Source organism: Trachurus trachurus (genome assembly GCF_905171665.1).
Source record: "Trachurus trachurus genome assembly, chromosome: 11".
Lineage (NCBI taxonomy): Eukaryota > Metazoa > Chordata > Actinopteri > Carangiformes > Carangidae > Trachurus > Trachurus trachurus.
This window is the reverse complement of record NC_139904.1, coordinates 22,343,139-22,413,919: the sequence shown is the minus strand read 5'-3', so window position 1 is coordinate 22,413,919 and position 70,781 is coordinate 22,343,139. Positions and strand designations below refer to the sequence as shown.

Genomic DNA, 70,781 nt, shown 5'->3' with positions numbered 1-70,781 from the left:
TTGCTGTTTTAACAGCCAGCCTACGGTTTGGTGGTGTTTACTGACATCAATAGTCTAACCTTAGCCTCAGTCTCACCATTACATTCAAGTCACAGAGTGAGGAATCCGTTTGACGAATTTAGGCTACTTCTGGATTCCTCAAAGAGTTCTCTAACTATCCCAATGAATAAACATCTTATGTACAAAAAAAAAAGGTTTAAAGGTGTTAGCTAAGGTTAATTCCTCCCGGCCAGTAGGCCTACGTGTTGCACTCACACTCGCCCGCTCTCACTATAACAGACGCCTATAGGGAGTGGCTAGTAGCTAAAGCTAATCTAACGCTAACCGTATTTACAGTAATGAGCAGCAGCTCCGGTGTTGACAGCAGACTGGAAACACATCTGAATCATGTCACACGAACTCACCTGCACGACGAACCCGACAAACCTGCAGCATCACGCCTGCACCAGAAACACACAGTACCGGCTGGCCATTAGTTAGCATTAGCATTAGCACGATGCCATTTTCTCCACAGCGCTATCACGATCTGGCTCCCCCTGAGCGCCGCCTCACGTGACATCAATGTACTAATGCTGTTGCCGCAGAGATCATTTCATGTCGACATTGCCAACGTAACCAGATATATTTTGGACCCGTCAAAATATAGGCCTATAAAACAATTATATAGGCTACTATTTAAAAAAAATTCTGTAAAACTAATACTTTTATTCTGCACTCCTCTAGACGTTCTGTGGATGTAGCCTATTATTTTTGAAAAATGTATCATTTTGATGAAAAAATTGTAGCTATGACCTCTAATCTGTTTTAAAGAGAATAACCTGAACATCTGCGTGTGTGCTCTTTCTTTTGCATTTATTTTCTTAGAAATTACACAAACAACCTGTGTCTGTCTGTCTGTGTGTGTGTGTGTGTGTGTGTGTGTGTGTGTGTGTGTGTGTGTGTGTGTGTGTGTGTGTGTGTGTGTATGGTGTGTGTGTGTGTGTGTGTGTGTGTGTGTGTGTGTGTGTGTGTGTGTGTGTGTGTGTGTGTGTGTGTGTGTGTGTGTGTGTGTGTGTGTGTGTGTATGGTGTGTGTGCACTCCATACAGCGCATGTGCAAACCAGGAGAACACCGTCACGCTGAGCAATTGTATCCTTGCACTGAGTGGGAGGCGGTGGCAGCAGTTGTTCTCTGTCAGCTAACTGTTAGACTCTGTCCTGCTGAGACTAACTAAAGGTGAGACCTCTTCCTGCACAGGTTTATCCAGACCCATGCAGTCTGGGTCTGACAGTCCCACTAATACTGCCACAGCACTAGGGGGGGTGGTAGCACTGGAGAGGGCAGACACACACACACACACACACACACACACACACTGACACAAACAAAAGCACTCAGGGTAAAAAGTTTTTCTCAACTTCCCTTGTTAAGGATTATGATGGTTCTGTGTCTCATCCCTTTTTCTCTCTCTTTTCCCTCTCCTTTGCTCTCAGAGGGGGAGCAGAGCAGCTCGGAGGCAGGCGTGGCAGATAGTAAATTTAGTTTAAGTCTCTAGAGTATTTTTCTAATACCTTGCTACCTCTCTCTGTGCTCGAAAACATACTAAATCAGCAATTTTATAAATGTGCTTCGGCAGGCCTTGATGCTGCTCTCCTGGAATAAGAACCCTTCAGTGTTGGAGCATAAACACAGACCTTGAGTATTTAAAGGCAACAGAAAGAAAAGAACAGGTTTCCCCTTGAAGAAAGAATAACGAAATATCCAGTGCATTATTTGCCTTTGTGTTTCCCAATTTACAACATGCTCATCCACTTTCTTTTAAATGCAAGAAGCTGTCTTTAAAATTGGCTTCAAGTACTGGAAACGTTCACACATGTATATGCAGCCAAGCTTTGTTCAAACCCACAGGAATATATTTTAAATTATAATCATTCTCACAATGATTCAAAAATGTAAATGCCAGATTCAATGAAAATGCTCGGCACAACACATAAGAAATATGCTGTCTGAAGTTAATGGGGCAGCAAGAGAAAAGTATCAATTTTGAAAGTGTGTACTTCAGTGAGGCTCAGGAACAAGCAGACACAGAGAGAGTCGAGTGCAAATTGGGAGGGGAAAAAAAGTTTGCTCTAGTTTTGCAGCTATTAAAGGGAGAACTGAAGGGGAACACTGAGAACATTTGAGTTCAATCGGTTTAAAGGGAACACAGTGAACTCTATGGTCTTTTCTGTGCATTTCAAATTGAGCGGGACAGATTGTAATATTGTCATACAGTCTTTTTTCCCACCTCAGTCATGTCTTCACATCGATGTTCCTACTTTTCTCCTTCATTAATGAAAGCTTTCCTTAATTTCTGACGCTACACTTACACTGCATTCAGAAAGTACTCATACACTTCATCAAACTTTTTTTTCTGTTATGTTGCAGCTTCATTTAAGCTCTTCCCCGGAGATTATGAGTCATATATTTGTAAGACGTCATAAATATATTCAGAAAAAAAAAAGTCTAACTCAGAAACTCGGAGGAACTTAAGTAACCCTAAGTTTGCAGCCTGAGATGGCTTCATGCCTCATGCAGAAGCTGTTGTCTTGTTTTTGTGTCATTAAATTGGTCGCGCTGAGAGTATTGTGTAACTTGTACCTGTATACATGTTATTATGTCGCTTTCACACGCAAATTATCACATAGTGTGTTGTTATCAGCCGGTATTTGCTCACCTCGGAAGTGGTGTCATTCCCAGCTCTATTCCAAATTCAGAGGGAAATTGAACACAGCAAAAGTTGGCCTGTGACAGAGTTAAGAGCCTCAGGATGGTTAGAGGAGGAAACATCAGCCACATGTTTGACCCTCAGACTCAGATGAGAAGTCTGGATCCGAACAGTTAGCAATCATCTTTTATCTTTCATCATTCAAACCCTCTCTGTTCAATAAAAAGCTGGAGGCAGCAGCAGTGAAAACACCGTAGTTTAACATAAATACTGGAAGAAGGAGAAAAACAGCTTCATAGTGTGGCTGTGGATCTGGGAGACCTTTTTCAAGTCTGAGAAAATAACCTTGACGATGGCATCATGCTCATCTGGGCATGAAAAACATGTGGAATTACCAGGCGAGAAAGGTCTAAGGAAAATAGTGTTGGTTGCATCATGGGCAACGTAGGCTCTGGTGTTTTTCTCAAGCATGGTTCGTATACTTGGGATTAAAATTCAGTTAATCACATGCCTCTGTTGCTTCAATTTAGTCCATTCTTTAAAAATATATATTGTAAGGTCTTTTAAGTCTCAGGGAAATAACTGCAGGATTACTCTTTTAAAGCTGCAGTGCCGGAATTCTTGAATGAACGCCTGTCACATTGTAGTCCTTGCCAAACGAGTTCACACACTGATTAAACCTGTCAGTGCCAGGTAAGGCTCTGAGTGTTACTCAGGAGGATACCAGAGTTTGGAAACCGCTTTGGTGAATTTCCCACGATGTTCCAATGTTAAGTGGTTTGCCAGAAGAACAGCCATGAGTGGTGGAAACAGAGCACAGCACCCATGAGTATGATGTGCTCCAGTTAAAGGGACTACGAGGACTTTCGGAAAAAGGAAGTGAAAGCAAAAGCAAAAGCATTGTTGTCATTAATCAAGAACGAAAGTCGGAGGTTGGAAGACGATCAGATACCGTCGTAGTTCCGACCATAAATGATGCCAACTAGTGATCCGGCAACGTTATTCCCATGACATCAAAATAAATATAAAGACAAAACAATACATTTATCGAAAAGGGACCAAGTGTGGGTAACGTAGATTCATCCACATTAATATGAGACTCTTTTATAACCAAAAGCAAACTTCCCGGGGCCTCTTTAAAAAAGAAACTCTTAGGAATTTAGAAAAAGCATCTCAGTCTAAAACAGAAACTGACGGCAAAACTAACAAGTTTTACCAATGTCTATTTGTGTAATTACTCTTGCTGCCAGAAGGGGGAGTGGAAAGTCTCCGCACTGCAGGTTTAAACAAATGGAGAGAAGAAAACAATCCTGGTTTAGAATGAAAGTAATTTATTGTTTTTTCTACTTTCATCTCTGCTGACAGTGAAACATGTAAACATGTCTGGTGCTTTCACTGGAAAAGATGAAATGCATCTTTATTTTAATTCCATCTCAGCAACACCTCATGAAAAATATACAGCATGAACAACATCTGCTGAGAGAGTTGTCTCCAGTGTTTTGACAATGACAGGAGACGGGGGAGTCCTTCTTTAGAATTGTGTGAAAATGTTGTTGAAGAGAAGGATGCATATTTCAAATACATCTTTGTCATTATTTACTGGCTGTTCATATGGTTCTGTTGCAAAAAATGTGTTTTTGACTGTCAACGACTACTTTCATATATCCATTATTTATAGGCTGTAGTTTACAGTTAGTTTACAAGTGATTTATTTTTCTATTGAGTCAATTTAGACTGTTAGAATAAATTGGAAACATAACCGAATATAATTGCACTTTTTTCAGATGCACTTCCAGAACTTTTTGTTTTGTTTTGTGGAGTCATTTCTCATCTCCTTTGTCTTTTTTTTAATTAATTCTTGAAGCTTCTGGCATTTCTAGAGATAAATAAAGCAAACTCTTTACTGAGCATGTTCATACACAAGTGGGCTGCCATTTCCGAGACAGATACAAAGCTCTTTCTGAGCTGACAATGTGTGTGTGCGTGTATTCTACACTGTATTTGAGGGGTCCAGGCTTGGTGGTGACCAAGATACTGCAAACTAGAAGTTTAATTGGCTGTTATAGGGTTACAGTTAGACTTGGGTTTAGGATAAGTCAATGTCAGGTCCCCATGAATGTGGCAAGGCATGAATGTGCATCCATGGCAATATTAGGTGCCACCATGGCAATATTAGGTCCTGGACACATGGTTCCAATGAGTGGGAAATATGGGCAAGGCTGTTTTTCTTACCACCAAGGAGTGTTTTGGGTGAAAAACTCTACTCAGAATCAAGGCCGTAGCTACCATTGAGGACACCGAGGTCATGACCTCGGTATTTTTTTCGGCCTAATGAATGAAAAAAAAAAAAAGTGCAAAGTATTAGGGAGGACAGATGGAAGGTGACTGAGTGACTCCTCTCTTGTCCAAACAACAATTCCGGTAGGCCTATAATGCTCTTGTTTATTGACGCCCTCACGTACGCTGGTGTTTGTTTACTGGTCGCGGGAAAAAAGGCGATTCATTCGCGGAGCCTGCGTGCATGGAGGAGAAGGCTACTGAGTGAGTTGGCTCTAGATAAACTGCTCTTTCCAACCAGTTGTTACACTGTAAAAGTTTCGTACATACGTGCACTTGAAGCGCTGTATTATTTCGGGACGGAACCTCATGTATGCGGAGAAAACAGCTGTTTAATAGGGTCAGTTCAGCGCCGTTTACTGTCTGTGTCCTGCACTATGCACTAGTTGAGCTAAGTGGGGGAGAGCAGAGACCTCTTTCCTGCAGATACTATACTGAGGGGGCATCTGCACTGTCCATTCTTCCATCAACTTTATGTGAAAAGCACAGTGACATGATAAATTTTATGTTTACAGACAGGGGCGTCACTAAGTTTTAAGGACAGGGGGGGCTTAGCCCCCAGGAGATGCACAAGATGTGAGCATATGTGGTGCACAAGCACAAATATTTCACAAACAAAGACTGTGAAATTGTTTCTAAAAAATCTTGGACAGATTTAACAAAGAGCATACGGTGTAAAGTTTAGGCAACCATTAGTTTTATTTCAGTCTTTTTTATTTATTTATTTAAAGAAAGCTAAGACCTGTGAGATTACTACAGAAATGTCTGGAGTACAGTAGAAAATGTAAATTTTTCATCTCTGCCTAGTAAGAATACTAACAAAAATCACATTAGAGTAAAATCTACCTTTGAATCATGGGATATCAGGCAAATGAATAAGTAATGTGTAGGCTAACTGTGTAAAAGTAGATGCTAAAAAAATGAACCTGAGCAATCTTGCAGCTGTTTTATTATCAGAGATACGTATGTCCAGGTGGAATTTGACCTTTGGAAAACTAATTAGGCTATATTTCACTAATAGCCTGTCATAATATTCACTCCATCCAAATACAACTGTTTTTGGCTCATTTTGATTTCACCTAGACCTCTTCATATTTTCCCATTCAAAGAAGACCATACAACCGAAATGAAGTTTGACACCAATATTTTACTAATAAAAAATATGCATAGAAATGTGAAATACTACATAGCTAAACAACGTGAATAACCAATTATAACACAAACCAAAATTTGCTGCAACAAGGAGCAGTCAGATGTATGTTTGTGGTAACTATAAGGAAAAGCAAACAAACTTCCTGGGCCTGTTTCAAAGTGAGGAACACAGCTGACGCTCCAGAAGGAAGTCACCCAAAAATAGTAGGCTATAGCTATGGTAAAAAAAGAGTGCACACTTCACCCTAGAAACCTGTTCATCTTTATGTTAACAACCAGGACCATCACATTGCATTTCAGACTTTTTTTTTTCGAGCTGGAATTAAACTTTATAATATAATATTTTTGCTACTCTGTGGCTGCTACGAATGTGAGGAGCTAGTCTACTGTTTGTAATAGGTGGTGTGTTCTCATCAGAATTCAGTGAAGTTGGGTCTTCTCTGGATGATCACTAGTGATGATAATATCATAAAAAATGGCATTAATCTAATATGATGTGTGTAGTTTTTATCTGTCAAAGTGCACCAGATTGAAGCCTTTTAATATAAAATTGCCCCAAATTTCTGACGCCACCCCCCCGCGCACCACGACTATGACCTCGGTATTTCAAAAATCCTGGCTACGGCCCTGCTCAGAATCATACAAAAGAAACTAGTTTGACCCCTCACAATTTACTTAAGGCCAAATTAAACATTTCAGAATTTTTCAACCAACAATGGGACATACTAGACATATTTTCATCAACAGCTTACAAAGTATAGAATATATAGTATATATACATAGAACTCAAACCCTCAAATCAGAATAAATCAAATAGAACACACAAGAAACAAGCTTGAAAACATAGAGAAAAAAAATTGTTAGGAAAGCGAAACACTTCATAACATATTGTGTCATTTTGTCACCACAACAATGCTGAAGACAGAGCCCCAAAAATGTACTTTACATTAGTAGTTGATCTCAAAATGAAGATGGGTGTGGTCATCTGACCCATGAGGACTGAGTGTTCATGCAATAAGTTTGTAATAACTTGAGTATTAGGCCAGAACGTCAACATGTTGACTGGTGTCACAGCTAGCTACAATCCCGTCTCTAGTTTCATCTCTCTCTAATCAGACCCAGGAGGAAGACGACAATCATGTTGTTACTTTACTTTTTTACCGAGTACCTTATACACATACAGCTGGCCTTGTGCAGACATTGCATAAAAATGTAAAAATGTTGACATTGAACAACCGTGGTTTATGAACTGCTCAATATTGAACATCTTGTTTTTGTATTTCAGGGGCTTTGGGATCCATTAAAGTTGAGTTCATATTCCCATAGATTGTATTACATGAGCTGTTGAAGTTGGATATAAACTCTCCCAGCTGATTCATCAGTACAAAAGATGAACAATAGAAACCTTCTCCTTCTTTGATGAAAAGTCAGGGATGCAAGCTTATGTAGCTACTACAACTCCCAAAGTGCATTTTAACAACAAACATTAAACCACATCAATTTACTAATGTATTCTGGGTAGATTTTCTTAATTTAAATTCAGCAACCAAGGTGCTCCTCCTCATAGCAACAGCTGCTGAGGCTCATGGGTACTACGGTATTTTGGGCCGTCCTCCATCATGTGAAAGAATCAACAAAATTTCTCAGAGCTGAAGTTACATAACATCGACCTGTAGACTACATCATCCAAGAAAGTCTTGTGTTTTCATGTTATGTAACACTGACAAGACTGATTAGAAGAGAAAAACTTAAAATAAAGACGCAGGATGGAGAAAAAAACACCAGCTGTGGTTTCATCTTTCTTCAGATGCAAAATAAGAAAATGAGAAATATTCTCAAACATTGTCTGGAAGAATACATTTCTATCCCCAGTACTCCATTTTTTTCACACTCTATCAATTATTTATTAAAACAGAGGCAGGAATTTGATGCCTGATGTTATGAAATAATCAGAAAACTCAAAATTATAAAGCCTGCGGTCTTACTTACCCAGTCTGCCATATCTAAATCCACATCCGTGTCAGGAGATAACCTAAGTGGTCCATCAGCTACCAGGCAGCGTGTGGTTAATCCCAGAGGTTTCCAGTCAGGCCTCAATAACAAACCCTCTCTGTAACAGAGTGATTGAATCTGTGTGATCAAACCCAACTTCACTAATCACCAACTTCTTCATATCAAAGTTTGCTTCAGCATCGACTTTCTTAACTTCCAGCTGAGTTCATTTTACCAATGTTTGACAAAGTCCCGTTGGAGAAACACATCGTTTTGGACTTCTTTGGCTTCAAGGGAAGTTTTCCGGTTGAGTATTGTTTGACCTTGCAGACAATGTCAGAGCACACTGAAACACACACCATTTTGGTCCATGCCTTGCTATATACCATATGGCTCCAAATGATCAAAGATCCTATATTTGACTTTGAGATTTCTCCAGAGGAAAGCGGCTCTGCGTCAAGAAGGAATTCACATTAAAAAGTCTCTAGCTGAATCTAATTGCTCCCCAGCTCCCCTCATTTCTCCATGATGGAGCTCCTGCCATGCTGTGTGTGGGAATGTGTGTGTGTGTGTGTGTGGGGGGGGGGGGGGGGGGGGTGGTTGAGGAATATTTGCCCTATGGTATGGTGGATATTACATCCCTTAATAAAAGGCTGATTCCACAGGCACACGAGAGGGGGGGTGCCGGAGAAATGGAAAGAGAGGGAACATTTTCTTCATTTTTTGGATGACTTTGTCTGCTATCATCTGCAAGATAGACCTGCCTAATAAAATAATTAAATAAGAGCTGGCGACAACATCAGACATTGAACTGGAGTCTTTGATGGTGAAATTATTAATTAATTGATTATGGAACAAACCGGTGCAAAGATAAGACAGAGTTTCTAATAAAAAGAAATGCTGTTATTTCCCACCAAGGGGCAACTACAAGATGATTTTCATCTTCAGAATCATAACAGCGACTGACAAGTTGAGATAATGAATTCAATAATCTTGCAAATGAAACAGCGCTGGCCCCTGACTTATTGTAGGCTTCGGACTGAAAGTGGTGATGTCTTTCTTTGCATTGACATAACAATTATCCCAAACCAGGGCAGAGGAACATCTGAGGAAAAGGCGTTATCATCTCGGGGGGGATGAGTCATTTGATTTTTAGAAGAACGCAAAACCACTTCGGTGTGCTGATAGCTGGCATTACGGTTTGATCAGTTTTTCAAACCAAATGGCTTGCATCTGTGTTCTTCTTTCAACAACAAGGAAAAAAAGCCATGTGGGTATTTTTGCAGAGAGCCAGCGAAGATGGAAAATTGCAGGAAGTGTTGAAAGGGAGTTATATTTTCGGTATGAACCTCGGGGAGGGCAAAAAAAAACTTCTGCAAAGAGCCAGAATGAAAATGATCAATGCATGTTTGATCATCTTACATCGGTGTGTGCGATTATCGTTGTGTCTGCAAGGAGTATAAACACAAAAACATCCGCCATCAAACAAGAAGATGGAGATAAATATTCATTTAGATCAATCAATCACACATTCATCATTTTAGTTTGATTTATTATGTTGAGTTAAAGGTTGTTGTTTTAATCTGAGAGACGCTGTCATCACATCTAAATTGAAATTTTTCCGCTTCCTGCAAAACTAATGAAACCAGCCTCAGATGTGCTTTTTCTTTAGTGCCAGAAAATATTAGCATAATAACTACAGACTGCACATAATCGCAGCCCATGTCTGGAGCCAAGACATTGGTGCAAGACAATTTGGTGCAATCAGGCATCCAATTTTTGGCCATGGCCACAGGTATGCAGAATTTTAAGCCTTGATAATATTAAAGGGATTCATTGTGTAAATTCATCACAGCTTTAGGGAGAAAGACATCTTTTGTCCAAGGCCGTGAACATGTTTATTTCTGCAGTAAAGTTGGGCTTTTTATCATGAGAGTCTATTGGGATTAAAGGGATACTTCACCCAAAATCGATAATTCACTAATTTTTTACTCACCATCATGCCAAGGAAGGGTTTGAAGAACTTTCGTGCATGTGCACAAACATCAACAGAGCCACTGGGAGCTACTAGGCTAAAAACAGAGATCAGATTAATTTTGGGTGAAGTATCCCTTTAACTTGCTATTGGAGCCAGCCTCTAGTGGCCATTTGAGGAACTGCAGATTTGGCACTTTCATGTTGGCTTGTTTGCTCTGCTAACTCTGGAAATGAAAGGCTGAGCTTGTAATACATAATAACCATACAACATAAATGAATATAAATCTTGCCCTTTGACTAATCTGCATTTCCTGATAACCTATAAATGAAAGTCAGGGCCTGAGTTTTTAAATCCGCTCACACACTTCTCTGCCTCTCCAAGATTATTATAGCTAATTAAGTTTTGATGAATGATTGTAAATATCTGAAATATGTTACAAGAATATTGTGCTTGCTGTAATCACAATCTATTGTCAAGAATGTAATGAGGCAGAACTGCAGGTAACAAATGCTCACATGATACACACACAATCAGACAGACACACACACACACACAGAAGCATGCTGCAGATAAAAGGGAAGAAAAAAAAAAAACACCATTGAGAATCCTGTGTGTCGAGCCTGCCAAGTGCTCACCCATAATTAGGTGGTGATGTAGTGGCTTTTGTTCTCTCTGATTAATTATCAGCAGCTTTCAGAGTATATGGAAACAGCCAATTAACTTTATCCAGGTTCTCATTCAGTTACTCAGATGCTACATGCGAAAGGTCAGCAGAGGTTGAAGGGAGTCAAAAGTATGGGGAAAAAAGAAAGGCACTTTTCAGGCCTGTGAAAGGGCACACAGGCAATTTGCTAATCCACTTAACACTCCGTGCTGTTTCTTTTCCTTTTTTTTTCCATTTTCCACTCAATCTGCCTGCTACATCAATAATGGAGCATTTGAAAAACAAGCAGAGGCAGCCGCGGCTTCACGCACAGTATGAGGGTACATCCACTTAGGTGACGTGCCGCCCGTCAAAGAGCATTCACTCCTGGTTTTCTGAAGTCAACTTAAAAGCCATTTTGTCCGCCTTGAACTAAATGGTTTTCAGCGGCCATCAATTCCACAAATATGGCACTCTTGAAAACAACAATTAATGCTGTAGAGAGAAAAAAAAAATCAAAAACAGCAGGTGAAAAGGCTTTTTTCATTTTAATTCGGTTAATTTTGTGTCCTGTCAGAAACGATTACGCTGCGGAACCCTCTGATTGACTGGAGGTGAGACTGCTCGGTTTCGGCTGCAGAGTTAATTAGATAGATTTACTGGAGGAAGGTGATTGTGGCAGACCAAAATGATCAGACTGCTGTCAGGGTCAGTGGTGGTGTTATTTACGGAGAAATGTGTGTGTGTGTGTGTGTGTGTGTGTGTGTGTGTGTGTGTGTGTGTGTGTGTGTGTGTGTGTGTGTGTGTGTGTGTGTGTGTGTGTGTGTGTGTGTGTGTGTGTGGCCCTGTAGCACACCAGGCCCTTCATTACCTCCTCTCTCCAATCAGAGGGTGGATTTATGGTCGCCGTGGAGAAGCTGTGAAAGCCCTGTAGTGAGGTAGTTAGGTGCTCCAGCACATCCACAGGCAAACACATCACCTTTATGGTCACTCGCTGTCTTATTCTTGCGCCGGAGCCCAGGCCATGGTGGGACTAAAAAAAAAAACAGCCTTAATTAAAGCATCCCAGGCAGGAATCTGAATAATTTAAGGCCTATCTTTATGTCTGTGTTACGTTTTTCTGCAGAGGAGCCATGATAAGAAGTTGATTTGAGAGCGAGCTAGTATTTCAAGGATTATTATACACCACAGTAGAGAGTCATGTTAATCTGAAAGAGCTGAACATGCTGTGTTGTAAATAGAAAAGGAAAAAAAAAAAGACACAGTGGAAGCGGGCTTGATAATCGTGGACTTTAGAGCACTGTTCTGCTCTGTGTGTTGCTAATAGCCGAGCCCGAGAATAAAGACACAAACACCCTCCATTACCAGTGGCGATCCAGGTAAATAAAAGCACTTTCAGTTAATAGGGCTTATTGAGCCACTTTGATTGGGCTGAAATTGGCTTGTAAGGTTAAAAGAGTCAGGAGGAAGTCGTCCCAAAGCCACGTGTTCATCAATTACAGTGAGTGTACAATAATTGTGCCATATTGATCTCTTTGCTTCATCTACTCGGCTGGCATCCCTAAGTGTTTTCTGATGCAACACCCCCCCCCCCCATCCCTCTCTCTCTCTCTCTCTCTCTCTCTCTCTCTACGTGACTACGTCTCTTGCGCGCTTTGGTGTGTGTGACAGTTGCATTACATGCTGTGACTCCAGATCATGCTGTGACATTGTTGTGCCATTTGACAGGATAATTTGTCTCAATTGATGAGTGCATCCAGCAGGCACACATGGTGCAAAGTGCTGGAAAAAGCACAGGAGGATGGTTTTTACAAAGGAATTTAGGGTCCCCAAAGAGTGCTGCTGGGTCTGTAGTGGAGGTGCACAAATCCAACACACTGGATTGATATTGGTGCTGGTAATATTTGGTGGATTATGATTTGACCTATTGATATTATAGTTTCTTTGTCAGTTTCAGTTTGAAATTGTGTGTTCTTGCTCTGTGTTACATTTATTCAGACACTGCGCAGACCCAGTTTAGACCTATACTGTAGCATCCTTGGCCTTACCTTACATAAAAATGACTGCGGCTGTACACGGTGAGCTTTAGATTTGGAGAGTATAAATAATGCATTTGGTCGGTGTAGGAACCATTCACTCAAGATTCAAACTATCAAAGAACAGGAATAACATGACTAACTGTACTTACAAGACACAGCAGAAGTTTTATAGTGAGAAAAACTACAAGTTGTGCAAAGGTATAGGTCATTGGTTCTCAAAGTGGGGTCCAGGGACCCCCAGGGGTCCTTGAGAGGGTTCAAGGGGGTCCCCAACTTTTTTCTTGAAATTTTACCACTTTTTTCTTTTACTTTTTTTTTGGGATAACTTTTTCTTTTTTTAGAAATGTTTAAATGTTTTTGGAGTATTGTACCACTTTTTACTTTTTTTTCCAGAAATTTCTCTACAATATTTCCAAAAATTCACGTCACTGGCCCTAATTTGAACGTATACATTGACTAAAAAAAATAGTCTCAGAACAAATATGTGTGTATTTCTTGCTTCAAAATCTTGTCCAATGGGGGTCCGTGGTCTTATTTGTGTCGATGTAGGCTACACTCTAGAGCCAGTCAATCAGAGGACATATAAGCAGCCATTGATGTTCACATTCATATACCTACCTATATGGTAAATTCCGAGCCTCCAATCTTCTCTCTGTAATTCATGAACCAGTTAATGAGAGGAAACCGGAGCGTCAGGAGAAAACCCACGCAGACACAAGAAGAACATACAGGCACCAACCCAGAAACCTGTGTGAGGCAACAGTGTTACGCACTGTTCCACCATGCTACCTTATTAATTCCTGGTTTTATTGTTCAATTATACTGTATATCAGTGGATGTAATGGTTTATGACAATTTCCATAACCCAGAGTTGTGGTATTGGAAAAAGCTGGACTGTTGTGTCCTCAATGTGCGCAGCTGCTTTGAGTCTGTGGGTTCATTACTGATTTTCCCAAGAGCATGGAGTCATATAGATAAAGACATATTCAGGTCAGTCAATAAGAATATCATTACCACAGTGTAGAAACACTTTTTCACTTTAAGTTTTCTTAGTATCATCATTAAAATGTGCTTAAACTAAAGCTGATGCTTCCAAGTCGCATGTTACTGTTGCAGTTGCTAACTTTTTATAACAGACAAAATCTTTTGTGTAAATTCATGTCAAGAATATGATATATTTTCAATTTATAAAATAGGAACACAAGTTAAAAATAGCTGTTCCACCTCCACTTTAAGATATTATTTATGTAACACATTTCATTCTAGGTAAATACATTTATTTGAAATGAAAAGGCATAAAGTTACATGGAGGAAAAATAAAATGAAACAAAATTCAGAGCGAGCAAGTGTTTTACTTTTTGGATGTGAAGAGAGAAAGAATGAGTAAAAGCATCCTGACCAGATCCTGTCTGAGTTCACCCCTTAACTCTGGTTCAGTGAAAGGTTCACTGTGTTTGAAATGAACCAGTTTGTACAAAGTGCTGATCAAAGGCACCAAACAAAAGCCTTAAAACGCTCACAGAATGGCCTCACTCAAAGGCAGGGGCAAAAGGTTTTAGGCTTACACTTTTTAGACAGTCTATCCTTACAAGCTTCATACTGCAGTAGGAACAAAAAGTGATGAGAGAAGTTGTGTAAAAAATAGAGAAAAAAAGAGGTGTTTTTTTTGCTTTACAAATTGCCACTTTTGGAAATTGCCGTATTTGGCTGTCTCTCCAGATCACAGTGTCAGTGAGGTGCATTTCATGCACTTAGATTCAACTTCAGTAAACTGCCTCTTGATGTCCTGAGAGGTCTGACTGAGCCGTAGTTTAACAAAGATTATCAAACCAGTTTGCCGTTAAATCGCACATAGCTCCGCTCCTCTTGTATGAAAAGTGGCTGCCATATTTGCTCAATGACAGTGTCATTTTTTTGTCTAAGTCCCCCTCCTTTCGATCCACAGCTGCAGATTTGTCTCTCCAAGTCTTTTATCCTGCGAGGTAAAATCAGACATTAGTATTCAAATGGTTCCCACAAATCTCCTTCTCTCGCACGCGAGGAATGATCAAATGATCCACAAGAATATTCCAAAAATCACCTACTCAGCGGCTTACATATCGGCTTCAGCACCTGGTAGATATCAGAAAGTGAGAGGGAGACAGGGGGACGGCGAGACAGAGAGAGAAAGAGAGAGAGAGAGAAGGGGGGCCCCTGTCGTCAGATAAAAAAGTAAGGAATGGACAGTGCTGAATGGATTTTCAACACTATATTATGAAGACATATCTACTCTTTTCCATTCACGCCCCACATGCACTGACACACTGCTCTCTCCACACACTATCCTCCCCATGGCGTTATCTCTCTCACCCTTTATTACTCTCACACAAAGCGTTGAGCGCTGAGCCTTGCAGATGTTCTCTCTCTCCCACATGCAAGGCGGCCCGACCACACTCTCACATTTCAGCAGACTATAGCCTTATTATCATATTGGGTGTAATTGAATTATGGACCGGGTATATTTGTGCAATCAAATAAGTGCAATCAAAACTAAAGCGGTTCTGACGCATCATAATTGAGTTTTTTACTCTGTAAACATGCTCCTTGATGCAATTAGCCTCTTTATGTGGTGCGTGTTATTTTTATCTAAGTGTGCAAATGGCTTTTTTTTTTTCCCCCTCTTGTTGTGGCATCTACCTGCAGAGAGCTGAATGCTGCTTGATGTTCCAGCATGAATAGACTGCCAGGGAAAAGATGCAAAACAGAGCAGACGTTTGCCTGTGAAGCCTCGTTGCTGGATATACTACAATCTCCCTGCAAATGGTCAACAGTCAAAAAAAAAAAAAAAAAAAAAGGCATTCAGCATACAGAGATGTGTGGATCTGTGGAGAGAGTTCTCCAACTGCTTCAAAGTCTGGTCACAAAAACAGCCCCTGATGGCCAAAATGCAATTAGCGCAAACGCCGTATCTTCTTTTCAGGCTCAACTAAAAACTCATCTTGATGAAATTGCACTTAATCAACATCTCGTTGTTGCTCTCGTTGTGCTGTAGCAGCTGTATTGTTAATGTGCTCGTATAAGACAGGCAGTGTGGTTTCTCGATATTGCTGATTCAGCCTGGATGGGCAATGGCCGCTAATGAGGTCGACAAGAGGGGTCTTCCTGTTTGTTAATTTGGATCCTTTCTCTCTTTTTTAATTTACTGCAGTTTGAATTGGGATAAGGGGGGAAGAAAAAAAAAAGAGGGCATTGATTGCAGGGGTTCGTTATATCTACATTCATAGCCGGTGGTGAGTGGGAGGCTACAGCCGACGTGACCCTTCCCCGGTGAACATCGGTTTAAAACCCCCTTCGGTCATACGCCTTGCTTTGCTCTTATGATTCCATTACAGAGGCAGTCTTTACTGTATGGCATTGACTAATGGATAGCCTTTGCTGCTCTGCAAAGTGTAGGCTGCTGTATGATGTGCTCCAGCAGGCTTAGAAATGAGAAAGGTAAAGAACTCACAAAGGAGGGCCCTGTGAATTCAGACACCATGAGTCCGAGCCACAGCTCTTCGGCCTGGATCTGAGCGAGCATTTGAATGCGTCCCTCTGTAGCACAGATTGGCGCTGTGTGTGTTTGTGTTATTTGATACCGGTGGAGAACTAACTATCCGGCGAGCGGTGGCTTCTGATTTATCTCTGCACCAGCACACCTGCTGAAGGCTGTGAATTCTCAGCCAAGATGTAAGGGCTGAGTGAAGCTCTGTGGCTACTCTGTGAGGGCATGAAATCCACCAAACAATATTTATTCTTGCCTGCTAAGAAATTGTAATCATGGGAAAGTATCTCAGCCATGCTACAGCTGACTTGACCTCCCATGCTCTCTCTAACAGGGGGAAAGAGCCAGCCATGACAGCAGCGAATGCCCCATTACTCTCTCATTTTATTTGTACAACATTGCCCCCTAAAGTTTTTTTCTGGTCTGTCTCTCTGGGCCCCCGCGGAGGTCTGTGTCAGAGGACAATGCTGCATCACAATATAGTGCAGTAATTTTCCACTACCTGCTCCCGGCAAATTGACCACAGATGCACCTCACCTGTATTACTCTGTCACATTCAATTTGAGAAAAACACTGGGGATCCTTGGCTGTTCCACATACACACACACACAGCATTTGAAAACCACAGGGAGCTATGCAGATCTAAGACATAGAGGTGCATGAACCATGCTGCAGGGTGAACAGAATGAGAGGAGAGGTGAGCAATTATGACTTTGGAGGAGCAGTAACGTAAATCATGTGTCCTTTTGCACTCCCCTACAGTAGCAGGTCTGGTAGCCACTTGAATGAATAAATGAGCATTGTAAATGGAACAGTGTGTGCACCCGGGAATTAAATAAATCCAGACAAAATGTAGTAGCCTACAGCAGCCTAGATAGATAGATAGATAGATAGATAGATAGATAGATAGATAGATAGATAGATAGATAGATAGATAGATAGATAGATAGATAGATAGAAGAAAAATACAAAGACACGGATAATCATGTTATAAAAACGTAATGCAATAGTTAAGCATTATAGCCTATATGTTAATTCAGTTACTAACTCAGTTAGTGTTTGGGGAAAGTAACTAACTAGCCTATAAGTAATTACTTTAAAAATAATTACTTTATTTTTAAAGTGAGATATCCCCAACACTGCAGACAATACAACAAATTACATTAAACCTGTACTAGTTGATGTTGTATGGGGAATAGCTGTATCCTTTAGTGAGGGTGGCGGTCTGATTTGTGAGGCTGCTGCGCCCTCTGGTGGCAGGAAGTCGTCTGTATATTTTGACATTTCCGTCTCCGGGAGACATATTGCTTACAGGAGCAAATTCTGGAGAGCCAAGAGGAGGAAAGGATTAAAAAAAATCATCTAAATCATCGCGACTTGTACCACTTACACCACATAGGAAACGATGGGTAAGCTCGTTGACCACTCGTGAGTACAGATATACAGTGTGGTGCTAAAATACTGAGCTGTGTCTCCGGGGACAACGGTTATGAAATCATGACCACCTCACTGTTGTTTAGCTCGTTAGCTAACTCATTAGCCAGGCGGCTCGTTGCTACGTAGTAGCGCAGCACGAGTTGCTGTTTTTTCGCAAGTTCACTCGCTCTTTATCAAACTTGACACCCAACTCTACAACCACAGGGCGACGTTTAAGATGTTGAATATGTGTTATTTGCCACACATGCTGTTCTACCTTCATTACAACCCGAATAACCAAACAATACCATATGTTAACCAAGTTAGGGAAACTTGGCTAATCGCTAACTGCATTAGCACGGCGCTATAGTTAGCATCAACTCTTGATCAGACAGGAGAGGAAGACACCTTTACAGTTTAGATATAGTGTTATTATCAGTGATGTTAGGATATAAGTCTTCTTATGGTCAACTGCGGCGTAATATTAGCCAGTCACTCTGACTGTAGTCGCTATCATAACGCAGATGTTGGTAGCGTACCGTTAGCAACATTAGCTGGGTGTTGGGGTTCAAATGCTGCTCTGGTGGATATTTCTAAATATCTGAAGCCGATTGCTGATAAGAAACAAGACAAAGTATTTATTAGACACTTTATGTGATGACCCAATTTAACACTTATACTGTCGAGCACAGATTTGTGTGCGGCCATCGGCTCGTGGTGATGTTAGCATAGCCGTGTTAGCCCTGTCATTTAGCCATACTTTTTTAACGTATAAATTAAAGCTGGAATAAAATGGTTTTATATTACTTATTATTCTTATTGTTTTTAAGCAGTTTGACAGTCAAGTGGAAACCAATGAGCTGGTAGATTTTAAACATACGGAGCCCATGACAGACTTTTGACAGCACGCTAGCAGTGTGTCTGGCAGCAGCCTTGTGAAGCAGCGTGTACATGTGACACCAGGGCTGCCCGTGTTTTCCAGACTATTCCCGTTACAGTATTACACCCGTTTCCCCTCCTCAACAATATAAAAATGACAATAACATTACTGGCAAGTTGTATGCGTGACATTTAAATGAAAACATTTTTCAGTAGACAAACTGTCTAAACACCATACTGGATATATAACACGTCAAAGTCCAGCTGGTCCAGTTTTATTATTGTAACTGGACTCCTGTCCTGCCGCTCAGGCTCCATGATGTTTTAGTACTGGGGAAGTGGCCTTGGGTAAAACCGCTCATGGTTGCTTGTCCTGTCACCAGAGCATGCTGCTGTGCTTAATCAGACTAAATGAAGGTATCAGGTCCACCAACTTGAAACACACAAGACTGTATTGCAAGTAGGCCTGACATAAAGTTTCAGATTCATTTGGACTGCTTTTGAGATTCCAGCAGAGGGTTTCTAATCAGAATAAAAACACAACTAAAACTTGGTATAAATAGGATTTTTTTTCTCCCTTTTTTGAGTCAGCAAACTCTTTAACACCTCCCTGCTATTCTGCTCTTCCCTTGCTATAGGTAGGGTCTCTACTGAAATGCCAGGGTAAACATGTGTTCTCAGCAGGGCTATTTCTGTACCATCCAGCGCAAACGGCAAATCTAATCTGGCTAATACGGTGCAGAAACAAGAGCATCCAGCTGCAACCTGTGCGCCGTCCACCGTCCACGCCCTGTGGCTTTGCCATCTGGACACATTACACACATGCATGAGCTTTTTTATGAGGCTGGTTGTGCTAATGCCCCCAAGTCATAACATGACCTCAATTTCAGCCACTTGTTCCGATATTTAACCTCGGAACCCCCCCCCCACACCTCCTCTATTACGATCCGGGGCGCTTTGGCACAGAAGGCTGGCACCGGTCTGAGCTGCTGCCAGATTTTTAAACATCGTTCCCACCTCTTTCTCTCCCCTGTCGCCCCCCCCCCGGGTGACTCAGGGATCTGCCCAGTGCCCTGTTCTGGTGGCACGACTGCACAAATGCTGAGAATGGGCAGTTTGTCCTGTGTGGGCACCAGTTTATGCTAACTCTGCGATTTAAGTCGACTGAATAAATGCGTTTGTTCTGCCCGCCAGCTGACTGGTTGATGAATAGCTTAGCTCTCTCTCTCTGTCTCTGTGTCTCTCTCTCTCTGTATGTGTGTGTCTGTGTATTTTTAGGCTGTGTTGTGTAGTTTCTATGAGCTTGTTTATAGGAGACTTTTTATATATTTAGACCCTTGCACATGCAGTTTCATCACCATGTCCTATAATTAGAGATGTCAGTGGAAACAAACTTTTTTTCTCTCTCGTAGACTCACTTATTCTTCCTGAACACATGCTGTCCTTGTTAACCTCAACTTGGATGAGGCAAAATTCTGAGCAACCGTTTCCTCCTTTTTGTCTAAAAAAAATCACAATGTTTTCCCATGTGTGTGGCCCATCAGAGCCGTCAGCCAGTCCGGCCAAGGATAACTACAGGATGAACCGCTACAAGAACAAAGCACTGAACCCAGAGGAGATGAGGCGCAGGAGAGAGGAGGAGGGCATCCAACTCAGGAAACAGAAACGAGAACAACAGGTATCACCCTCAGACCCGTCCTTTTATCTCCCTGTGTTGAGATTGCATCGCTATGCAGTCGTCGTGCTTGAGATGAGTTTGGTGCGAGTGTGACACTTTGTCACTTCTGACAATTTGTTTTTGTAATCGCAGCTTTTCAAGAGGAGGAACGTGGACATTCTGAATGAAGAGGAAGCTATGTTTGAGAGCCCACTGGTGGACTCCTACCTGAGCTCTCCAGTCACAGTGAGTGTCTATTGTCCTAATGCCATTCTCTTGACTTCCACAAGCCAGACAAAGAGAGGCCCGCACAGAATCCCACTGGAGGTTTATTTTACATCCCATTTCAGTTTTGTTATTCATTGTTGTCTGTCAGAGCGGCGGAATCTGCTGAGCAGATCAAGTGTTGAGTATGTGTGTGGTGTCGTTGTTGTAGGAAGGAGTCATTACCAGAGACATGGTTGAGATGCTTTTCTCAGAGGACCCGGAGCTTCAGCTCGCCACAACACAGAAATTCAGAAAACTACTTTCCAAAGGTACAAACAGACAAGTGCACACACACTTCCCTTATATCACAGCCATGATGACGCCACAGACCAAACCAAGATACTCACGTCCAGTTCTGTTTTTAATTCACCTCAGAGCCCAACCCACCTATTGATGAAGTTATAAACACACCTGGAGTCGTGGAGAGGTTTGTGGAGTTCCTGAAGAAGAGTGTCAACTGCACACTACAGGTCTGTTTGTTAAAACATTCACTGTCTGCTTGTAGGATGTACTCATACCAAACTGAATAGATGGTAAATTGATATTTGCATGATCATTTGTTTAGCTACCTCCCTCGGTATTCTAATCATTTTAAAGTTTGTTTTCATCATGTAAAAACTTGAAGGCTCTGTGGTTAAAAGTTTTAAACATCACTCTCCTCTCAATGATGTTTTGTGTCATTGCAGTTTGAAGCCGCTTGGGCACTGACCAACATAGCATCAGGCACATCCATACAGACAAAGACGGTGATCGAGGCTGGAGCAGTACCAATCTTCATAGAATTACTGAACTCTGACTTTGAGGATGTCCAAGAACAGGTAACATACAATGTGACCGGCATGATATTTTATGTATAAAGCAGTGTGATTTCCAGAATAAAAATCGGAATCACATTTATTTGCCAAGTGTGTGCGGTATATCGTCACTCGCTTGTACACACATACATATAAAAAGACATACAGAATGAGGACAGCAACAACTGAGCAATAAAACAATACAACAGAGAACACATACAAGTACAAATATAATTTGGCTTGCATTGTTCCACACTTGTTTAACCACTGTTTTTCCCCCCCACAGGCTGTGTGGGCTTTGGGTAATATTGCAGGGGATAGTGCAGTTTGCAGGGACTATGTGCTAAACTGCAACATTCTTCCACCACTGTTGACGTGAGTTCATACTTTTTTTTCTATTTAGAGCCGTTATTTATTTAAGCCTCCTGCTTCTTAAACTATAACGGATTTTTGCTCTTCTTTGAAATTTCAGGCTTCTGACCAAATCCACTAGATTGACCATGACTAGGAATGCAGTCTGGGCTCTGTCTAATCTCTGCAGAGGAAAAAACCCTCCACCTGCTTTTGAAAAGGTATTTCCTCATACTATAAAAAACCAAAACAATGTAACAATATATCAGGACTTGGAGCAACTACAAAGAACTTTTTTTAACTGGATAAAACGATTTACAGCACTCAGACCGGAGATAAGGGTCTTCATGTCTAAATCTGAAGTTTGATAGTTATCGTTGGTAAACGTAAGAAGAATGAAATCACTTCATATATTTTCAATTTTCTGCTTAGCTATTCTAACAGCATCAACACTGGGGAGTAAATGTACAGGCAGTGCAGGAAGAGTATTTTTATGCATATTAATTGGGGGGGATGCCTTTCTTCTTCAGTAATTCAGACATATCAAAAACATAAAATCTTCTCTGACACTTTTTGAATTGCTTATACTGATCCATCTTATATTTTTGAAAGTATCTATACTCTCATATCCAGAAGTGTGTAGATTCCAGCACTCTCTTGCCTGCATTCCAGTCGACGCTTCTTGAAACTAGTGTTGAAACACAATGAATAAGAATGGTGGCGTTTGTGAGCATGGTTGTCTACAACAGTGGATCTGTGTGATGTTGAACAAACTTCTTTCTCCGGGTTCATATTTTTTAAACCTTGCAGGAATCAGATGTTACCAGGCCACACTGCTTTTCCCTTCAACTGCCTGTCAGCTGAAAAGCCTAGCATTGATTTTTTTTCTGTGTGATTCGTAGGTGTCGTTGGGTTCATGTTGTCTCTGAAAATAAATAAGCATTATGTTTTGATGCGTCTAGGTGTCACCCTGTCTGCCAGTGCTGTCCAGACTTTTATTTAGCAGTGACCCAGACTTGCTGGCAGATGCCTGCTGGGCTCTGTCCTACCTCTCAGACGGCCCCAATGACAAGATCCAGGCTGTCATTGACTCTGGCGTCTGTAGGCGCCTCGTAGAACTACTCATGTAAGTCCAGCAAAGCTCTCTGGTATCTTTATCACTGTAAATGTGGCCTGTAAATTCTTAAGATTCTGTCTCTATTCACGGCCCTGTTCTCTAGGCACACTGACTATAAGGTGGCCTCTCCCGCCCTGAGAGCTGTAGGAAACATCGTCACTGGAGATGATATTCAGACACAGGTGGGTGAGAGTATGTAAAACGTAACTTTTCCTCCTGCTAACTGCTCATAAATTACTAAAACAAAAACTATTCTCCCTCTGTATAGGTGGTGTTGAACTGCTCAGCCCTGCCCTGTCTGCTGCACCTTCTCAGCAGCGGTAAGGAGTCCATTCGCAAGGAGGCTTGCTGGACCATTTCGAACATCACAGCAGGAAACAGAGCACAGATACAGGTGAGGCACAGTGTGGCCAGAGTCAGATATGTATTGTTCTGTTCATCCACTCCTACGTACAAATCAAATTTGGCACAAACGTTCACCAGGACTCAAAGATGCACTGATTAGATTTTGACTCAAGGTCAAGGTCACAGTGACATCAGAAAATGTAATTTTGACCTTGTGAACACAGTAAATCCAGAACTCCTCATGGTAATCCCTTCAGATTTTACATACCGGTACATGTCTTATTGGGTTCAAGTAAAGACTGATTACTTTGGTCAAATGTCACGGTGAGCTCCACTTTTTGGCTGCAACTCAAGACTTCACACAGCGATTATAAAAATATGTCACACAAATGGTTAATAGTGTACATGAATCTGGATTAACCGGGATGTAACTTTAAAAAAAACTAGTCTGAGAGCTGTAGACACAGCGAGGCAGTAATTCCAGTTGTCATGTGTGGATATGTGGATACACTTATGAGTAATAGACATGAGTAAACAACATGGTTCCAGTCAATAATGATATTCCAAAATGTGAAGACCTTATAGATCATGTTTTATTGAGACACAGTAAACAAAGGCTGATCAGACCATCTGTCATGGCGCCAGCAGGTCCCTCAAGTTTGCCTCTGAAAAGCTCAACCACAGTAAATCAGGATTTCACAACGTCATGTCTTGTTCTGTCCCACAGACCGTTATTGATGCCAACATCTTCCCAGTGCTGATCGACATTCTACAGAAAGCTGAGTTCAGGACCAGGAAAGAGGCGGCCTGGGCCATCACTAATGCCACCTCTGGAGGAACACCAGAGCAGATCAGGTCAGACTTAATGGTAGACAGACAACTGTCTCTGAAAACCCCTGGGATCCCAGCAGCTAATTACAAGATTGATTTGGATGAGATTGCCTCTGATTTAATGTCTTTCCTGCCCGAAGTTAACTTCATAGAGGCATTACCATTAAATATCTGCCACTGAGATGATTATTTTTTAGTTTGAAGAAGCTTTAAAGACCACATGTAGGTGATAACAGGCATGAACCGTGAAGAATTATGAACATAGATTAAATGAATTAGTTTAGTTGCGGTATTTTAAACAAATTGGTGCCTAAGTAAAAGTCTGTATTATAATCGTCTCATTACTAAGAACACTATGTTGTAGATGGAGTTGTTAAAAAATGTGTTTGTCTGTTTGCATGTAGATATCTGGTGAACCTGGGCTGCATTAAGCCGCTGTGTGATCTGCTGACGGTGATGGACTCGAAGATCGTTCAGGTTGCTCTCAATGGGCTTGAGAACATCCTGAGGCTCGGGGAGCAGGAGGCCAAGCAGGAGAACAACGGCGCTGGGGTCAACCCTTACTGCAGCCTCATCGAGGAGGCCTATGGTACTGTACAGGAAGTGCATGCATACTGAAAACTCATATGAAAGGGCTTCGGTATATTGTAATAATACAAGTTTGTTGGAAATTAAGCGAGTGACGGTAGATTTAATAGGTAAAAAATCCTTTTTTTAGACAACCGAGATCATCATATAATTATTAAAACCTGTATTGAAAACAAATACAAGCATGATTTAAAAACTGTCATTTATTGGCAGGTAGAATCCCAGTGGGAATGTGTTGAATTAGACTTTTCTCTCATTATGAAGAGATGTGATGAAAAGTTGTTAGTTTTCATCTAATTATAGATTCAATCTTTCAGTTAAGTCAACAAAAATGGCTTTTATTTCCATCATTTTACTGTGATTTTCTTTTCTTTTATGATCTATACTGAACAGCTGTTGCAGCTGTGTATTGTGTATCCATAGTTGTAGGTATTTTTCTTGGCTGCTGTGAGGCTGAAACATTGTCTACTTGTTCAGTGTCAGTATGACTCTGCTCTTTAGGAACACGATGCACAGGATCGCCGATGCAGTGAATCTATTTATTTGAATTAGCATAAGCAGTGACTCATTCAGATGCTGCATTCACTGCTGTTCATTTTTAAAATGAGCTCTGTCATAAACACCAAAACAGTGTTATGTGGAGTCGGGGAAACATCTATTCCTTTTTTTATCAGTTACCCAGGCAGCAGTGATTAGTCTTCAACTTCATTTTTATTGATTTGTCCCTTGGAGGGCGATTTGGTTTACAGCAGACAAACACATCCAACAGTTGCATTTGAAAGGACATAAAACATACAGGATGTGAGCAGCAAAGTACAGCAGATGCAACAAATGATACTATACAACATTAAAGTGCATACTGTATAAAATAAAATAATCTGATTGGTCTTGAGTTGATTTTTTTTTTTTTTTCTCCCCAGGTCTGGACAAGATCGAGTTCCTTCAGAGCCACGACAACCAGGAGATCTACCAGAAGGCCTTTGACCTCATCGAGCACTATTTTGGGGTGGAGGATGAAGACAACAGTCTAGCCCCTCAGGTGGACCAGGCCAACCAGCAGTTCCTCTTCCCCCAGCAGGAAGCCCCCATGGAGGGCTTCCAGCTATAAATCAGCACCCTTGTTTACCCCCCACCCCATCATACCTCTCTATCTCATGGAGGACCCACAGTCACCTGAGTTACCCTACGAGCCCCACCCCGCCCTACCGCCCGCCTCTCCCGTTACCACAAACGCACACGCAACTTTGCTCCCCTGCCTAAACACGCCCCCTTCTCTCCATACTCCTCAAGCAGTGGACTGACTTCTTGCAGGGTAGACTCATGTGTCTCCTGACCATCAATGGAGGCGCAGCACACAAACTCCATTACACATAGAAGAGGAAGCGATCGCCTCATAACCCAAAGTATGAGTCTCCCCTGGCTAAAAACGCACACAGACATCTTCCTGCCATGTGATAGCTCTTAGATTCTCTCATTGGCAGTAACGGTGGCTTGTTTGGTTAATAATCTTTATATACACTTTTTTTTTCTCTCCAATGGGACATTCCTATTATCAGGACTACCCATGCATCCTCATGCTAAGTCTGTAGACTGGGGGTGCATGAGGTTTCATATGCCCAGCTATTGATGTCAGTATGACTTAGTGCAATTCAAAAAAGTACTTGTACCATTATCCCTTCTTAGTTACACCATTAGTTATTTTTCCCCAACCCTTATTTATCTTCTTATGATATTTTTCTTTCCATTTCTGTTTTCTTCAGTGGAAAGCACATGGTTTGCTGCCAAGAAGCTGTGTGATCATTAGGCTTAGGGCTGCTCTCTGCATATTGCTCATGGAGAAAAGAATTCTATCTTTACTTTGGGGTTCAGAGACACAAACGTCCACCCGAAGTCAAGGGCTGTCTAGTAGTGCCCTAAGTCTGATGGCCAAGCTTAGAATCGCGTTTTTCTTTTTGGTTTGGTTTTTGTTTTCCCACCCCCACATCTTATCAACATGTTGATTTCTTTCTTTTTTAAGTGGGATGAATTAAGGGGGAGGGCTGAGGTGGGGAAAAGTGTAAAACTTAGAAGAGAATAATTTAACCTTAGGACGGGCTCTGAATGGGATATTGGATATGGGATTGGGTTTTGTTTTTTTGTTTTTTTTTTAGATGTGTTTAAAAAAAAAAAGAGAAAAAAAATCCAGGTTTGGAGGGTGGTATAGTTAGAGATCCGATGTTCGTCGTGTGCTGTGTTATTAATAACAATACATTTGAATTACGAAGTGATTTAACTATTAAACAAGGCGTAACTGGGATGTTGGGGGGGAGAGCCAACAGCAGCAGCTAATCAAACTTTTTTTTTTGTATTTAAATAAATATAAATAAATGACAGATTAAAGCTTAGTGGCGGACACGTCATGCGACGATGCGGTTTTTAGTTTTGATTTTCCGATTCCACTGATGCCCAATGTAAATGGGTTGCTGCTCGTTCGCTTGCCGCTTTTTGCCCCCCCACTCCCCAGTGGTATGTGGTAGGGTTTTTGCATGGTGTTATATTACCCTGCCTATAGTCACTGAGTATCCCTGGCCAAACACAAACACACAGACAGTGTGAACAAACACTGTGAGACGTTGCTGGAGTTAAAGAGCAGGAACTAGGCCATGACTAATTGGTTTGGTGGTGTTAACAGTGATAGTGTAGTGACGGTGGTGGTGTTTTGTATAGCGGTAGAGTTGATATATAACCTAATGGCATTCTATATCACTATATTTATGAGGAATGGGAATGACGACTGATAACACATTTGCATGGGTCCATTGTGATATGTACAGGTATTGATGTAAATAGCCTATCCTCTGACCGGCTAGGAAAGTCCGTGCCGCTTCTCCGACCCCCCTCGAGGGCGAAACAACAACCAGAGTTTGGCTAGGGATATATCTGAGAAAAAGTGACAAGCCTAACTGCAACCAAAAATTCAAGTATAAATATATATTTGAATTTTGATGTATTAGCATTATATATATCTATATATATTTGCGCACACTTCATGTACACTTGCATACAACACCAGCAGACACTGTACACACACCTCACACAGATGAGTGGCTAGTAGCAAGTAAAATTGTTTCCATAGTCATTTTATTTTGAAGTTAAACCTTAAAAAGTGTGAAAAATGCCATTTTTGGCTGTTTTTTTGTTTCAAAGCACTTAAATACCGTTTCTTTATTTTTTTTAAAAAGATGTTGGCTTCTTTTTTATTTTACGTTTTTCAGTTTTAATCGAGACAATGAAAGAGAGGTTTCTTGGCTTGAATTCAGAAGTGATTTGGTGTATACTTTTGGAAACTTTTTTGCTGTTTCTAGCCACATGACTTTAACGATGGCTTAAATTAGCCCTGTATACCCTGACCTCAGAGCAGCGCTGCCTCTGACAGGAACTGGTCTTAGATCAGGGTTTCAGGCTTTGTGGATGGAGCAGAACTGTGGTCGTGTGATGTTTGACTGACGGGCACTGTGTGAGGAAGAGGTTGATTGACTCTATGACTATGTAAACCCATCAGAGTCTGGGAGCCCCTGTTCTGTGGATCACAGGAAACCATCTAATATTTTATCATGGAGCTGTGTGGAAAAAACGATGGTTCCATTAACCAAAAATAGAAATGCTGCAATGTTGAATAACCGTGCACAATCCAGAACATATCTTTTTATCTTTTGCATTTAAATACGTTGTTCCAGTATTGCATTTTTTCAATTTAGCCTTCAATTTCCCATGTCAGTGCAGGATATCATAGTGTAAGATGCCACTGTTGCACACGACGGTTCATGCATCTGTCGACAGAGGGACATATGTTTCGGAGGGTGTCTGTTTTCGCTCCATGGGTTCAAATGTAGTCCACAGAACATGCGTGCTCCCAGTAGACATAAGAGGTCAGATCATGTATAATTGAGCATCAAGAACTTATCTCTAAATGACAGATGTGTAGAGCAGCATTTATAACTGAAGTCTTCGATTTCACGGCCAATTCTGTGCTTGGCCTACAAATAATGCCAGAATCGCAATGTTAAAAAAAAAAAAAAAAAATCAGTGCATCAACCAGGAAAAAAAAAAAAATTATATATATATTATATTTCTGAAAAATGAAAATGCACTCCTATTCACAAAAGTGCCAACCCGACCAACAAAGACTGGAGGTTCTTATGTATCTGTCTTTGACTTAGATTTTTTTTTTCCTTTATATCTTTTATTTACTTGAATGTGCACACATTTTGTGCAAACATTGCTGCTCTCTTTTCCTTATCTTTAAAGTTACATTTTTGGCCATCATTTCTTTGGAAAAGTGGCATTCTTTACTGTGGGCACCTAAAAGGAAATAAGGAAGTGTAATAGTCTGGGGCGGGAAAGGACTCGGTTTACCAACGTTAAGAACTGGTCTTTCCAGCGACGTGTTGTCCGTTGGTGTGATGGTCCCCACTGTTACAGTCTTCTAATGGTTTTCACTGTGCATAGCTAAGCTGCAATGTTTTTGGAATGAATTACCGAATTGATTTCATGTGGTGGATACAGTGGAGTATAATATTTAGCATTTCCCGGAGATCGCGGCCTACAGCCAGTCCCTCTTTGTTCAAAAAGAAACTCTGCGCTGACAGAAATATTGTAGTACTTAAATGTGGCACATGATGCAAATTGTGGAAACTGAAGCGACTATCATTGCGGACAATTGCAGGTACTAACCCTACACTTAGTTTACCAAAGTTTTGTCATCCTGGAGGCTGGTTTAAATTATTTTCTTTGTTTTGTTTTCAATAGTAATTGGCTAGTGTTGACCCAGTCAGTATGACTGAGAGATTGCTTCAGGCCATTTAAAAGTTGCTTCTTTTCATTAGAAGCTGCACGAGCTCAGTCCCTCTTATCTCGGTTTTCTTTTCTCTCGAGTTTGTGTAGTGTTTAGGGACGTAGATCTGCAAAAAATAATCCAGAAGACTGCAATAAATACTGTCCAAAAATCAGGCACCCGGAAGCAAAGATCCACCTACAAACTGCTCTCAAAGGTGACACTCCTTCCACTGGGTGGAGCTAAAAGAGGCAACTACTTGACACTTTTATAAGATAAAAAAATCTGGGATTCAGAAATTGTGCAGTGATTTACATTAAAAAGTATTATAAGTTAAACTATATGTATGTTCTGATACATTCACAGGGATTCAGATGCAATTCTAATCACTTCTGAGAAGTGGAGAAAAAGTCTCATTAGAATATGTCACAGGAAAAAAAAATACAACAGGAGGTGAGGATACAAGCCTTTTCTGCTTTTCTTGATCTTTTTCTTGATCAGGATATTCTGGGCTATATTTTTGGATAATTGTGTTTAGAGTACAAGTTTGTCTTAGTCAGGCTGCATGATCAGGAACCTTGTTGTCTATGGGGGATTGAACAGACATCACTAAATATCTCAAATCTGACTTGTCTTCCGTCCTAGAAGCTGTTCATGTAAATCTAAAGCCATGCTTGGCTTGGTCAAGTAATGTTGTCTACGCTACAAATGTTTACAATGCTACATGTTTGTAAAGTACTTTTCATATGCCATCACTGACCAGTCCTGACATATTCTTGGCTCTGGTCCTCTCATTTCTTTTACATGTATTTATTTTCTCTTTTCTTGTTGGTGATTTTTTTATTTGCTCAAAATTACCCATCTTAAACTGTGACTTGACCTGACTTTACCGACGGTATGAATGAGTGACGAGAAACTAATACACTTCAGCTGAACATGACACACAAACATGAACATGAAAAAAAAAATACATACAGGAAATGGCAACAATATAAAAAAAAATGTAAAGAAAATATATTGAATTTAAAGTTGTTCAGTGGAAATACTGTACAAAACAAATAAAGTTATGTTGCAACTCTTTAATGTTTATGTTTCTTGTGTTTCAGCGACTTGTGTGCAATGTAGTGTTGTAGTCAAGACCACCTTATCCGAGACCATTTTCAAGACCATTACTGTTTTCAGTGCCAGTATTCACAACAATCATGTGGCTTGATGTTTATATATTATTCCTCAACTAAAAAGAAAACGAGTAGATTCTGAGACAAGACCAAGACCTTGAAAATGTGGTGTCGAGTACCACTACACTAGTGTAATGTATACCTCAGTCAGTGTACAACAGAGAGGGATAACAATATGAAATAGCTTGCAAACTATCTCATATATAGTTACTTAATGTATTTATTTTATGTTTACCGGTAATCTAACAGGCCAAAACCATTGTTGATGAAATGTATTTTCATTGATCCCTATCAAAAAGCACATAGGCAATAATGTCTTCATCCTGCAGGTGGCAGCATAGCACCGAGCCTGGTTGTTACCTGCAATTAAACAGTGATGAAGAAGAAGTATCCAAAGTTATGACCGGAAGTCAGTTTTTTTTCTGGCTCACGCTGCTGAGGAAACCGCAGTTCACAGTCACACCAGCTATTTCCTCCTGGACTCTGAAGGTAAACACTTCTCCTACACCAGGGACGGCGGGATATAATCCAGAGACAGGTGCATGTGTAGTCAACCTGTGTCTGTAGATATCCATGTCCAGCATCACTGGGTTACAGCTCGGGATGTTTCAGCTGTTTCAGCTGCAACTGGCGGCGGGTTAGCGTTAGCTAGCGTGTGTTAGCTAACATAATATGAAAGCAAGTGGAGAAACGAAAGCTAGAGAGGACAAGACGGGCTGGTTCATGAATCCTTGTGAGGTTTTCTGTAAAATGTGCAAATGCTCAGGCCGAGATTAAGCTTTATTTTTTTGAGGCATGAACACGCTGTGCTGTGGAAACGAGTAACGTTAGGTCACACAAACACACAACCAGCCCAGTTTAGAGGTGACTGCTGTTGGCTTCAATTATGTACAAATAACCCAGTACACAGTGTATATACGAAACATATCTTCGAGGCTTCAGTTCAGTGTTTACCGACCACAAAGACCTGTGTTTATCCTCAACATTTCAGCATTAGTGTGGTTCACGGTGACGCTAAACGTGTCCGTACTGCGGAGGACGTCCGTTAAAACCATGAGGACCTAATTTCTCTAAGTTTTAACTCAATATCCATTAGATGCTTCAGTCGCTTTATACCCGAGGCTGTCTTTCTCTGTACAGCCTCTATCGGACCCAGGGAAGAAGGAAAAAAAAACGTGTTTCTGATGTTTCAATTTTCACTGCGTCATTTGTAGGAATTGCCAAAAGCACTTAAACAGGCGGCTTAAATGTGAACTGGTCTCACTGCTTGTGTTAGAAATTTGGTCGCACCTCCTTGCTGACGACCAAAAACGTGACTATTTAATTCCCAGAGATGAAAAAGCAAGACACAGATGAGTGCGCCACCCAGGGCAGCGAGGACTGTCCAGCTGCAGCAGGAGGGACCGAGTCTCCCGCTGTTGCTAAGGACAGCTCCGACAGCAACAGCCCCAAAGAGTCTGAGCCGCAGACCCCACAGACAGACACCCCTCCACAGGCAGAGGAGGCAGCAAGTGAAGGTAAATTATACAATGTTGACGTGACTGTGCCTTTTTTTAACATGAGAACTATGTTTAGTTTAGATTAATAATTTATATACAAAATAACATTTTGTCTGAGAGGAGATGCTTTGTACCGGATTTAGCTTGCTAGCTACTTTCCATCTGTAGTCCATGGGCAGGTAAGAACAATAAAAAGATTTTTAAAAATGGTCAATAACAAAGCAAACATCCATAGTATACACATGCATATACACCCAGTCACACGTCACAAACATTCAGGTACAATGAACAGCGTGGTCAGAAGGGAGAGAACTTTACTGTTCCCAAAAGCTTGGCCTCTTATATTTACATATTACATGTTGTAAGCTGTTTTTTTGGTCTGTACACAACAACATCTATTGCAAGTCTGAGGGTCTAAGGGCAGGTGATGTTGTTATGATGCTATGTAAAGGCATTTGAGACAAACTGTAAAAAAAAAAAATAATAATAATAATAATAATAATAATAATAAAAACTGGCTATACAAATAAACTTGCCTTGCCTCTTTTTATATATTTTTTTTTTCTCCTTCCTTTGTGTCTAGTTGCAACACCGGCACTGTCTCAGTGTGACATGGCCGAGGAGCTGAGCCGGCAGTTGGAGGACATCCTCAGCACCTACTGCCGGGAAACCATTTCAGATGACGCCAGCGCCCTCCCCAATGGCCAGTCACACAGCCCCGAGCTCAACGGTTTGACTAATGAGAAGGAAGACGAGAAGTCGGAGAAGGCCAAAGTCAATGGAGGTGACAGCGGGGTGGAGAAAGAGCAGAAGAAGACTCAGGAGAAGAAGAAAGTGAAGGGTCTGGGTAAGGAGAGACTTTTTATCTATTGTTCTCTGTCAAGGGAGAATATATTTTTTATTGATTGATGATATTATTTATCAGACTATCATATTCATTAAACAGGTTAATTTGCTTAAGAAACTAAACATGATGAGGCCTATTCTGTTGTCTTTCAAACTGATTGTGTCATATCTGTTTCTCCTCTGTGTAGGGAAGGAGATCACCCTCCTCATGCAGACTCTGAACACACTGAGCACACCAGAAGAAAAGCTTGCAGGTCTTTGTAAGAAGTATGCTGAACTGGTGAGTGGCTTCTGCACAGTGTAACATTTAAAAGTTGTCCATACAATGACTTTAGGGGAATGTGTTTTTAATTTATCTTTATTAGTATTTTAGATAATTTATTTTTCCTCTCCAGACATTACTTTGGTTTTCTGATTTCAGCCGTTCATGTGTCAGTTCAGTAAACCACATGATGATAGACTCAAGCCTGGCTCATGTATAGTATTTTTTCTGTACATTCCATATTAAAGAAAAGAAAAGAAAAAGAGAAATAACAGAGTGGTGCAGCTGCTCTCATAGGATTTCACACATATTTCTAGGGAACACTCTCTATTTATACGACTAGAAACTCATATTTGTCTTGACTTAAGATAGAAAAAGAAAAATGTTATCACATGAGGCAGGACACGATAGTGTGGGCAAACAGAGTGTATGTCAAAGTGATGTCAAACAGACACAGAGTGATGCTACAGTATGTAGAGTCTTCACCTCAATCTGTGCCAGGATGTTTTTGCAGGTTTGAGCCTTAGGCATTTTTAATTTAGTGAGTAATGTAAAAAAAAAAAAAAAAAAAAAAGTAAACATCTCTGCTGTACAGTAGGTCATGTAGACATTACATAACATTTTAACTGCTGAAGTGAGTCATTCAAAGAGATGCAGTTTTGGTATGTATGTGCTCATAATTTGTCAAACTTGTTGTAGAACAGGTTGAATTCATTAGCCTCGTCCTCATCACCCAGTTCTGCCTCGCTCTTATTCTGCTCAGTGCTGTGCTGCAGCTTCCCGTCTGTGAGGGAGCTTTGCAGGTCATTAATCTGGTGTCCCAAGATAGAGACACAGTCTTGCAGTGACAATACTCCCACGTAGATGCTGAGGCTGGAGAGGGACATGGGAGACAAGGAACACAGGGCATTGTGCTCCCCAGACTGGCACCTAGTTTAAATTATGTTTTCCCTTTTTATTCACTGAAGCCAGTAATATCCCCCCAACACCCTCCTCTCTTCTTCTGCAGTCCTCCTTCTGTGTGATATTTTTTACAATAACCATGTTTGTGCATGTAGGTTTAGAGGACAGACCATGTCTTTGAATGTGCGGGGACACTCAGACAGTAGCAAAAAATGACCTGGATTGATGAGTGTGAAAACTGGTCAATTCATTTTACCCTCAAAACACAACATTTAGTATCTTTATTTAACAAAAGCCAATGTGTTTGCGACAGCTGGAAGAACACCGCAACACCCAGAAGCAGATGAAAGTGCTGCAGAAGAAGCAGAACCAGCTGGTGCAGGAGAAGGACAACCTGAGGAACGAGCACAGCAAGGCCATCCTGGCTCGCAGCAAGCTGGAGAGTCTGTGCAGGGAGCTGCAGAGACACAACCGCACTCTCAAGGTACACAACAGCCACCACCTATTGTGAATATAGTAAGGCTGGGACAATATACGTTTCTCCACATTTGACTCTTTTACGATTTAAATTGTGATTCTTCGATATTGCCAATTTTTGCAATTCATGCGAAAAAGTTGAATGATGATGTCTACAGAGTCAGGAGCCATATTTCCCCTAAAAAATGCACATCATCAGTTTTTAAGATTCAGCAGCAATAAATGTGTATACCATTTTAAACTGCCACATTTAGCTGAACTTACACTGTCTTTTCAAAAGCCTGGACTGTAGGGATGTGAATCTTTGGGTGTCTCGATTCGATACAAAATCAATTCTCATATGCACATGCACATACAGTAGATATGCATCATCTGTAACAACGGCGCTGCGCTCTCCAGCTGGTTCACCTGCAGCTCCACAGATGAGCTGTCAAGAGTCCCTCTCTCTTCAGCCTGGGGTTTGGCTGCACTTTGTATGAAAAGAGTCCAAATGTGAAGATCTAACCTCCATCTGAGGCTGATCAGCTGATTCAGAGCTCAGTGGATGTGGCTGCTCAGCTGTAGCAGCGTCTGTTTTATAACAGCAAGAAAAAAAACAGCGATCCTCTCTCTTGGATAGAGCGTCAGGTTGCTGATCAGCACAAGCCTAGTCACAGACATTCAAGTTAACGGTTATTAATTGGTTAAAGAGGGTCGGTTATCTTAGCTTGCTGCAATGCTGGGTATGGAAGCCTGTGAGGGCGGCGGATATTTGATTTTTGAAGTTTATGAATCGATTCAGAATCGTAGAGGATACGAATCGTGATTCTTACATGAATCGATTTTTCTCTCATCCCTAGAATATAGATTTTTAATTTATGCATGGACTTGATTAATGACAGGCCAGCTCCTGTATATTCATCAGATTATTTAAATGTGCCCTTTGGTCTCTTCCTAAAGTTTTGAAAAGAATTGACTTGTCACAGATGTTAGTCAGACTGTAGTCATAGAAGTCTATGACTGGAGTTTCTCTCCTCGGACAGTGATTATGAGTTTGTCATATTCCTCCTCTTTCCCCCCGTGCAGGAAGAAGGGATGCAGAGAACTCGTCTAGAGGAGGAGAAGAGGAAGGAGGTCACCTCTCATTTCCAGGTGACGCTAAACGACATTCAGACTCAGATGGAGCAGCACAACGAAAGAAACGCCAGCCTGAGGCAGGAGAACACGGAGCTGGCTGAGAAACTGAAGAAGCTGTATGAGCAGTACAAACTACGGGAGGAGGTGAGGGGGGCGTTTGAAGTGCGGTGTGTGTGTGTGTGTGTGTGTGAATCCCTTTTGATTCCAAACCGCTAGTTGAATGTTTCATAACTGGGATTTCAGTGAGTGTTTGATCTGTCTGACCTTGTGTGACCTTCACCAGCACATAGACAAAGTGGTGAAGCACAAGGACCTACAGCAACAGCTGGTGGACGCCAAGCTGCACCAGGCCCAGGAGCTGCTGAAGGAGTCAGAGGATCGCCACGACAGAGAGAAAGACTTTGTAATGACCAACACACACACACACACACACACACACAACCAAAATATATCCTGTAGTTCTATACAAATGTAATGATTATGTGTGTGGTACCCCTTCCCCAGCTGCTGAAAGAAGCGGTGGAGTCTCAGAGGATGTGTGAGCTGATGAAGCAGCAGGAGGTTCACCTCAAACAGCAGGTTACCATGACTCCCCGTTCTTACCTCTTTATAACTCAACTGTGTTTGACCTGACATTGAAAAGACTTTGCTATGGTGTCTCAAATGGTCAAAAGTGTGCTACATTGTTTTCCAGCTGTCCCTCTACACAGAGAAGTTTGAGGAGTTCCAGACGACTTTGTCCAAGAGCAACGAAGTCTTCACCACTTTCAAGCAGGAGATGGAGAAGGTGAAGTGTCAGTGTGACTGTGAGGCTTCCAGAGGGAGAGTGAAGCTGTTTTTTTACATTTTGCATGACGTGACAGTCTTGTATTCTTTTGTGACAGATGACCAAAAAGATCAAAAAGCTGGAGAAGGAGACGGCCATGTATCGATCCAGGTGGGAGAGCAGCAACAAGGCTCTTCTTGAGATGGCAGAGGAGGTAAAGCCAGAAAAACAGAAAATTGCAATTGCAAAATCAGTGCAGTACTCGAAACGAAATCAGTTAGGGCTGTCAACCTTCCCCCAAATCAGATTGGAATTTCTAATGCTTCTAATGTTAAATATTCAAGTTATATTCAAATTTTTTATGTTTTTTTTTATTGTTTTTTTGCTCATTATATACACCTACCAGCTTATTATTATGTCCCGTGTCCACTAAACTTTAGGGCAGTCCAACCAAATCTGTTATGTAACATTTGCAATACACTTAAAGCAGATATCAGCTTCACGGCCGTTTCGGCTAATGCTGCGTTCAAGGCAGGCTTTTGAAACCGTAAGTTACAGCTTCAAGTCACAACTACGACTTGGTAGCGTTCCAGGTAACCCGTAGCTCGTGTTTTTACCATCCTGTTGTCTGTGAAAGTTCCCTATAACGGCCACTCGTAACTTCCGACCCGTGAACTCGTACCAGATCGAACTGGTATGACTTCACAGGAAGGAAAAACACAAAGTACGAGTTTCTTTGAACGCACCATGAGTTAGCAGCCCCCGCCCTTGTCAGGCATCAATTGGTCCTCGTGCTACGTCACCACATTCACGCGCATCCCTTGGCTGCACACACAGCCCTTCATGCCGTTCTCTCTCCTCATTGGATAACACTTGTATCCCACAAGGAAAATTTTCTCCTCGGGTTACAGCAGAGCAGAGTGACGGAGAGACTCGTGTTTAGGCTGAAATACTTCATGTAAGTGATTGCTGACGGAAAATAGGACTATTTAGGACTTATATTAACAAAAACATTCCACTGATATCTGCTTTAAGTTTTACCAACTCAATATGAAACTTCAAGAAGGGAAATGTTGTGTGGGAACACGTAGGCGCATCGCCCCAGTCAAATAAATGGGCAATTAAAAAAACTCTGCTCGTAAATTTGAAGCTGCAGTTCTACGCCGTGCACAATAACAAAATTGTTTGTTTTACCCACATCTTTACTACCCTGAACGTTGCGACGCACATCGTTAATTTGCGCCGTTGTGGAAGGCACGCGTTCAAACGTCAGTTTCCACCTTCGAATGTTCAAATTTTTAACATACCGGTAATTTCAATTCTGTTCGAATGGTGAAGTTTGCTCTGACAGCCCTAGTATCAATATTTTCTTACACCCCTTCTAGCTATGTGTGTGTGGATGTTTGATAACAAAAGGATCATACATTTTCTATTAGTGGTCTGTGAACTTTTCCATTTGTAGTTTAAATACCTCCAGTAATTCCAGTGAATTACCTGCTGCAGAAAATGCAAAACCTTCAGTCAGTACAAAATAGTTTTGCTACTAGCTTTATAAATATGAGGATATGACATAACATTTTTTCAAATTGTGTTCATTCACATACTTAGATGATCTTTGTCCGTTTGTTCACAGAAAGCCATGCGGGACCGGGAGTTTGAGGCTCTTCAGGGTAAAGTCCAGCGGCTGGAGAAGCTGCGTCGGGCGCTCAAAGTGGAGCGGAACGAGCTCAACAAGAAGGTCCAGAACCTCAGCGGTCAGCCAGGCGGCACGGCAGCAGCCTCCGCCTCCGACCCAGGGACCGACTCCCCCTCTCCACCACCTACAGACTCTGTGCTGGAGCCCACCAGCTCCTGCCCCGTCCCCGACAACGCCCCCTGCTCCCACTCCTGCCACTGTGACCCTGAACTGGACGCAGACCCCCTACTAGGAGAAGCAACCGCTCTGCCTGTCAGCGTGCAGGAATGAGGCTACGCTGCTAACACGTCTCCTTCTCTCTCCCCCCCCCCTCCCCTTCTCCAGCATCAAGCCACCAAAAGATAAGCCACCAGCCTGCAAGCCGCTACTGCTCCGCTGGGAGAAGCTGATGTTAAACACTGGTCCAGGAGCAGATCAGAAAGTCACACCTTTATATTCTTAGAGCAGAATATCTGGAAGGATTCACTTTATCTCCTCCCACTATCCTGTGCAGGCTTTATAAGGTGATGAGAAGACTGTGCCTCTTCTGTCAGCACATTTACATGCACATTATAAATCACTAAATGTGAATAATTTGATTAAGATAACAGTTTGATTAAACGATTAACATGCTTTGCGATAAGCCAATTTCCCCACTCTAATTAAGATTCCATGATTCATTTATTAATTTTCACAAGCATGCATGGCAGCCCACAGGAAATAAAGAGGAAAAACCAAGGAATTTTAATGTTTCCTCTTCAAAATGATACATTATTTCAAAATAAAAGCCCCAAAAGTCCCAGACATTTGTTCCCAGTTATCATTCTAGAGGTGTGTAGACATATCAGAGTAATTTTAGATGTACAAGCTGTGTTAAACTTAATATCTTGCCTAAGTAATACAACACTGTTTACACGATAGATCACTAGTGTGTATGTAAATGTACTGACCGACTCTGTGTTGTGCTGTTTGACTACACATTCCCTTTCTGACTCACATCCAACCGTAGAACTGCACGACAAGATAAATAACATTGCTGCTTAGGTTGATACCAGCCTAACAGGAGAATGGCAGGAGGAGTCCTCAGAGTGTGTGTGTGTGAGAGTGTGTATGTCTGTCTCATTTGCATCATGAGCTATGTGTTCACTCGTAGACCATTTTTTGAAAAAGGACTTCTGTTTTCCTGTTTGTGTCAAACTGCTTCATTTGTGGTGTTTGATGTTTATTTTGGTCTGTATTATCTTATTCAAGCATAATCTCTGAAATATATCCAGCATACAAAGCACCATTGTTAAACTAAATCATTTTAGTTTTTGTTGATTTAGACGTTTTTATAAAAGTGGCACTTTTACAACAAACTTCATTCCTAACATGTCTGAGTTCAGTTGCCCTTAATTTTGTTTTGTGTTTTTTTTTTTTTTTTCACTGCTGTAACCATGCCAACAACAACCACTTTGCTCCCATCTTTATGTTCTGGTGTGGCTGCTGTGTGTATATGTATGTGTGTGTGGGTGGGTGGGGTGGGGTTCCACGGCAAAGATTGTGTCCCTCCGGCCCTGGTCATTTGCAGTAGTATGTAATCAGGTTTTATCAAGAGAATGTCAAAGGACCTCTATGCAATGCTTTCCTCTTGGTTTTATTCTGTGGCAGTCCAAACTGACAAGCACTTAGCTGAGAATGTAAACTCATTATATCCACTGTCCTGCATGGATGTACTGTATAAATAGAAAACATATCTCACAGCAGAACTCTATTCTATTTTTTTTTTTTTTTTTTTTTGCTTACCGTAAGTTTGAACCTGGTTTGTTCAGCTAGTCTCCGTTGTTTGACATTGAGTGTAATATCATTCATCTCTCTGATGCTTTTAAAAGATGAGCTGAGTGGGAATAAGAAGAAAAAAAAGAGGGAAAACCGTATTTGGATTCTGAATTGTAGTTTTTCTCCAGAAACATGCATTTCTCCTCTGACATTTTTATTTTTTACTCAATATGTAGCATCGATAAGAAGGATAACTCATAGAAGCAGTCAATTCAACTTGAATATCAATGGCAAACCTAATTTTCTTCCATTGTCCCACAGGACATGCTCATTATATCACCTCCTGTGTCAGATATGGAGGTTCATTGACCATGAGAAGGAACCAAAGATGTTTCCTTTTTTGTCTTTTGCAGTACTTTTATCTGGCTGTGTATATTTTGTTTCTTGTTAAATAAAAGATGTAACAGTGTTTGACGTGTTTGCATATTTATTTGAAAATAACATCATCAGTGCATCTTTCTAGAGTTAGAAAGACTGGCCACTATAAAAGTTGATCTTATTACACATGAAAGCAGGGTATAGCAACATCTTGCATTGAGCTGTATAGTGATGCTTCAGGTAAATTTCTGGTTATTGTGGTATATTGATGTGTTGATGAGAAGAAGTGATCACCGCTGACACGTCTTTTCTTGCATTCAAAAAAGGGTTTATTACAAGAAAGAACAATGTCACAAAAATGCCGAATCCTGGAGTGTCTATGGTGCCAATGTGAGACCTTTCTCTCTCAGTCTGAAGTACTGTCCTGATTTTCTAACCTCCAACATTCCACCTTTTCCAAACAGAAGAATACCTTAACCCAAATGATCCATACATTAAGACAACATGCAACCCCTAGATTTTGTTTTAAAATTGATTTCCATGCATTATGAATGGATGATGGAGAATAGAATGAATGCAGAAAACATGAGGGTATTCTATCCGCCTACCGACATGTATTATAGGAACTAATTAACCATTTTAAAAAATCCCTAAAACGGGACAAAGGCACAACTAGAACTTGTCTATAAAGAGAAATTTTGCTGCGACTGTTTTTTTTTATTACTATAACCGCTAGAGGGCGCACTACCGCCATCCTGCAGTTTGACCCCGGAAGTACGTCACCTTCCTTTTCCGCCGCGGCTCCGGCGCTTCAAGCACGAGTGTTCATCTTTTCTCTTTTTACGGGAGACGCAGTGAACAGACTGGACAGAGCGGCATCACATAGCTGACGAAAATGGTTAGTGTATTCTTCGGTGAAACATTTCCTGCGAGTTACATTTCGTCCTGAACTCCGCTCTTTGTCACACTGAGCCTGTTACTAGCTAGCACATCAGCCCTGGCTAACCGTTAGCTTAGCTTCCCAACGAGCCAGCGTTAACATCAATGTTAGCCGGCTAGTGTTAGCGGAGTGTTGCAGGTGATGCACGATGATTCATCGGCTCGTATCAGCTGCCACAGTCGGACATGTATATCGTCTGTAGTAATAAATAAATATATATTACATAAAGCTTTGTTTGACAACCGACACAATGTTCTCTGTGGTAAAAAAAAAAAAAAAAATTAACGTTGTAACACCCGCGCAACTTATGCAGTAAGCTACGCAGGCATCTAAATTAGCTGACAGCCGCTGGTGTTTCTTCTAAACGGATAAAACTGTCCAGATGTTGATGTCTGTTTCTCCCACAGAAACCCATCCTGCTCCAGGGCCACGAGAGGTCCATCACTCAGATCAAGTACAACAGAGAAGGAGACCTGCTGTTCTCTGTAGCTAAAGACACGGTGAGCTCTTATTTATTAGAACATGCACTTACTGAGTGCTGCTGATGTTTTATTATTCACCATGAGAGTTTGTTCAGTTTCTTATCTGGTATATCTGCACCATGTTTCCCTACCACAGGTAACCAATGTGTGGTACTCTGTCAACGGTGAGAGGCTGGGCACCTACAACGGACACACAGGAGCTGTGTGGTGTGTTGACTGTGACTGTATCCCTTTAAAGAAGTACATGGTCATATGTTGAATAAAAAAAACAACTGAATATATGTTGTTCTCGCTATCTGTGCTAGCTGCTGTCATAAATGTTTGGTTCCTTAACATGTTCTCCCTCAGGGGACACTAAAAATGTATTAACAGGATCAGCCGACAACAGCTGTCGACTGTGGGACTGTGAGACCGGTAAGTAGAAACAGTTTCCCCGATCAGCTGGATTTCAATGTCAGAACGTGAATCTGTATCCCCCCCCCTGCTCCATAGGTAAACAGCTGGCCCTGCTCCACACCAACTCTGCCGTCAGGACGTGCGGCTTCGACTTCAGCGGCAACATCATCATGTTCTCCACAGATAAGCAGATGGGTTACCAGTGCTACCTGAACTTCTTCGACCTGAGGGATCCACAGCAGATTGGTAAATGTCACGCACTGATGCTTTTACTAAGCAGTCATCTTAATAATTGACTCTGACTCTAAAGTTACCTTCTAGACCTGACACATACAGCTTTTCTCAGCATTTATTGTGGATTCATTTGTTTATTAAATGTGATTTGCACAAATTTGTCCAACACCTTTATTAAACTATCATATTACTCACCGTGGAGTCATGATAAACATGATTGATTTATTTAAGTGTCATGCACATTGTTTTTGTGCCCAGCCCACATGGGCTTATAAGACACTAAATACATACATTCAAAAGTGGCTATAGCGTGTTGTCTTAAAGGAAAAGAAAGGAGAATAAAAACAAAAACAAAGAACAAACAGAGCACAGTAAATCAGGAACAAACAGACAGGCGGGCTTCCAGGATACAGAACAACAAGCAGCAAACCATGATCTTATGTAGGATATATCCGTCCTGTCTCAATTTCCAAGCTCCATCAATGAATCTAGCTAGAGCATAGATAAACATATTTCCCACTCAGCTTTTGAATGTTATTGCACGTTGGCTCATAATTTGGTTGTTTTAAAGAAAGAGCAAATGCATATATTATATGATTTGTAATAGTGAGTGAATATCTCTCTGTCTGTCTCTGCAGAGGACAACCAGCCCTACCTGTCAATACCCTGCGCTGACCACAAGATCACCAGTGCCGTGTGGGGGCCTCTGGGAGAGTTTGTCATCGCTGGCCACGAGAACGGAGAATTCAACCAGTTCAGTGCTAAGGTACTAAGAACTAGGCATGGTCATTTCGAGTAACCTAACCTGTTCTTACTCGAATAACCGATTACTTTAATAAAAATAGAATGACTCGTAAATTACTGACACACAGCACAAAATATCAGGTGGTTAATAAGAGTAGAGATTGGAGTTTAAGATGCACATATGGCCCATATGTGCATCTTTATGCCCTGGCTGCCTCGAAGGGGAAAACCTTTTTATTTTTTTCCAGTCATTAGCGGTGCTTATTTACTAGTCCACGCTACATTTTGGCAACTACGCTCCTCTCTGCATCGCATCGTCTCAGGAAATAACTCGTAAGGTTTCAGAATGTTTGCAGGCTGAAAGCCTGACAGACTTGATGATACCCATCGTCTCCCTCCCGATGGCTTACCCCAAGGGAACCACCACAGATTCTTGTAAAAGGTTTGAAAGTTCGAGGCTCGATCCAAAAATGCTTTTACACAGCAAAAAAACATGTTGTTTGATCCGAAACTGTTTAACACTACGAAAAATCCAAACCATGTAGTTTGATCCGAAGCTACACTGTAACTCTAACATGCTATTTTTTACATCCCAGATTAACCGGGTAATAATTCGTAACCGATTAGCAGATTGCCCACTAAGAACGTATAGGAATGTGATATCAATTGATTAAGGATATGAAGCATCAACTGTACACGGGGAAATGTATCTGTCGGTTGGAGGTGTTAGCTTTTACTTAACTGTGTGGATGTCTGTGTCCTCTGTGGACAGTCTGGAGAGATCCTGAAGAAGGCCAAGGAGCACACCAAGCAGATCAATGACATCCAGACATCAGTGGATCTCACCATGTTCATCAGCGCGTCAAAGGACAACACCGCCAAGGTGAGACCCCCGTCTACTCTCAAACACACTGTTTTGCAATACGTGGGTGAAACTAAAGTAAAAGTTGTCCTGTCATGGTGTTTTTTTTTGTTGTTGTTGGTGTTTTTTTTGTATTCGCTGTTAGTCGTACTGTCACTGATGGTCAGTTGTCTCCTGTGCCCCCTCAGCTGTTTGACTGCACCTCTCTGGATCACATCAAGACTTTCAAGACAGAGAGACCCGTCAACTCTGCTGCCATCTCCCCCATCATGGACCATGTAAGACAAAGCTTTCACAGCACCATATAGTATATCCTACTTTGTCATACACCTACTGATACACTTAAATAGGTGCTTTTATCATAGAGTCTTTCTACAAAAATCATCATCTCATGTCTCGTGTGTGATTCAGGTGGTGATGGGAGGTGGACAGGAAGCCATGGAGGTCACCACCACCTCCACCAGGATCGGCAAGTTTGAGGCCAGGTGAGGTCAAATGTGGCAGAGATTGGTTACAGGTCAAGAAAGATAAACTAAACTTTAACCTTCAGCTGCAGGAACACGTGTTTTGACAGATCACATGGGAAAACTATGTGAGATAACATGACTGTGCTGAAGTACTGAAGTGAACCCATCGTTTTTCTTTCCTCAGGTTCTTCCATGCTGCCTATGAAGAGGAGTTTGGCAGGGTCAAGGGTCATTTTGGCCCCATCAACTGTGTGGCATTCCACCCCGATGGCAAGAGGTAAGAGACCAAAAGACTTAACATATAACATCCTTTAGAGCGGGGGTGGCAAACTCATTTTAGTTCAGGGGCCACATAACAGCGCAATTATGGCGCATTTCCACTAGCACGGCTCGGCTCGATGCGGCTCGGCTCGGTTTGGTTGTGTTTCCATTACAACTGAGTATCATTAGTGCCGCCGTGACGTCATTTACACGGCGCCGAGCAACGCTCTAAACTCTGTAAATATATAACTTTAGCAACATTTGAAACATTTTCAGGCGAGAAAGTAGTCGTTTAGATCCCCAACGTGTTGGAAATCTGACAAAATACCAGCTGTTTACAATTTTGTTTCAACGAAGTCGGCATTTAACCGTTCAATATACCTTACCGGAGAGTCTTGCCAGCTCTGAGATCGGCCTGGTTCATTGTAAAACATTTATTTATTGATGTAAATGTGGCGTTTTCTGTGCGTACAGACCCCAAGGCAGTGCTGCTCTTCTGTCTAACCACAAACAAACTTCTGCTACAGCCACAATTGTTAGATTTCATCAATGAGACCAACATTTATCCCCTAAAAAGAGTTTAACCAGCCGGTGGTAAACCTCTAAAAGCCATCGGGTAAGTAAATTAGCGGTCGTTTTCTCCTCGGGGTGACGACCGTAGGCTGGCCGGCGGAGCACGTCAGGAGCCGGGCTGCTGCCTCTGTCGCGGTCGCTGCTCGGACCTGGAGCTTCACTTCTCCGAAAAACATCGGGGCAAACTTCTAAACAGCCGTCGTTTGGATAAACTAACCGCACATTGGGGATCTAAACAGTTACTTTCTTGCATGAAAAAATATTAAAACTTAATAAAGTCACGTACTAACAGAGCCAGTCTCAATATTAGAAATTCTCTGGTAATAACAGGCTTCAGGCTTCAGCAGGAACATTTCTGTTGTCGGTCGTCGCTTCCAGTGACGACACTCATCGGCCAATCAGTGGAAGGCAGTCGGCTGACGTCACGTTTTAGTAACGCTTCGGCTCGCTTGGAACCAGGGCTGAGGTGATACCAAAAGTGTACCTGGTTGCAGGTACTGCGTGCTAGTGGAAACACGCAAATAGCGCGCCGAGCCGAAGCGCGCTAGTGGAAATGCGCCATTTGATCTTAAGTGGGCCGGGCCAGTAAAATAACATAACATAATAAAAATGATAACCTATAAATAACTAGAACTCTCAATGTTTCTCTTTGTTATAGTACAGAAGAAGTCTCGTTATTCTTTGCTTGATTTTATAATCCTGTGTTTTATATTTAAATACTTTGTAATTTTAATTTCCATAAATGCTAAGAAACAAAGTTATTATTGTTGTTAAGTACATTTTTAAGATGTTTGAGATAAATATGTGCAATTTCATCAATATTATACCTCTTCTGTCCTGGCAAATTCATCCTGTGGGCTGGTTTTGCTTAGAGCACACAGATGTCTGGACCCAACAGCTTTGTGTGTCGTCAGTGTGCTCATGTGTTTCTCCTGCTGTGCTCATTGTCTACAGTTACAGCAGTGGAGGAGAGGACGGATACACAAGGATTCATTACTTCGACCCACAGTACTTTGACTTTGAGCTGGAGGCGTAAACAGCCAGGCTCCTGGACCCCACAGCTTCAACAACCATCACACTCAGCCCAGTCAGGAGGAAGGAGTCTTGGACTAGAGTTACACATTACTTCTAATAAAGCAGAAGTGGTTTCCCACAAGGTTTGCGACTGCATCTCAGTGCCAGAGTGTGGTGTTTTTTTAAAGTAATTTTTGTAATATCGCCTGGAAGCATTTGATGGGATCAGAAGCATAAGTGTTCAATTTTTGTACCCTGGAAAAGGTATCGAGACAGGACTTTGAGCCACACTCCCTGATTCCTAAAGTTTATTTAATCTGATTCTACAGCTGCAGTAATTAACACTGTTGTAAGCCATTCCACCATGAACCATAAAAACCCATATAAAATTACTTATTCAAGTCATGTCTGTGTGATCTTTGTTAGTCACTCAATGTGAAAATTCAGTTAAGGTACAACCTAATGCAACAAGGAAAAAAAACATGTGAGGTAGTGCAGTCTGTATTATACAAAGCTTTATTGCTAACACTGGCTGACATGATTTAAACAGTAAAGTGGCATAAAGAATAATGATACAACTGGAATAAAGTGCACAATCATGTGTTTCTCTGCTCAGTGATTGTAAACGATGACTCAAGGACAAATGTATTTCAGTTTTCTTTATTTTTTTATAACAAAGTTATGATAATGCACAATTCACAAGGATAGAACTCCAAACAACACCGTGTAGAGGGGCTGTTTACCAGCTCGCTCCACCTTTATGTATAATGGTACAAAATATCTAAAACATGTCACTCGCTTAGCAACATCAGCCTCTGAAGAGGTTCACACCCATTCACACATGAACATACATACAATTCAGGAAGAATAAAAGGAAAAAAACACTGACCAGATATTTGTAGGAAGATGGGCTAAAGGGACAGACTGTATATTCATGGATTTAAAATAACTTACTGAGCAAAAAGACCACGGACCGTCTGAAAAGTGGTGACCGCCTGGGCACAGGGAGGGTAATAATTATGTACATGCTAAAGGCAGGATCACTCTAAACATGCATTCACTGATAAATTAACACAGCAAGCCAAACATCAGCTGGCCAAGTGCTGGTTATTCTAACAGTATCATAAATAGATGTTTCAAAACTAACAAAAGCCTCGTTGCATGTGAGCACTAGACTTTAACATGATCTACGTCTCTGCAGGAATTTTAGCTTGGGCCCCACAAACATGATAGGAACAGTAACGCTCTAGGTGGTTTTCTTCACATTAAAGCACAACCTGGTTCACACCACAGCTGGGAAGGAGTTATGGCGTTTGTTTTGAACTCCATGTGGCACCGGCTGGGTGGGGTTTATGCTCTGCACACAGAGCAGAGAGGGGGCCGATTTTTCAATCAGAAATTTGTGTTGTATCATCAAACTCTGATGAGGCCGTGTAAACGTTTGTGGTCACCACCCACACAACTGGTGCTTCACTGAGCTCGGAGACAAATGCACATTATACAGTGTAAACCAGGCTTGCCCATAATACATAATAAAACAGGAATACAAGAAGCTCCTATCATCGTAGGAGGAGAGTATAGGAATCAGTGGGGCTTGAGAACAACAGTACAACCATGACTTTCTCCCTGCGCTGGACTTCAAGTCGTCTTCACTTCTTCTTTTGGTCTGAAACGGACAAGAATTTAAACCAGTCAGTACGGTAACTGGTTTACACTGCAACAGCTTTACACACACCACACTGATACTTTGATACCTCTCCTAAAGTTCAAATACAGTACCATCTCTTGAGTGGATTCATCTCATCACAATTCTTCATTTATACAATTTACAGCCTCTGATGAGGTGAGAGGCTAAGGTCTATTGTTGGTTCAACACAGAAGACATCAACAGCAAAGAGGGTTTCAATTAGGGCTGTCAACGAATATTCTCAGTGTTTCCCATTAATTAACTCCTTTGGGCCCGCCACAGTCTCGCACAGAAAAGAAAATTCAATTTTTTTTCTCACATATGTCTACGTGCGGTGCGCCCGCAGGCGAGAGAGGCGGCAGTTTGAGAGGCTGACTGGCAAAGATGAGTGAGAGCTGGTGAAAAACACCATCTCTGATCTCTGCCTGCACATAGATACACAGACATGGGCACACGCTAAATGCGCTATATCGCGGTAATTGCTCAGCTGCAGCGTTATATCGCTCGCCTCGCTCACTTTGACATTTCCCGTGCCAGACTGTTACTACACAAAACTCATCCAAAACTAATATTTATTACAGGTGCTGTCTGGTTGTAGATATGATATAAAGTGGCACTAAATGTGAGGTTTGTTGTGCACATCTATAGTGATGGTGCACAGACCACTCAAGCTGAACACAACATAATTCATTGACAAGAGACTGTGAACATTTCTCTTACCCTGATGTGTCCATCTTCTCTTCCTCCTTCTCCTCCTCTTTCACTTCTAGAAAACAAAGCAACAGGACAAATTAATACATCATTAATATGTGAATTCATCTACAAATACACAGTTATCTTATGAATCAGTCTTACCCTTCTTTTCCTCTCCTTCCTTCTCTTCCTCCTTCTTCACTCGTTTTGCCTTCTTGTGGTTGGCTGCGTTCCTGCGGCCCCCTCCCTGCCCCTCCGCCTCGTCCTCTGAGTCGGAGAACTCCTCCTCACAGGCTATCCTCTTGTCGTGGGCCCGGACTGAAAAACAACACAACACAGGCGCCGTTAACAGAACAGAACTAGACCACGGTGAACCACCCTTTCACTCTCTTTGTGAGCTTGTTTCTCTTACTGGAGACGCGCTTGTCGGGGTCCTCCTCGTCCTCGTCTCCGCTGTCCGGGTGGGGGGCGTCCTCTGGGATCGCCTGCATCTGGACGCCGGGGGCGTGAGGCAGCATGCGGAGGTTCTCGAACAGGCGCTGCTTGATCTTCTCCAGGTACTCGTTGGTGTTCTGGTTGGTCATGTTGGACGGGCTGATGTGCAGCTTGAAGTCGGGCCCGAAATACTCAAAGTAGTCGTTGTAGGGCAGCTCGTTGGGGATGGAGGAGTCCAGGGCCACGGCCGTCTCGTAGGTCCAGCAGCGCGCCACGTTACGGATGGTGTAGCCGCCACCGCCCAGCATCAGCAGAGGCAGGTTGAAACTTTTGATGTACTCCACACATTTGGCGTGGCCTAGAAGAGTCAACACGTGTTAAACTCTCAACACTGCAGGTACAGAGCTGTTGTTTTGTAGTGTCTATCATTTATTTTTGTGTGAGATGTATTTGTACAGGGTTTATACACATTTTAGCCAACAAATTTCCATGACTTGGCAGCAAGTTTCCATGACACCTAAACTGTCAGTGTATGCATGAAATATAGGAATAAAATGATGTAAAAAAAAAAAAAAAAAAAAAAAATTTTTACACCCCTGACTTGTATCATCAGAACAGACATGTGCTGTGATTTTTTTTTTCTGTCTATTATATTTCACCTACCATTTACAGCAGGGGGTGGGATAATGCCTGACAGCTGAGCCTGTCAGGTACCGAATACGCCCCGCTACAGCGTCGCTTTGGGTTGTGAGCGTGCATGACATGCGTCTACATTGACAGTAATGAGTTTGTGTCGCTGCCTCCCCAATATTAGATATGTAAAAGGTTTCACTGCATAAGACACATTTAGCTTTTTCATTCCAACCTTAAAGTCTTTACAGTCTACTGCACCCTGCAACGCACATCGCACTTGACCTGGCAAGAACGGTGGCTGATCAGATCAATGCCTTGATTTGTCCATACGAAATTTTTATTCATCAATTTTAAATCAACCACAAAGGCTGCGAGAGAACAATTCCAGGACTTTTCCTAAACTTTTGGAGTGTGCTTAAGTTTCCAAGACTTTTCCCAGACATGACATTTTCAAATTCCATGACTTTCCCAGGTTTTTTCAAAACATGCAAACCCTGTTTGTACCTTTGATGGTGAGGTTGAAGCAGCCCAGTCTGTCTCCTGAGAGAGAATCAGCTCCACACTGCAGCACCACAGCACTTGGCTGGTACATCTCCATGACTTTAGCCATGATCTAAAACAAACACACACACACTAATTAAAACTCGTGCTCAGACAAACAGCCTGATCATGGTGATTACTACATAATATGTAAAGAGAATAGACGCACTGGCTTGAAGATGGCTTCATAGGACTCGTCGTCGATGCCGTCTCTGAGTGGGTAGTTCACTGCATAGTACTTGCCCTTTCCAGCTCCAATGTCCTGCACACATTGAACACATCACTGAATTACTGCCCACATGTGTACAAGTAATGACACTTTGGTTTTTTAGATGCAAAATAAGAACAAGCTCAACTTACCCTCAGGTCTCCAGTGCCAGGGAAGTACTCCCCATACTTGTGAAAAGAGACGGTCATGACCCTGTCTGTGGTGTAGAAGGCCTCCTCCACGCCGTCACCGTGGTGGATGTCAATGTCTATGTATAACACTCTCTGGTGGTACCTAGACAGGGCAGAGTTCTCAGTTAATGACATCTAAACATCGATTTAAGTTCAATAGAGTAAGAGTGACAAAGTAAAACACACAAGCCACACGGTGATACATACTGTAAATTCTCAAATAAAAGCTGAGTCCCAAATAGACACCGGTTTCCTATACTGGCTAGTTCTGGCTACAGGTTTGAGCAAGTGTTAAAACTCGGACTCGATGCGGCCAGACTCACAAGCATTAATTCTAAAACTAAACACAGCAAAAAAAAAGGAAGCCCAAGGCCCTAGCCAACCCAAGATATTTGTATATGTTCTCGACCAGAACCCCCGGGATGTCCGATCAGGTTTGTATCTTCAGTGTAAAACATCTTATCTTTCCGCAGGAGGAGTCCAGGTTATTCTGCTCTTGCAAACATCTATTTATCCCATTCAGGCACCTCAACAGTAAAGTGAAGATGTTGTGTGGTTTAACTATAACCATATTAATTCTTATGTGAATGAACTGCAAAGAACTGCAAAGATGCTGTTGATGAATGGAGAAGGATCCAACAGGGCACTTAAAGACAGAAACCAGGGCCATAATCTGGTGTTTAGTATGGAAAGAACAATTGTTTGACTGTGTGTGTCACACACTAAACTCCATAGGCAGGTACACGTACATAATTACATTATTACAAATGTAAATGCCTGATTTCTTTTGTGGTGCAGATAGAAAAAAACAAAAACAGTCAAGACAGGATAAAACAGGACGGTCATGTACAAAAAGAAGGCTGCAGCAGTGAGGCTCAGCTTACTTGAGCAACTCGAGGATGGCCAGGACGATGTCATTGACGTAGCAGAAACCAGAGGCCTCAGACTTCTTGGCGTGGTGGAGTCCGCCGGCCCAGTTGATGGCGATATCTGTCTGCTGCTTGTTCAGCTTCACTGCTCCAGCTGGAAAAATAAAAACAGGAGTCAGTTACAGCTTTTCTGAGCGCTCTCTGGACAGTGCTGTGTGAACATCCACGCAAAGAATGACTATAGGAAAAGTAGTAGTAGTCGTGTTTACGTACCGACAGAGCCCCCTGTTGACAGCTGGCAAAACTCAAACAGACCATCAAACACTGGACAGTCCTCTCCGACATTGACTGTGAGACAAAGAAGAGGACAGACGGGTTTATCACATGTGGACACTGAGGGAACATCTGAGGGTTTTTTGAAGGAAAAAACAGACACTCACATCTCTGCATCTGTTTGCTGTACTCAGACATGTTGTCTGGTCGGATGGACCTCAGGAACTTGATGTAGTCGTCACTGTGGTATTTTGTCATCTCCTCACCACTGGCTTTGTGTGGTCTCTGGAGGGACAGAGGGGGCAAAGAAGAAGTTTTTTGGTGTTAGTTTTTTAAATATCTGCGGTTGCCAATGAACTGAACACACCCACAAGCTATCTCTGTCGATAAGTGTCAAAAATATCAGGGAGACATTCACACTTTGAATTTATGTTCCTCTAACAAGCCTCATTACTCGCACTAGATTCACTGTGACCAAAGGTTTGCTTTAAGGTCCTTCCCTGTTGTTAAAGCAGCTTCCAGTCTCCAAAAGTGAACACATGATCTTATGTCACTAGAAATATTTTCTCTGTCAGCACTGGCTATTAAAATGATGACTGACTTTGTCTCCTCCTTAAGTTTCATATCTGGTTATTCAGGTTTAGGAAACTGGAAGCTATGTATCAAATATGGGAAGTGATGCACTGATCTGAAATGCTGATAATTTTTATTCCCATTTATGACCAAGTAGTGTTTTAAAAACAGGGTCAGTTGCATTTTTTTTATAGAAGTCAGTGATGCATTACAGCAAAATAGTGAAACACTTATTAAACCTGTATGCTAAGATTTCTTCAGATATTATACATTATTTATTATGCAAAAATCTGGGTCTAAAATTAATCTTGGAAATGAAGTAATATGCAGTATCAAACCCTGACCTGCCATGTAACAAGAGAATGAAAATTGAGGTTTGTGTGATAAGCAGCACTACATTGCCCTGTTAACACTTGCTTGTTTCGATTCAGTGGTTAAGCAAACTCATCATAGTCCCATAGACCAGTTTATCCCTCAACGTGATGCAGTTTGGTGTAATTCATGCATGAGAAGCTTAATGTATGCATCTAAATATGTCTGAGGTTTGTGTGGGGTGGACCAACTCACATAGATCTCCATTTTCCTGTACAGGCCATAGTTGAGTAGGAGGTTGTGTGTCATGCGGATCCTGTGGGGTTTCATGGGATGGCCCTGGCCATAGTAGTAGTTCCCCACATCACCTTGGAGAGAATTATTAAACATTGATTATTGCATTATAAAATTGACTTGAGAGGAATTCTATAAATCAAAACTAATCAGTGTTAATTTTTGCTCACATCCAGTCCACCTAACACTTTCCTGAGCAGTTCACCTGTTATACCCACAGCCTTACTCTGCAAAATGCACTCTGAGCGCAGATATGACCAGATAACAAACATTTTAGAATAAATACTAGAAGATAAGCTCATTATGTCAGGACATTTCCTTTAATCTCTCATACAACCTGTTCTATGTAAATTCGAAAAGGTAGGAACCCGAGCGATGGCGGAGCTAGTCCATCCTATGCAATATCCACATGGCATTTAGAAATAAAAATAATAACGCATAACAATGAAGGTAAATGCAGAGCTACTGCATTTCATTAGTATTTGCAAGGAAACTTTTCATTAAAAAACCAAACAGGCAACCCGAGCATCGGCCCCCCACTTCTTGGAAGTTGTTAGCAAGTTGAGGATGGGGACTGATGTGCTCAGAGCCGGACAGCTGGATGGTTCAGCTATGATAACAGAATGATTAAATTCCTTCACATGCACGCTTCACGATCCGATATAACGCTGCAATAAATTGAGGAAACTGGTCTTGTCGCTCCTTAACGAGGAAGTGAGATATCACCGGCTGATATGCTGCGTGCACTGAGCTAACAGCTAGCTTAGCTAACATGTAGCTACAACGGGCTGCTTCAATGGAGGAAGCTAGCGTTAGCTCGCTATGCCGGCTAGCTAGCTAGCTAGCTGGTGCGGCACACTTTTTAAAACACGGATACGAGTCAAATTTCCTGAACATTTCCGCGCAGCCGAGACCGCTTAAATCATCAGAGAACCCAAGATGCAAAAGCCTGATATTTACCGTCATAGTAATAGCAAACTTTTTTCTTTGTTCCTTGAGACAGCGCCATTTTACACCAATTACCCCACTGATTCGTGCCCACCGGCTTCTGACTGCTCTGGGGAGCTGGCGCTGAGCTGCTGTCAGCCAATCACAGCTGTTCACCCGCCCGACTGGGAGGCGCTGGTTTTACAAACCGAGGACCGCCGAGAATGCAGCTTCCACCAGACACTGTCTAGACTGGAACTTATTGTCCACAGATCACTAGTGTTTTCTGATTCATTCACCGGTTTAGACGTAAATAAAACAGTTTACGGTGCATTATAACAAATAAACAGGTAATTAAATAATAATTAATTAAATCAATTAGTTAATGACATGCATAAGGAGCATCTTTTGTCTCAATCTCCTCATCAGTCTCTGAAAATCACTCAATGGGGGGATACTCCACCAGAGACACATACCAGCCTATTTTATTTGCAGTTTTATTATTATTTTTGTCACATTTGATTTCATTGTATTTAATTTAATAATTAATTAATTGTTTATCCAACTTCAACTCACTGCAGCCTCTCATACCTTGTATACACATAACCCTACACATAATACTACAAAGGCTGATAAAATGGAGTTCCTCTTCATATGGTGCCTGAAATCTATAACAAAACTAAATTCATATGCCTCTACTGTTGCATTCATTGTTTAGGTGTGAATCTTAAAGAACAACAACTAACAAGTAGGCCTACTTTACCACAGTGTTTGTAATAAATGTAATTTCGATAGAAAACAACAGAATGGCCCTTAAATTAATCTCCCCCTTTTCTTTTTTAGATTAAAGAGGCACAACCATGGTCATTCATTCCAATTCTGCAAATAGCCTAATTCATATTCTTGCCAGTTTGTCCACTTTGTTAAAAACACATCTATAAACATCATCTTAAAAGTATATGACATATGTTTTCCCATATTGTTCTCTTTTAAGCGGCAGTGTACGGTTAGACTGATTATGCAGATTAACGCAGACTGAGAGCAGATTAGAAAATCAGACAATAGGTGATCAGCTCTGCGGCACTGCTTGTAACATCCACTAGGTGACGGTGTAAGATCAGTTGCGTTTGATGCAACTTCCAAATCTCTGCAGACCCCGTCGCTGCTAAATGAGAAATGCAGTACCTCTGAAGCAATCAGTCACAGAATCTCATGTATAGTATGCAGCGCTAACAAAACAGTGATGTAGGAAATAAACACAACACGCTCCTTGTGGAGCAGCCCTGAATAATTTACAGCTTCCTGCTCCTACTTTCTTGGTACGGTGTAAGGTTTTATGAAAGATTTAAACAAATCTTTTTGCCTTGTGATGATTTTTCCTTCAATTTAAAGACTGTTACAGGAGGGGGAAAAACATCTATTAGAGCTTAACAAATGCATCTGCAACAAGAGGAAAGGGCTGTATGCACTGGGAGCTCTAGCTTTGTTTAAATAATTCAGAATTGTTTGAAGGCCGGGTCCAAATGTAGCTCAGATCTCAATTCATCATATCACCATGTGAACTAGGTCAGTTCCCTCAGAGCACGACTGCTGTGTTCACTTAGCCATGTTCAGGAGGCTGCTCGCCTTCCAATGGGGGGAATATACTGTACATGTGGAGGGGGTGGGGGGAGGGCGTAATGGTGCTGATCTCAGGGCCGTAAGTCTAATAGAGGGCCGGGGGGGTCAGTGGAGCTAACGTTGTAGTGTTGGTGTGTTCAATTATCTCCAGACCAATCACCTGGAAGCATGTGGGTGTTTCCTGTTTCACAGAAAATTACAGATTATGGCCAATGTGACATGTAGAGGGACTGCCACGTCACGTGTCATGAATTTCATTACCAATCCTATATAAATTGAAATACTGGGCTTTTAATCTATAGTAAATGGTGGATTGTTTTTTCGTTGTTTTTATTATTACATTTTTTGTGTTTGCTTAAAGCTGGAGTGCCAGTTCAATAATGACTCATAATTATATGAATGAGGAGAATAAAACTTTATTTGTCATTTTGCCCTTTTCTGGGTTGCGACTGATATAAATATAGGGCTAATAAACATTATCACCCCTACTGTACTATAATTCTGGTCTGTAACTGCCTGCGGTTACAACGACATTTATTAATATCCCAGTTCCTGGGGAAAAAAAGGGCCTTCACTTATGAAAATGACTGGCATATTATAACAAAACCACGTCACCTGTGCTGAATAACAACCAGTATGGCTGTGGCACGTATAGTAGTCAATTTAGGACAAATACTGACAGGGCCAGTCAGCTGTAAAGGTCACACTAGAGCAGAGTAGTAATATTAAACTGAGGGTGAGTTTTATAGCCTGTGAGTTTTACTTTTGATTTCTAGAAGGCTGAATGTGTTGTTTTATAGTTCAATAATAATTAGATAGCGTAGCTTCTGATCAGGCTTTAGGGTCAATAGTGTAGCTGCTCCAACTGAATTTGTCCTTTGTACTTTCATTAATCTAATATGATACCAAAACAATGTAAGATGTCAAAGTCAATGGAGCATTAGCCTTTAACAGTCTCTTCAGTTTCAACACTTTGAGAGTAATTGGATGAATGTAAACTCTCTATCATTTATGCTCACCGTGCTGCTGTTAGACCACTGGAAGAGGCTTTTAGTTTATACTACAGTCCCATAAAACTTTTTAATACGCCAGGCAGGATCAGGATACGCTACTTTGTGGTAACAAAATGTGATGCATGATTCAAAAAAGCGTTAAAGACACATAAGCTGGCAGGTAACCAACATTTATTTACCATTATCAACTTTACAATAAAACCAGGAACATCTGTCAACATTAGCAAAATAAAGAACAGAAATCAATCCAATGTATTTACAGAGACAAAGCAGATTCAGGCTCACACACGACAGATAAACAACTCTGCTTCATATCAAACCGCAACAGTGAACATAGCAAGCTTAAGTGTTCTTTTTTTCATAGTAAGGTAAAAATCAAAATTGTCTATTTTTTTTTCTTTAAACAAACAAGACATAGCTTCTCTGAATTTTTAAGATGGTTCTCTATAATACACCACAAAATACTTCAAATTTGGGTTAAAATATAGGAATGTAAAAAGTTGGCAAGTCTCTTAATTTTCTGATTTCTTTTTTTTTCTCTATTTAACAGTCATTTCAAGTGGTGGTGGTGTCCTAGTATGTCATCTAGCTTCATTCCTTCACCAAGGAGGCATCTTCACTTGTAGATTTTTAGGGAAAAGATTCTCCATCCATCCATCCTTCATCCATCCTTCATCCATCTATACTTCATGGTATCATTAGCTCGCCCTCTAGCCACCAAAATCCTTTTTTTTCCCCACATAGCGACCAACCCACAGCCTCAAACTCAGTCCAGGTCCAGATGTCGAGCAGTAACCAGGGAAGTGATCTAGTGAATCTAGTCTGTCGTCTTGTTATCATGACGAAAAGTGGCACGTCGAAGGAGTCTCTCACATACATGTGTATATATTTACATATACATATATCCATATACATATGTATACATATACACATATATATATAAATATATATATATATACTCTTAAATTTTCTCTCTCTCTCTTGAAAAACAGTTCACCCAGTTCATTGTGAGCTAAAGGTACAATCACTCTTTCTTTTCAGAGGGGGCGGGGGTCGAGCTGCTCTCCTCTGTTGGTTTTGTGGCCTCGGGGGCCGGAGCAGCTGCCTCCTTGGCCTCCTCCTTGGGGGCCTCCTCTTTAGCCGGAGCCTCCTCTGCCTTTGGGGCCTCAGCCGCAGCAGGAGTAGTGGCCGCAGCAGCAGCAGCAGCAGGGGCAGCAGCCTCCTCTTTCACCTCCTCCTTCTTCTCCTCTGCTGGAGCGGCATCTCCGTTCTCGGCGGGCTTCTCCTCAGAGGGGGCGGCAGCGGCCGCCGCTTCCTCTTTGACGGCCTCGCTCTTCTTGCTCTTCTTCAGATTCAGTTTGAAGTTGAAGGATTTCTTCAGGGAGAACTTCTTCTTCTTCTTCTTGGGGGTCTCCTTGGCTGCAGCCTCGCCCTCAGGTTTGGCAGCCTCTCCATCTGCAGCAGGAGCCGGCTCGATGGCGTCGCCTCCTGCACCGGCCTCGGTCTCCTTGGCTGCCTCGGCTGAGCCGTTTGTGGCGGCAGCATCCCCATCAGGCTTTGTGGAGACATCGCCATTGGTTTTCACATGTCCATTCTCCTGGAAAGAGGTTGAAAAATGGAGATGTTACAAAAATAAATCATGTTTTTTTTTTTTTTTTTTGAAAGAAACATAAATTCTCATGGATAAAACACGACGAGGATCGATTTATTTCGAGGATTTGTCGTTTCTTTTCCGTGCATCGTCGTGCTCATCAATTAACCACTGTGTCGCCTGCTCTGAGGCGACGCCTTGCAGTACCCTAATCAGGCGATAGGCGGCGGTAGCTGCTCACACACCGCCAGAGGAACCAGACAGACATCGGCTCAACAAAGACCAGGCTGGAGCTCATCGATGGAAGAATGAAAACACTTCAATTGATGGTTTTTTCCCTCCGAAATGAATCACAAATATTTCCAAAAAATATCAATTATTAATTAATTCTTAAATTGACTCATACTTTATGTCACTAATTAAGTGTGGGCGGCAATTTATACTCATAATGGTTCAATAATTTCATGAAGTATCAAAGTACTGATTAAATGTGACTCATCACCCGTCAAAAACATCTTCTTATGAGAATTTAGTAAATTCCCAGCAGTCAGTAAACGAGGCGTCCAGACGACAGCCAGCCTTGTATTTTAACAAGGGAGGAGTAGTAGACTGCCTACGTGCGCTCAAGCCGCCCCCCTCCCCCTTTACAGCCTGCCACTATCAAACACGTTGTGCGGATTTTGGGTTAGACCTCCGCCACACATAAACACATACCGACTTTAAACTTACACAACATGACAACAACACTCAAAGAAATATCTTTTAAGTGACGGGGTCTTTGTGCTCACAGCCCCCTCAGCAGGAGACAGTGATGCTCACAGCCCCACCTGACTTATCCCCACATTCATGTTTTAATCGATTCAGCGTCGAGTGTGTTTCACAAACTGCTGTTTTCATGTGAGAAAATCAACTTTTATCAATGTGAACTTATCTCCAGCGCTGATAAAAAACACTCGCGGGCAGTAATGGCGGCTCAATTGAGTGTAATTACCTGTCCGTTGGTTTTGACAGCTGCAGCATCAGCGGCGGCGGCGTTAGCCTCGGCGGCCACCTCTCCTTTGGATGACTGGGATCCCATTGTCTTCGGTGAGTTGTGGTGTCTTCTAAAGCAAATGTAAAGCAAAAAAGAAAAACTAAAAAAAGCGTGTGTTTAAGTTAATCCAACCCCAGGGCCGAGTAACGTATCCAGCGGTGAAGTGAGGAAAAGTGTGGCTTTTTTCTTCGTCTTCTTCAGTCCCGGCGGCTGCTCCTGTGCTCGGACTTGACACCCCGGCAGACAGAGACCCTCTACACTCAACACTGGTTGAACGCAACGCTTCAACATAGAGCAGGTTCAAGGCGCCACCCGTGGGCGGGAGCTGCCCGCCTCCGACCAATCAGCGTCGCGTATAAGGGCACGTCCAGCCATCTGTGGCCAATCACCTCTGACTTCCTAATTGTCCCCGCCCCCTCCAGAGGACCCTCAGCACTGAAATCAATTCAGTCCCTCTGAATACAGTGTTTCATAGGCATGGAGGTGAAGAAAAACAATATTGACATGGCATTAAGATAAATGATGAACTTTTTTTTCCACCATGAAATCGTTTCCTCACCTTACGTCACTGTGTATGTTACTGTATGTGTGTTGTTATTCTATTATTACAGCATTTACATGTTCAGTAAAGATAAGTTGAAGAGTAGGCTACCTCCCCAAATGTAGGTACTTTTACATAATAGTTGTTTGTTACAGCATTTGCATGTGTGTGTATGTGTGTCCAAGTGACCTGAAGACCTGTTGCCCACAACCTGATTATTACATAGACGTTGGTGTAGACAAATACAGATGAGTGAATGAGTTCATTTTAAATCTAAATTATCAACACTATTCATATTCATGCATCTATATATCATTGTCTTGGTTTACTGTTTGATCAAGAGAAGCTGGAACCAGGCCATTTTAAATATTTTATATTGAAAATGTTATAAATGATAGATCAATTAGCCAAACTGGTTCCAGATTCATTTTAATCTACTTGACTGACTAATCCTTTCAGTTCTGTTTTGCACCGACGGAAGCTCATGAAATGAAGTAATGCAACAGTTTCACTCGTGAGGATTACTTAAGCAAGCAGGGAAGTTTCTGAGTGTGTCTCTTTTGGTTTCAGTCTGTCTAAAAGATGCTCTCAGATGCACATCTTAGATTACAGTCTGATTCAGCACTTAGTCACACTTTCGGGAAAAATATAACACAGCAGGTGCTGCCTTAAGCTTTTTTTCCCACTGTCAGACATCTGTACAGCTGTGATTCAGGGTCATGTCATGACACGACAAGACGGTTTGTAGTGAATAATCTGAGCACCTCTTCATTTCTTTCATATGGGAAATGTTGAAAAAATCAACATGCTGATTTTTTCTGCTTTACTGAAACACAGAGCTCTTTACAAACAGAACACCTTGGTGTTTTTCGTGAGGCATAGATGTCCAGTTTGCACGGTCATGATTGCACGGCAAGAATTATGATAGTCATGAGTTGGCAGCCATGGTCTCTCAATAGTGAGTGCAAAACACACCAATCCAGCATAGCATTGAAACAGGTGACTTTTGATGCTGTGCCTGACCTGTGTGTTTTTCTCGAGTCGAACCATAAAGATGTGGAAATTGAAACTACAAATTAGGTTTCATGTCAAATTACTGATGCATCAGAAAGAACTCTTAAAGCAGGCCACATATTGATCATCAGTCATCCACACCAATACAATCAGTTACCTGCTTTACTGTTATGGATGATAGGTGTATTATGAAAGGCGACACGACACAGGTGAAAAGTTCAGCAGAAGAAGAAATAGAGAATTTGGATTTTAAAGTTTGTTACATGAGGGTTTTCTTGTGTCTGGTTCTCCAGGTGCATCCAGTCTTGTTTGTCTCGACCATGAGAAGCAGCTGAATGGTAAGTGCACTTTTCGTCATACAATGGTGAATGAGGGTTTAATCTGTTGTTCAATGCTGTGCTCTCATTGTGGATATTGGGACACATTTTTTTGGCGATCCGACTGGGGAGCAGGACCAGCGTTGGGACTAATGGTCTGTCACGCTGTCTCCTCATGGCCCCATGACTGGATTTGTTGTTCACTTCCGCTTGTCAACAACATACCAAGAGCAAAATATGTCAGTGTGATGATCATGCACATTCCACCTGATCATTTTCTCCCACACACATTCCTCCTTATATCAGCTGTTGAAGCTAAACATTTCAGTTATGGGAGGAAAAGACTTCACTGTTCAATGTCACAAATTAATCTTTACTGCAGCCAATCAGCCTAATTGATTTTGCAAGACTTGGGAACATTGGAATGCGTGTCAGCAGCCTGTCTTTATGCTAAATCCTCCGGCTCTCTGGTTTGCATGTCAACTTAAATCACACTTTGGTATCTAAATGAGTGTGACTGAACAACAGTCGCAATGTTATATCATTTAGAAAATGCAAACCTTTATATCATATTACAGCCAATATAACTACCAAATAGGCTAAAGATGACTGTAAAGTTCTTATCAGTTATCAGATGTAGTATTAGTTGAAGTGATTCACAACAAAGAGCTCTTTCTTTCGATTTCACTCTGTTTCACATCAACAGGCCATTGTATGAACATGGGAACAGCAGGTATATATCAACCATGTGTCACACTTCTCATAACAAACCATAGATTTGAATTGTTTAAATGTTTTTAATTTGTTTTCTAGCTGAAAGTGGTAACTGATGCTGCTCTCAATATTGAACTAGAGGTCACAGGCAGCAGCCACCGCCACCATGATTTGCATCTATCTGAAAAAAAAACCATCTCTTAAAATATCAAACTATTACTTCACTATGCTGCAACAACCCATTCCTCTGGGAGGTCTTTCCACAGAAAACGCAGAAAACAATTTCCTTTTGGGCCACACTTGGTCCACGGGGACACTTCATTTTGAAACAGGAAAGGGCCAATACCAAAGTATTGCCACAAAGCTGGAAGAGCACCGTTGTCTTGAAATATCATTTTATGCTCAAGCAATGACATTGTCACACAAACACAAACTACAGAGAGCATACTGGAAAGTACAGACGTAGGTGTCCACATACTTTGCTTGACCTGTGGCAAAGTTGTGGACATTTAAGTTGAGTTTAAAGTGGCAGCAAAATATTTGCAAATCCCTTCTCTTAAAGGGCCAACAAGGAGTTTCGGAAAGCGATGTGTTTTCACACTACATTTCCCATGAGTCTCTGCGCGTATGGTGAAATTCTTGGACTGGCGCATTTGCCAAGAATGTTTTCATTAATTAAAAACGAAAGTCAGAGGTTTGAAGACGATCAGATACCGTCGTAGTTCCGACCATAAACAATGCCAACTAGCGATTTGGCAGCATTATTCCCATAACCCGCCGGGCAGCGTCCGGGATACCAGGAAACCAGGAAATGTTGGGCAAGTCGACCACTAAATAATAATATCAAAATAACTATAAAGACAAAACAATATACAGTATTTATCGAAAATTTACCCATTAACAAGTGGGTAACATAGATTCATCCACATTAATATACTCTTTTATAACCAAAAGCAAACTTCTCGGGGTCTCTTTAAGATCCCATAAATGTAGACAGGGTTATTATGGGGATTGGTTTTATTGCTGTATTTGCCTGTCTGGATTTTTGTGGAGTTAGTGATAAAACGTCAACGACTTGGTTTAGACACTGCAGTGGTTTCGATCTTAAACTATTCAACAGAGGTTTTAGTTTCCTTTAGTCTGTGTTCCTCTGTGGTTTTTTGCCCTCGCTGTGCTCACAATGAGAGGACAACCTTTTCTCACACATGTATCACGCTGTATCTATCTAGCCTGGCCATGTAAATGTCATAATAATGTGTCCACTGTGTACTGTGGAATGCCTGGCACGCAGGCCCTCCCGTCTCCTCAAGCCATCTTCTCCTGTGAATGGACTTCTTCAGCCTGCCTGAGGTAACTCGGCCCCGCGGGGAGAGGCGGCGAGAGAGACCTCGTCTTGGTTAAGTTTTGCAGATGGGACTAAATCAAGTGCCCCTTTCTTCTTCTTTTATGTAAACCACGTCCCTGTGTGACGGTAATGACGACAGTGTGGAGGGTAATGACAAGGCGCAGGCTCATCATCCCTTCATCCTCATCACCACACTTGACACTTTGCTCTGTGTAATGCGTGTCTGTCTGTGTGTTTGCACATGTGCGTCTGTGTGTTATGTGCATATAAGGGAAGCATTGTCATGGGACCAGTGAGCGTCAGGGGGAGAAAGGCACAGAGAAGCAATCCTTCACACATTATGCACAAACACACACACACATACACATCGAATGCAAGGAGGGCATCAGCTGTGACAGAGTCCATATAGATGTGAGCGTTGGAATGCAGAGTGGAGGAGAAAGTGGAGGAGGGGGGTTTCTGATCTCTTTGATAGCTGAGGCCTAAGATGGAGCGAAAGGGATGGTCAGAGACAAAAGAAGACAGATGGGGAGAAAGGAGTGACGTGTTGATAGTAGGAGTGATAGCGGCCGTTAGGTGAAGCCAGGGGGCTGTGATAAGGGTCGTCCAACAACAGTTAACACCCCACCAGCACAACATACAGAGACCTCCATGAGAGAGCCATTGTGATTGGAAAAACCTCAGGACTGGCTTGAACTAGCAAAACCATTGTGAACAAGAAGTTACTGTCCACTCAAGAGCCATAACATAACTTCCTGAAATAAATTTTTCTTGGAAAGGCAGATCTTAAACAGAGCAGTTAATCCTATCAAAGTGCAGGTGTGCTGTGTGCTAAAACACGTATTAGCCTATTCATTCAATTGAGAATGAGTGGGAAATTTATGATTGTGCTAACGTCACAGATATAATTTGACCATTCAAGTTAATGTTATTAGCGTAACGTTTTGGTATTTGTGTTATTTCCCTGAAATGTAATTTAGAAATGTCCTAGTTTCTATCATTAATAGACAGTATTTCTGGCATGCCACTACTTTTTCTTGACTCCAAATCATATAAAGCTAATATTAGCTTTGTCAGTTGCTTCCGTTAGTTAGCAAACAGCTAGGAGGTGTAGATAGCCTATTTAGTGGTGACAGATCAAGATCTAGCGTAGCATATACGTTTACATATTAGAGCCAGGCTAGGCTAAGCTGAATAATTATCATAATTTCTAATCATCCTCATATTTAGGCTACATGAAATCAAATGTATTCATCTTGAGTTCAATTCATGTTGGTGGCTTCCTATAAACAACAGATGTAGCATTGATAGATTGTTGCTTCAATATGTGCTGGCATAATTATCCATCATCTTAAAGTTGGATGAGATGACTGTCCAATCAACCAAGTAATATCTTCAAGTCAATATATCATTCTGTCCCTGGCTCCAAGGTTAATGGAACCAGAAGAAAGGAACATTAAATGATTAAAATAGAGCAACATGAGGATGCCACTGAAATCAGAAAGGGGACTGATGTGAAACACAATTTCACTGTATGATCTTCTGATCTTTGCTTTTTCAAGTACACAACAAATCACCTTGGGCATTTTCAGTGGCCTGGCAGGTAAGAGGTGTAGCCTATTTCAGGGAATCACCTAACAAACTCGTCTGTGATTTCCTTTCTATTGATTCAGGGTATGTCAGTGTGAGAAAGGTGCTTTCCAATCACAGAATTAAAGTAAATATGAAAGTGGAAGTAAACTGAATGAACCCAACCGAACTGAAAGTACCGTGTCATATTCAAAATGTCAACACCAGCCCCAATATGAAATGGATCATTTAAGACTTTAAAGACCCAAGTTGACATTTTTATTGGTTTAAAACAGCACAGAATGACTTCCACACTTAAACAACAGACAAATCTTGCCCTACGAATAAAAGGCCTTGGCAATAACTCCACTAAAAGCTTCAAAGGGCAGATGTCAGATTAGTTTTTCAGCCTGAATGAGCCACAGAATGACTATTAGGACCGTGTTACCTCATTGGAAGTCTAATTGAACCAATCATACCCTTTCATTTTCTCTACTGCTTGCCGTCACTTTGTCACGCCAAGCTCTGCCTCAGGGACAACTCCAATTTGTCTCTGTCTCTTGACCTGGCCTACCACCACACTTTGATCCCATGACGGGGGGTCATGGCCTGAGGCTGGTCTACAGCGTTACCCTGAACCAAAATGCTTTGCTCCCAGGAATGTTGACTTCATCTCTGGGTTACTGTTACCTGCCCCGTGCCTTTTATCCTGTGGCAGTCATCATTTATTTTCACGTCAGCTATGTCTTTTAAGTAATGTACGGTCCCGACCCCACCCCCAACCCCCTACTCTCGCTCTCTCTCTCAGGCTGCAGTCAATGAAGCTTTGTGTGTGTATTGCTCGACGTTGGGCTGTGGGTGCGCTCTGTCTCCCAAAGGCGCCATTGTTCTGTGCCTCATCATCCTATGGATGAGCATCACAAGTCCGGCTGGAGGGTTAGAGAAGAGGTAGTAGCAGTGGGTGGGTGAAGAGGGTGAAGGAAAGCAGCAGAGAGACTGAGGGGACGGAGGATTATAGGTATTAAATGAGCAGAAACTGAGCTGATCACTGAGTGCACTCAAAGTTCATGAATGGCTCTTTACCCTGACTTTTATTTTATTTTATTTTATTTTATTTTATTTTATTTTATTTTATTTTTTGCCATCATAAACATTTTTAGATGATTGAGTCATTTTTTTTAAGCATACAGTTGCTGCCCTGGATTATAATCAGCAATTTTAATCAAAAGCAGCCTAGCTGTGGTCAATATCTCTTAAGTGCTTGCTCAATCGTATAAGCACTGATTCCCGGACCTCACAGAGGGACAATAGATAGCATATGGCTTAGCATTTGAGCTGACAGATGTCCACGCTGAACAAATAGAGAGCAGAGAAAAAAATAATCATGACTTTAGCTTTGAGGCTGCCTCCGTGGCCTAGGGTCAAAGGGGTCAGATTTGGGGGGCAAATGACAATGGGGCAAGGAAGTAGGGAGGTGGAGTGTTGTGGTACACCAGTCTTGTTAAATACCCGCTAAGTAGGTCACATTAACATGTTGTTTGAAGTGACAAAGACGTAGCATGACTTGGTATAGTACAAGAAGTTTTACTGTGACAAAGTGAAAACAGTAGGCAGTCTCTGAGAATGTTTGGGACTTTCCATGTGTACAATTCAAATAGCCTATTACAATTGAACCATTTAGACCAGTGGTTCATCATGCTAATCAACCTTGTGTTTCTTTCTTTCTTTTTTTTTTACTTTCACTATCTGTACACTCCTCTGAACCTTTTTTTGATCTATGCTCAGATGGGGAATCCCACAGGGAATTCCCCTGGTGTAGGTGTTTCAGATGTAACTTGGTGTAAATATTATATTCAAAGCAAGATAGGCCAGGAGTTTTTTTTTTTTGAATGGTGTTAAAGGTATTTTCTAAGCAGTGGGGAAATTTCAAATATTTTCTATGGACTATTATTGTACGCTTTTACTCTGAAAGGGTCTTTTATGTTCAAGAAATAAAGCTTAGATTGTCCTAAATGTGGAAGTTCAGCCTCACTGTTACTCACCAGCGAAGGAACTACCAGACTCAGCCTCCCAGTCAGTCTTTGTCTACTGTACACACACTCACACGCACACACACAGAGGAATACACACACACACACACACACACACACACACACACACACACACACACACACACACACACATACACGCCTGGCACATGTAGCACTGGAAATGGTGTCAGCCCAGTATAAATCCCTTTTGACATATGAACATGCCAGTGACCTTATTACCATGACAACAGTTTCTACAGGATAATCACGCTGTGGCAATGCTGACACAATATGACACAACAGCGCAGACACTCACTGTTCGATGTGTAGCTGAGACATGAACCACTCACTTTTCTATTTCCTGTGCCTTTCTCTTCTTTATTTGGCCTATTTTCTGTGTGTTTCTGTTTGTGTATATGCCAGCCTGTGTGTATGTGTGTGTGTTGGGTAAGGTGCAATGCATTTGGAGAATTCAGGTAGCTTATATGTAAAAGTCTTGAAGCTAGAGAGAAAAGCATCCTTCCACTAGCTTTCAAAACAAGATTGATATAAAGGTAGGTCAGGCCTATCTCTGGGCTTGTGAGCTCTCACTTCCCCAGTGTGTGTGTGTGTGTGTGTGCACGTGTGTGTGTATTTGTTTCAAATCTGTGTACACCCACGCGAGAGTCCTAAAATAAATCCTTCTCCTTTCATACATGTGAGCACATTCAGCAGAACTGAACAACACATCCACCCCCTCCTCTTCCTCTCCTGCCTCCTCTTCTCTCCTTCGCTTTCCTCCTCCTTCCATCCCGAGACGAAGAGAGAGAATGTCAAAGGAAGGAGCGGGATGGGGGGTGAGGGGAGAGGGGGATGGGAAGACCAGGGGAAGAGAGAAAATCAGGTTTCTGCACAGTGTTTTGACTGAAAATATGAGAATCTTAGGCTCGGTTTGACTTTTTGTGCTTATCTCCTGATGTATGGAGAGCAGGCGGCTTCCAGGAACCGCAGAATAAAAAAAAAGAGAGACTGTGCTTGTGGAATATTTTGGAGACTGTGGAGATCATATCGCATCTCAATATGTTTTATATTGTTAAGACCTGCCATTCACTTTATTCACAAAGTTCGGTTTACACCCATCACACAGAGTGCTATTCAGTCAGAGAAGCTTTCCAAAGTTTGCCAAGATAACCCTGATGATTTAATCTTCATATTGGATGATTCAATACAGTTGCACTATGGGTAACGTGTGTCCCTGTGCTTTAGGAGCTCAGTCATCCTGTTTTCAACTCTTCAACATTATAAAAGGTATAAAACAGTCCATATTTCCACCCATCCATCGCTTATCCGAGGGGGCTGGAGCCAATCCCAGCTGACATGGGGTAAAGGCGGGGTACAACCTACACAGGTCACCAGTCTATCACAAAAATACGCACATACAGTATGCTCACATCCACACCTATACAGCGATTTAGAGTCACCAGTCACCACTCAATCAATTGTGCATGTCTTTGGAGGACTGCTTGGACTAGCGGGAGGAAGCCAGAGAACCTGGAGAAAAAGATCATTGACCATATTCACAGCGTCGCCATCTTTCCTTACGTCATCACTCGGGGTGGGACAACAAACTGTATAACTGCTGCGTCCCTGGCTGCAAGCTGTAGCCTACAAACGTCAGGAGTCTGATAAACTGCTTTCCTTTTTATCACTTCCCGGTTGATACAGATTTAAGGAAGGCAAAATGACAATGACAAACGACAAAAACGTCATTTGTTAGCTGCTGTTAGCTGCAACTGCTAACGTTAACGATAACGTTATGTGACAGCGTTGAATCTTCCAACCCCGAGTGACGACGCAAGGAAAAATGGCGATGCTGTGAATATGGCTAATTGGCTGAGCTGTATTTGTTGTAAAATGGCCGATATGGGGAACCCCTGAACCACACACAAAATGGATCCATACAGCCGTCATGCTGGGCTGTAGGATACTTGTTAGGGAATGGAAATCAGAAGACCTCCCTCCACCTGTGGTTCACTTGTTCAGTAGCAGCATATGAGGGGTTATCATATATGATACACCGCCTTGATATAGATACATGATATATATCATGAATTTTATTGGTTTGTTTGTCTGTGTTTTATCTTTATTTTAGTTTGTCTGGGTTTGGTTATAGGCTACCTAATTTGTACACTAAAGGTGTAACATATGGGTTTATGTATTGATATGTTTGTTGCAGCACTGTAATTGTCTTGAAAACATGAAAAATTAAAATCTGTGATTTGTAAAATGGATGAAATTATGCGTTGGTCATCCACTGATTTAGCACTCCTACATGCAGTGTTTAAGGTTTAAAACTCTTCTCCTTTGCCACATTCGCTGGTAGCCTACTCGAGAGCTGTCAAGCACTTAAAAGGGGAGACTTTAGGAAACGCTGTTTTTGTTTAAAAACTCATTATAGTTTCATTTAGCTCTGGATGGACAGAATCTAGGCAAGATTTTTTGGAAACCAAGACACGGACGAGCACATTTTCTCCATGATTGATTCTTATGAGCTCCGACACACAAGTGCTACTCATCTTGTTGTCTTTGCTGCAGCTGTTGTGCAGTGAAATTCTCTTTTTTAACGCTCCAACTGCCTTCGCTGTTCCTCGTTTGGAGTTTTTTTTCTGCCATGACCCAGCTGCAGAGTAGGCAGTCTGCTTCCTGTTTTACATTGGCGCATGCATGCCAAGCGTATGTCATGTACCGTATGTGTGTTTTCAGATGTGACTGTAGAGAGAGATTTTATGAAAAAAACATCCATATGACCTCAGACTGACAGAAAAAAAATGTCAAACTGGATGCAACAAAACCTTATTCACACATTATTCCCAACAATGTAACTCACACCTTGCCCACAGAAAGTTCAATTGGTGTTTCAGGTCTGTTAAGCTGAAAGTGGTGAACGTAGCCTTGAGTCACTGCAGGCCTCAAGCAGAGAGGAGTGGAGTGATAAGCTCAATCCTCTCTGGCTATATACCAGCAGATGTCTTTCATTTTCTCACTTGTAGTCCTCAGACATTCACTTGAGGACATTTATGAGATTTCAAAAGGTTTGATACAGGTTTTTCTCTGACATGCAGTATGTAGTAGTGCTCCTTAGCAACCAAACAGGCTTTGATGTGTAAAATCCCCTTGAAGAGGAAGATGCTGGACTTTCATATCCACCACCTACTTGTACTTTATATAACACGGTGGTGTCCTGTGTGCATGGTTGTTTCCTATGTTCACCCACTCTGATCAGATGAACTTAGTGATAATTGTAATCGAATAATCTTTATCTGCTATTTGTAGCTTTGTGGGAAAGTCAGAGCCCTCATGTGTTAAAGGGACAACGAGGAGTTTCTCCATCGGCAGAATGAAAAATTCTGCGACAATAAAAAAGTCTCATATTAATGTGGATGAATCTACGTTACCCACACTTGTTAATGGGTCCATTTTCGATAAATATATTGTTTTGTCTCTATCGTTATTTTGTTATTATTAGTGGTGTTGGAAATGCTGGGCGAGCCGACGTTTCCTACCTTCGGTTTCGCGGACGCTGCCTGGCGGGTCATGAGAATAACGCCGCCGAATCGCCGTTTATGGTCGGAACTACGACGGTATCTGATCGTCTTCGAACCTCTGACTTTAATTCTTGATGAATGAAAACTTTGGCAAGACGTCCGTCTCGCGTCGGTCCAAGAATTTCACCGTGCGCGCGGAGGCTCATGGTAAATGTAGTGTCAGAACACTTCGCTTTCCAAAACTCCTCGTTGTCCCTTTAATATTTCATAAAGGTTTTCAAATCTGTTTTAGTGTGAATGAAAAAAAAACACACATCTAAGCTTATATTGGACAATGCTGAGCTTCACTACCACCTGCACATCACCATCTGCCACTGTGCTGCGAGTCTGTTAACATTTTTGCCCTGGTTGTGTGCACGCAGTCTTATTAGCCGACTTCATTTACACACCTCATTTGGCATCTCGGTTTCATTCAGAACTTGAAAATACTCATCCGCAAGTGGACACTTTACTGTACAGGAGCAGACCAGAGAGAGAGTGAGTGGTAGGTAGTGGGGGATGGATGGATGGATAGATAGATAGATGGTTGGATAGAT

At 41.7% G+C, this 70,781-nt stretch overlaps 5 protein-coding genes across 6 annotated transcripts; 3 read left to right on the top strand and 2 right to left on the bottom strand.

Moving 5' to 3' along the window:
* The first annotated feature begins 17,633 nt into the window (after positions 1–17,633).
* On the top strand, positions 17,634–26,952 carry kpna6 (karyopherin alpha 6 (importin alpha 7)). Its single transcript, XM_083982558.1, has 14 exons — positions 17,634–17,759; positions 20,190–20,323; positions 20,456–20,548; positions 20,739–20,838; positions 20,945–21,039; positions 21,256–21,387; positions 21,650–21,738; positions 21,836–21,935; positions 22,677–22,840; positions 22,935–23,013; positions 23,100–23,225; positions 23,904–24,031; positions 24,412–24,596; positions 25,516–26,952. Exons 1-14 carry the CDS (start codon positions 17,756–17,758, stop codon positions 25,701–25,703), a joined length of 1,617 nt encoding a protein of 538 aa, XP_083838684.1. The 5' UTR covers positions 17,634–17,755; the 3' UTR covers positions 25,704–26,952.
* A 4,056-nt stretch (positions 26,953–31,008) lies between these two features.
* Positions 31,009–40,357, top strand: txlna (taxilin alpha). Its single transcript, XM_083981752.1, has 11 exons — positions 31,009–31,075; positions 31,918–32,103; positions 32,669–32,932; positions 33,120–33,211; positions 34,410–34,580; positions 35,639–35,833; positions 35,973–36,092; positions 36,194–36,268; positions 36,384–36,476; positions 36,574–36,669; positions 38,089–40,357. The coding sequence occupies exons 2-11, from the start codon at positions 31,920–31,922 to the stop codon at positions 38,419–38,421; spliced, it is 1,623 nt and encodes a 540-aa protein (XP_083837878.1). The 5' UTR covers positions 31,009–31,075; positions 31,918–31,919; the 3' UTR covers positions 38,422–40,357.
* A 673-nt stretch (positions 40,358–41,030) lies between these two features.
* eif3i (eukaryotic translation initiation factor 3, subunit I) lies at positions 41,031–46,631 on the top strand. Its single transcript, XM_083981968.1, has 11 exons — positions 41,031–41,164; positions 41,614–41,706; positions 41,825–41,912; positions 42,037–42,102; positions 42,181–42,330; positions 42,957–43,084; positions 43,835–43,945; positions 44,113–44,202; positions 44,336–44,409; positions 44,576–44,668; positions 46,180–46,631. Exons 1-11 carry the CDS (start codon positions 41,162–41,164, stop codon positions 46,259–46,261), a joined length of 978 nt encoding a protein of 325 aa, XP_083838094.1. The 5' UTR covers positions 41,031–41,161; the 3' UTR covers positions 46,262–46,631.
* Positions 46,632–46,900: 269 nt separating this feature from the next.
* On the bottom strand, positions 46,901–54,004 carry LOC310993341 (putative histone deacetylase 1-B). Its single transcript, XM_083981666.1, has 12 exons — positions 53,908–54,004; positions 52,909–53,021; positions 51,936–52,053; positions 51,769–51,843; positions 51,511–51,649; positions 50,588–50,729; positions 50,397–50,489; positions 50,192–50,300; positions 49,032–49,412; positions 48,782–48,937; positions 48,647–48,692; positions 46,901–47,905 (listed from the first exon to the last, which is right to left on the bottom strand). Exons 1-12 carry the CDS (start codon positions 53,954–53,956, stop codon positions 47,878–47,880), a joined length of 1,449 nt encoding a protein of 482 aa, XP_083837792.1. The 5' UTR covers positions 53,957–54,004; the 3' UTR covers positions 46,901–47,877.
* A 2,713-nt stretch (positions 54,005–56,717) lies between these two features.
* On the bottom strand, positions 56,718–59,379 carry marcksl1b (MARCKS-like 1b). 2 transcript variants are annotated; one of them, XM_083981821.1, is made up of 2 exons: positions 59,090–59,379; positions 56,718–58,104 (listed from the first exon to the last, which is right to left on the bottom strand). In XM_083981821.1, the coding sequence occupies exons 1-2, from the start codon at positions 59,174–59,176 to the stop codon at positions 57,532–57,534; spliced, it is 660 nt and encodes a 219-aa protein (XP_083837947.1). In that variant the 5' UTR covers positions 59,177–59,379; the 3' UTR covers positions 56,718–57,531. The 2 variants fall into 2 exon arrangements, with proteins under 2 accessions (XP_083837947.1, XP_083837948.1); XM_083981822.1 differs by having other exon boundaries at positions 56,718–58,101.
* Between the last annotated feature and the right edge of the window lie 11,402 nt (positions 59,380–70,781).

What these genes read in the sequence shown, in the direction of transcription:
- kpna6 (XM_083982558.1), top strand. An exon ending in CAGAAAACTACTTTCCAAAG is followed by an intron (nt 20,839 to 20,944) that starts GTACAAACAGAC and finishes AATTCACCTCAG; the next exon opens with AGCCCAACCCACCTATTGAT. An exon ending in TTGAGGATGTCCAAGAACAG is followed by an intron (nt 21,388 to 21,649) that starts GTAACATACAAT and finishes TCCCCCCCACAG; the next exon opens with GCTGTGTGGGCTTTGGGTAA.
- txlna (XM_083981752.1), top strand. Translation starts at nt 31,920, where the DNA reads ATGAAAAAGCAAGACACAGATGAGTGCGCCACCCAGGGCAGCGAGGAC. An exon ending in TCAAGCAGGAGATGGAGAAG is followed by an intron (nt 36,477 to 36,573) that starts GTGAAGTGTCAG and finishes CTTTTGTGACAG; the next exon opens with ATGACCAAAAAGATCAAAAA. An exon ending in TTCTTGAGATGGCAGAGGAG is followed by an intron (nt 36,670 to 38,088) that starts GTAAAGCCAGAA and finishes GTTTGTTCACAG; the next exon opens with AAAGCCATGCGGGACCGGGA.
- eif3i (XM_083981968.1), top strand. An exon ending in GAGGGATCCACAGCAGATTG is followed by an intron (nt 42,331 to 42,956) that starts GTAAATGTCACG and finishes CTGTCTCTGCAG; the next exon opens with AGGACAACCAGCCCTACCTG. An exon ending in TTCCACCCCGATGGCAAGAG is followed by an intron (nt 44,669 to 46,179) that starts GTAAGAGACCAA and finishes CATTGTCTACAG; the next exon opens with TTACAGCAGTGGAGGAGAGG.
- LOC310993341 (XM_083981666.1), bottom strand. Translation starts at nt 53,956, where the DNA reads ATGGCGCTGTCTCAAGGAACAAAGAAAAAAGTTTGCTATTACTATGAC. An exon ending in ACAGGAAAATGGAGATCTAT is followed by an intron (nt 52,054 to 52,908) that starts GTGAGTTGGTCC and finishes CTGTCCCTCCAG; the next exon opens with AGACCACACAAAGCCAGTGG. An exon ending in CCCCGACAAGCGCGTCTCCA is followed by an intron (nt 48,938 to 49,031) that starts GTAAGAGAAACA and finishes GTTGTTTTTCAG; the next exon opens with TCCGGGCCCACGACAAGAGG.
- marcksl1b (XM_083981821.1), bottom strand. Translation starts at nt 59,176, where the DNA reads ATGGGATCCCAGTCATCCAAAGGAGAGGTGGCCGCCGAGGCTAACGCC. An exon ending in CTGTCAAAACCAACGGACAG is followed by an intron (nt 58,105 to 59,089) that starts GTAATTACACTC and finishes ACCTCTTTCCAG; the next exon opens with GAGAATGGACATGTGAAAAC.